A 72,089-nucleotide genomic window follows, 5' to 3' on the forward strand; every position below is an offset into this window, starting at 1 on the left:
AATAGTTCAAACTAGTTTTATACTACATTAAACTGTAAAAAACTATATAAATTTTTAGAAAACACTATCTGTCAAACTTGTTTAATTATGTTTTATTTGTATGTGATAAATAAATAAAAAATAGTTATAACACTCACTACATATTAAAAAATTTGGAATCTAATGAGTATTTTTGTTTTAAATTTGTCTAAGAAAAGTTATAAGCAAATTTAGTTTTAACAAAATTACACAAAAACAAATAAAGCACTAAGTTTATAGTACACTTATTTTATATTTTCAAAACTTAAAATAAAATTTAAAAAAAGACTTCAAGTTTTTAAAAATATTAAATTTATATATGTACCAAATTACCAACATGTATTTGTTTTTCTTATGAGTATGAACTGTGTTGTTAAATGTTTTCAATATAACTTAGTCTAAATTCAACATAGCTAACAAAAATTAACCAAAACGTCTATTTTTAATAATTTATTAAAAGAATACTTAAGTTAGAGATTGATATTGGTAATAAGTATGTATGCTTTGTTTTGTAAATTTATTTACTTTGCCTAAATATTTTAAAAGCTACTGTTTTAATTAAGTTGTTGAAATGTTAAAAACCTCTTAAAGTTGTTACATTTATACTAAAGTAGCTTCCAATTTAAATATTTTAATCCAAAAGAAATTTTGTTGGTTTTTTTACACTACATCTAATAAAGTTTATTTAAAGACAAGCAGTTTGTTGTGCTAAAAATGAACAAAAAATATATTAAACTATACTCAAAAAAATATGTTTAATAATTTAAAAAGTATAAGTTCCTAAGTTTTATATTGACTTAAAAAACGATAATCATTTAAAATTTCATCATTAAGTTAGTATTTATATACATCAACAACAAAAATAGTTAAACATTCTTTCACGTAATATATCTAATATATCTTATTTTTATTAAAGATTAACTGTTCAAATACTTATTAAATAGTTAAGTTATTAAGTAAAAGTGATAGATGCTACTGCATATATATTTAAAGAACTAACATTTTTTTTAGCTTAGCAGTGTCAAAATTAATGCCATTAACCTGATTAATCTTATATTTTTTTTTCGCTTATTTACAACTTATGAAGAAACAAACCTAGCTGTAGCATTATATTCTTAGCGGAATACACTTTATTAACGTAAGACCTTGAAAAAATTTCATGTCTTACCTATCTGAATGGTAATGAATTGTCTCACCCGTGTTGGTAAGATTCTTAAATTATAAAAGGTAAGTAAAATAAAAATTTATTTTAAAAAACATTCAGGCCATGATGTTTTGATGTAAATCATAAAACTTCTTTAAGTATTTACTTCTCTAGTAATTAAGGCATAAAAGTGATAAGAGAGAAGGTTTAAACTTGTAAACAAATCATTCACCTAGTAAATCATATTTAAAATATTAGTAAGTGTGAATAGAAAGTTATGATGAAAAAATTACTATAAAGACATTTACAAAATTGAGCTTGCATTGACCCTTTTAAAATTCAAGTTACACTATTATAAATCTATAAACTGCAAGTAAAGGCTTACAAGTTCCATATTTTATATTACAATAAGTCTTCTTTCTAACTTTTAATCTATTTAAATGCTTATATAAGAAATACTTCACTCAAGTTTAAATCATATAAACTTCTGAAAAATATATTACTGTGTAAAAGGTTACTAAATCGTTTATCAATATTACTAGATTGACTCATGTAAAAAAAAAAATTTAAGTAGCCTTTGATCAAAAAAAAATTGAAATAGAAAGGCCAACAACTTAGCAATTTTTTACCAAACAAATTAAACAAGGTCGAAGAATTCTCAAATGCGCGAATTTTGAGTTAGAAGAAAAGCTTATTCAACTATTTTGATAACGGTTTTCTCCTCTTATTTTTAGCTCCAAGGCATACAGTAATTTCAAGAATTTTTTCCCAAAAATGCTTTTATCTTGTTTTACAAAACACGTCATGATCAATCAAAGTCTTTGATATTTTTCTCGTTTAATTTTTTTTGTCAAGTTTTAAGGCAAAAGAAGTAGATAAAACAAAAGTTCACGCAAAGTGTATCTATTGACTTATGAGTTGTTTTCAGAAAATTTAAAAGCTATGTAAATGGTTAATACTAGACTTTAGAAAATAAAATTAAAACTGCTTTAAATTAGTTGTAAAGTATTGGAATCTGTTTAAATTAGTAGTCTAATTTTAAAAAGTTAATAATAGTTTTTTTATTCAAATAACTCTTTTTACTAGATAATTTAAGTAACACTTAAACAAATCTGTTTTTTTTGAACTTTTTGTTTTAAATCGATCAATATACTGTTAGTGTAATATTGGAAAATTTTTTTTTTTTAAGTCTTATGTCCGATCAGAATTAATTGGAATTATTTTTTTGTCATTTTTAGTTTTAATCAATCACGTATGACTGTATTTGCTATCATAAACAGTTCAAGTCAGTAATTATATTAAAAAAGAACCGCAAACAGTTGATAAAATAAATTTTGATTTAAGGAGTCCAACTAAAATATTTTATAAGTTCTCAAAACTGATTAAACAAGGGCTTAGGTATATTAATATGATAAATTTTGACTTTATTATGACAAATAGCTAAATACTTTTTGTTCAATTGAAGGAATTTGAGCCTTGAAAAGGTCTATCAAAAGATTTGACCTTTAACAAATTTCCTTATTTTGCCTAACTTTTATGATGCTTTAACTTAGTAAAAATTAAAATAAACTAAATGTACGATGTCAGTTTATCTAGGAAAAACTAATCAGAATTTCATTGATTTAGTAGAAAAATATGAAAAGGTTGTCTGTTAACATTTTTACTTAGGTTTTAACAGAATAAGTTTTTTTGACATTATTTTCTTTGATTTTCGTTGTTTGTTTTATAAATAGATAACATGCCCAACTAAAAATGTAGTTAAAAAAAACGTTTAATTTTAAAAATATTTATAAAACAGTTTGTAAATTGAAAGAAAAAACAAAAGAAGCTATTTGGTCTTTAAGCCATGTTAGAAACTTTTACAGTTTTTTAAGTACAATTAAAAAGTTAAAAAATTGTTGTAATTTTTTGTATTATGGTTGGCTTGAACTCAAAAGTTTTTTTTGACTATTTTATTGGTGTGGTTGACAAGTTGTTAAAAAGTGTGAGTGCTCAAATCAACAAAGTGTCAACATACAGATTTTTACCCAGCAGCTTTGAAAAGGTAAATTTTTAAAATTAAATTCTTTTTTTTTGAATTTTCGTTTAATTTTGATGTTTTCTTATATCTATTAAAACAAAGTAGGTGCCTTAAAAAAAAAGTTACTGTTTAAAGCAATTTAGTTTATAATTGCATTAAAAGCTTCTTTACTTTTTAAGTTAACTTTAATATCTCCAAAAAGCTTATTACTGAGTTTTATTTTTCTACTTATTTTTATTAAATCACATTTAATTAATTTTTTTGTTTTAAAATTGATTTGTAAATGCTGAGTTTTAATTTATTTTCATATTTATGTAGAACAAACAAAGTTACTCAAGCTTGCAATTTAAAATGCTTTTAAAAGCTTAGCTATTTAAAACTTATTTGAAAGTTGTATTGAAGTAAGTTATTTGAAACTTGTAGTGTGACTTATTTTAATCTGAGAAAAAACTTTTAAAACAGAATTCATATATACTATATCAACAAAAATGTTGAGTAGTAAATTTAAGTTGATTAAGTTAAAGCAACATATATTTGATTCTTTTTTTTTTTTTGCAAAGCATTACCTTATTGTTAATTATTGTAAATAAACAAAGCTCATATAAAGTTTATAAAATTTTTTTATTAGATTTTTTTTAGACCTCTGTTTTTTTTCACATCATTGGTAATATATAAATGCTTTAAACCAAATATACTTTTTACATAGGAAGTTTAGTGTGTAATTGAACATAATGTTGTAATTTTTGATATTCAATTTTATATAAGTTTAAAAATTGTTTAAAGCTGTATCTTCCCATCAATTTTATTTTTTTTTAAAGTCAAGGATAAAAGTTTTTCTTATTACTCAAGTTTTCATTTGATATTTTTAAACAACAGTTGTAAGCTTTACATTTTTATTTAAATTTAACTATTATGAATATCAGTGTAGATAATAATCTTTATCAACTTATTTTAAATTTCAAAATATATTTACTGATTTTGTTCGATCTTTTGATTTTTTTTTTTCAATTTTTTACTTAAATTAATGACATTAAACTATTAGACAAAGAATGTAAATAAAATCCTTTTTTTTATTAATCTTAGTATATACCAATGAAAGTGATTTTAAAATAGCTTTAATCCATGTGTTTTTTAGTTGTTATCAAGAACATAAAGAATTATATCAGCTTAAAATAAAAATTAAAGCCTCTATTTATTTTTCATTGTATAATAGGTTTTACTGTTTTTAGGTGTACGTTCCTTTTTAGTTTTGCTAATTTATAAAAATTCAACTGTTTTTGAATATTTCAGTTCATATATGGACATTGATTTTTCTTAATTTTTTGTATGTAAAAAAAGCTTTAGTTTTTATTAGCTTCTTTGTTACTATAACATAAAAACAAATTTTGAACCGTTTTTCGTATATTAACTTATACTATTTAATTTTTTTTTAAGTTTATAAAAATAATAACAGTAAGCTGAAATAGTATTAATATCTATTTTTTATAAAACAGTTTTAAGAAGTACCTATAAAAGTATTTATTTTTTATAGGTTTAATACTTATATTTTTCATTCTTATGATGAACGAAAAATACTATAAGACGAGATTAAATTTTAATAAAATTTATTCTATGTACATTCTTATTGTTAAATAGATTATTACTGTTTATAGGGGTAATTCACAGTTTTCAACTTTTATACATATTAAATTAACTATTTATAACTTTTTACATAGACTTTGACATGTTCTAAATTTGTTAACTATGATACAGCTTTAATTTTTTTACTGAGAGGTTATAAATGTTAAGGGAAATATAAAACAATTTAGGTATTGAATAAAATCAAAACATTGAATGCAATGTTTTTTACAGATCTTAAATAAGGTAAATTTTTAATAAAGAAATAAAAGTATTAAAGGAATTTTTAGTTTTCTAAAAGTATAAGTATTGATTACTATTATTTTATAATTGAATTTTAAAAATATCACTAAAATTGTAAATTAGCGAATTGTTTTCATTAATTAGACCATTTATTTTCAATAAAATTTTAACATAATATCGTAGTATTTTTTTTTATGTTTCGTTCAAATAACCAATATTAAACAAATAGTTATTGTATCAAAAATAACTACATAAAAAAAATCTAGTTTAATTTACTTAGCAAAAAAAAAAACAATTTAACACAATTTCTTAAAATACCAACTTAAGCAGCAGTGCGAACTCATAACTTGTACATTTAACCGACTGTGCGAACTCACAAAATGTTAACTAGCAATTACTGCATTAAAAATCATAATATTTTTTAAACAAAAAATAATAAGTTTTAAAAGTAGCTTTTTAATCACCTAAAAAACAATGAAAGAATTTGTTCTGCTCTGATGCAAAAACTATAGTTTTAGTAACTAGTCATGAAAAATTTTACTTTCATAAACTGAAAATTTGTGAGAAAAGCAATACACTATAACTTTTTAATTATAAGCTAAAGCATTTATTGATATTGAAAGAAAGTCAAACGTAGCTCTTGGGCGATACCAAACGACTAATATATTTTGTACGTCAAATTTTCTTTAAAATTATTTAAGGGCAAAAATAGCTATAAAAGTCTGTTAACTGTGGCTTTTACTGTCTGGGATATAAATTAAGAAACAATCACATGAAAAAATGATGAAAAATTTTCAAAACTTCAAAACAACAATTCTATTCAAATTTATTTTTTCACAAAGTAAAAGCGTCCTATGCAGAGATAATAAAAGTAAAAACAAGCTACATACTTTAATTACCATAAATAATTTCAAAAAGGACACATTAGGAAAACTTTGAAACTTATAAATGTCAAAACTTTCATAAGTAAATTTTTGACATGTAGAATTCAATCGCTGTTACCGGTGATCTCCTAGTAAAAATGTATAAATATAGCAGCAACATTTTGATAATTTGTAAGTCTAGCTGTTTTAATTTTTTTTTGCGTTTTATACACTTACTTTGTCAGATACCAAACCTTTATGAATTAAAACAATATACATGACTGATATATATTAGTAATTTTTATTTATAACGGCTCTGTGTTTGATATAAAAAAAATCTAGATAGTTTTTTTTTTGGTAAATTTTGTGTAAATGGGGCAGCTTTATTAATTGAAACTTTTAAAATAGTTCTTGTAAAAACAAATACCAGGGCCAACGTGGTTAAGGAAATTTTAAAAATAAGTTAGATAGTAGTTTAAATGATTACTTTAAACATACCAATTTTTACTTAAAATCAAAAAAAGAAGGTACTTTTAAAGTTATACTATAAAGTACATTTTGTTTTGCAATTTCAAGTTCATAGCACCAAAGTAGTTTTGGTGACTACTTGTATTTATATAAAAATTTTACGCATACTGCACCAGTTTTATGCTTTATCAAATAAATATCTTTTTATAAGAAACTTATCTGATGAAGATGTGTGAAATTATTTTTTAGAAATATTATTTTATGCTCCTAGCGCCTTTAATTTATTTTTTTAAATAAATAAAGGTACAAGTAAATTAAACTAGTATTTCATCGATTTTATTCTTAACAACTTTGTATGTAAGCTAAAAGTAGGCTTTTAAAGTAAAAGACAGATTATATAGTTATTAAATTGCTTATTCATATTATACTAAAATCTATTAAAACGTTAAGTTTAAAAGAAGAAAATTGTCATTAAGTAGGGTACTGTTTTTTTATTAATTTTTTTAATAGTTCTAGAAAACATAAGAAATAAACTTTTCGAAACTTGAAACTTAGACTTCAAACCTTTAAAGTTAAAACTTAATAATTACTACTTCAAGTGCCGAATAATCTGCTTAGTGTTTTAAGTTCAGCTTTATTTTACATATGCTGCTACAACCTATGCAAAACAAAACGGAGAAAGTTACATTGGAATATGATTATAAAAGTTTTCAAAATGAAATGAATGGCATTCTAGTCATAAATCCTAACAATCTGCTGCATAACTTGAAATTACAAAAGAGAGTTACAAAGTTTTAGAGACCAAATTATCTGATAAAACTGGCTATTATATCGGGTAGCTGTCAAGTTTGCACGAGAAGACAAAATTGCACGAAACACTTTTGGAAGAGGAGACAAAATTGCACAAAGGCACTTTATTGCATGAAGGCACAAAATTGCATGAAGATACTTTTGTACAAAGACACTTTAGCACGAGGGGATAAAATTGCACGAAGATAAATTTATACGAAAAAACTTTTGCACAGGCAGACAATTTTGCACGGAGACATTTTTGCACTGATTGAATTTTTATTAATTCATTTTATTTTGTTTTAGTTTTTTTTCACTATCACTGTTACCCCTAAACCTTGCCTTCAGTAACTTTTTTTTGTTTATCTTTTAGTTTTTTCTGTTTATATATGTATGTATATATTTGTTTTTTTTTTCATTCTCGTGCAAAGTTGTATTTCGTGAAAATTGACTGTTGGTGCTAGTTTTTTGTCGTGCAATTTTATCCCCTCGTGCCAAATTTGTCTTCGAGCAAAATTTTCTTTGTTCAATTTTGTATTCGGGCAATTTTGTAACCTCGTGCAATTTAGACCCGTTCCTATTATACCAAGGTTTAGTTCAAATAAAACTAGGCTCACTTTTATTTAAAAAAATGGATTAAAGGTTCCTGTTTTTTTTTGCTAGTAAGCAATTCTATTTTTTCTTTGTATTAAACTATTCTTGATAACTAAAATTTCAAATAAAGTTCAAGTGTTTAAAGCTTCTCTTACAACCAATTAATCTCAATCAGCATTTATCTCAAGCAGCTTATTTTGCTTTTTAATTGGTTCAATTTTTTTTTGCAAAACTGATAAAAGCAATAAAAAAAAAACTATTGCTACAATGTTTACAAAAAGAATAACTAAAGTTTGTTGTATCGCTTACTAATTTATTTTTCAAGCTTAGTGAAAAATACATCTAAAAATTTTAATAGTTTATATAAAAATAATGTTTTTTGCACCATGTAGTAAAAATAAATGCAAACACTTTATGTCTACTTGCTTCTTCTGAAACGAAGTTAAACGTATTTGATTAAATTTTCTACTTTTTATAAATTGTTTAAAGTGTGAAATTTTTTTTTTCTATTAAACAAAATGTTGATACAATTTAAGAACAAAAAGTTATAAACCACAAAAAAGCTGTTGGACTATACTTTACAAGCGAGAGTTTTTTTCTAATTTTTGCCTTTAAGCAAAATATCAATTAAAAGTTGTTATACTATTGAAATTGCTTTCTTTTGAATTTGTTTGATTTATTAAGGAAACTATATGTTTTGTCGAAGATCAAAAAAAGACTGTTATGTTGTATTAACATATTTCACAAAAATATTGCTATGATATCAGTCTATCTTTAAACCATAACTCAAAAAAGTTCATACAACTATTTTTTATCAAAATTTTAATTGTCTATAAACTAATTTAAAATAGAAGGTTTTAAAATTTAAATGGTGTTTAAGTCGACAGATAGCCTGCAGAATAAACAAAAGTATTATAAGCTTAAAGCTCTTACAAGTTATTTTGTTATTTGCAAACAAAATTTTATGTGAAAATTTTATCGAAATGTACAGTATTCAAGTTTAATATATGTTATTAATGAGTTTGTTTTAAAAAAATTTAAAATTTTCATAAAGTTTAAAATAACTTTTTTTTTTGTTTTTCTGACTAATGGTACTGCATTTGTTTTTATCATATTTAAGTTTGTAAAATTGTATCATTGTGCAATGTGCATCTAGGTTTTTAATCAAAAGCTATAAAATAAAGGTAGATCAATATATTTAGTAACATAAATAATCTTATGAGTTGTATCACTGAAACTGTTTATATATAAAAAAAATACAATGTTTAATAACTTTAAACTAAATTTATATAGCATTAAAGCACTTTAAAATCTAATAAAACAAATAATTTTGTTTACATACTCTAATAAAAAGTTTAAGTTGTCTTAAAGTTGTACTAAATAATAAATTTTTACACACTAAATCTAGCTAATCATAAATTAAAATGCATATATCTAGAGTGTCTAATTAAAAAACCTTAAAGAATATGATTTGTTCTCAGATTTTACAAAACATAAAGGTTTAAACAAAAAAGTTATAAGTTTGATATTAGGGAAAAATTTAACTACGAAATTAAAACAGAACTTAAATAAACAAAGATCATAACTGATTTTAAAACTTTATTTTTAAGTTAAACGAAGTTTGCAAACTAAATTGTACAAAATAATAAACATTTCAATAACAAATTTGTTTTTAGATACAAAATTTGCACGTCAGTTATTTTGTAAAAATATTCTAAAATCATCAAAACTAAGATTAAATATTAACTAACAAGACTTTAAATCACTAGTATCACTAGAGTGCGACTCGATAACCAAAAGATTATTGGTGCATCAGGTCCTAAATTTCTCGATTTTTAAGCGTCTTTTATGTCGTTCAATAAACCATAATAAATAACAGATTAATTGAACAAAGCATACACATTTTCTTTTATTTAAAAATCTAAGTTTAAAATGTAGCTAAAGTAGTTAAGAAATTATATTGCGAATAAATCTAGCTTTTTTTGATAATTTATATAGTATTGCAAAAGTTCGTTGGATATAAAAACAAATGTTCATAAAAGACTGTAACAAACAGAGATTTATTAGCTGTGTAGTGTGTAGTGAAATATTTCACCAAAACCATCACGCCATACAAAAACAAATCATAGTATATATATTTTTTTCAATATTAGTTTTAATTACTGAGAACTCAATACAGTTTCAAACCCGTGATTTGATATTAATTCTAAAACTAAGCTTGTTCGATATACTTAAACACATGTTTAGCTGATTTAGTAAATTATTTTGTATTTTAAGCAGAAATATGTTTATATGGTCATTAGTAGTTGTAGTCATAATTGGTTAAAAAAAATTGTCAGAAAAACAGTATTGTAAACATTTTAAAACAGTATTTTTTACAATTTTAAACAATTCTTGCAGTTGCTTTCGAAACTAAATCCCAGAAACTGCGCAGTAACGACAATAGATCTAACAGTTTAAGTAATATAGTTTATTTATCTTTAGCTTGTATTACCTAAAACGAGTAAATTTCAATATTCAAAGCTTTTTTTTACTTAAAAATAAAAACTTGAGTATAGTACTATTGAGTCAAACAAAATCGTTTTCTTTCCTTTTCATAAACTTGGTTTAATACTGTATATGTTTATCAAAAAGTAAGTCCTAGGTACACTTTTTAGTTGCTGCTATAATCAATATTGTACAATTTGTACTAAATTTACTATTATTATACCAGAGTAAAACAAAGATCAAAAAATCTGACATGAAAAAAAATTGTTTGTCTTAGATTTTAGATTTAAAAAAGTTTAGTTTACTAGCTATATCAAGTTTTACTTATGTTACGTTTTCCGGCTCTATTGTATATATAAAACAAAAGCTAATAAAAACACAATAAACAAGTACCAATTTACTACAGATAAAATGATATTGTTATAATGATAAAGCTAAATGTAGCTATTTGGTTTAAACTATAGAACTTAATCAAACATTAATTTTTTTTTATAAACGTATACTTAAACTTGATTTAAAGTCCACAACTTTTCTTTTCTGCTGCTTTATAATTTCTCAAAAATAGCTTTTCAAGCTTATCTGCTTTATTAGTTTAAAACGTATTAAGTGATTGTTATCTATTTTTGCTACACAACGATAAAGTTGCATTGTTGAAAAAATTCTAAAGTAGTTGCTTTACATTTACTGAATTATAAAACAAAAGTATAGCTTTGAAAAAAACAACTTCGAATGTTTAGATGGATAAACGAATATTTTTTTTGTATGTTTTCAAGTGTTTTTGTAATACTCGAACAATCAAACTTGTTAATTTCATAACGTTGCCCAATATTTTCTTTAGAATAACTACTTAAACTTATACTATCTAACTAAAAACTAATGATTATTTGAATATTTCCATTAGAATGTGGAAATAATATTATCTTGCTTTTAGTTTTTTTGCTTGGTAAACAGTTTTTTAGATAAGTACTTTCTGTATGAAATTGAAAATTTTAATTAAAAGTATTAAGATTTCCGTCGGATATGTGCAATGAATACTGTTGGTTTGATTTACAAAATTTTATTTCAAATATGTTTTACATAACTAAAGATTTACTAACTTTCAAACCTTTGTAACTATCTTTACATCAACATGTTTATTGTTTACATTTATAAAAGGAATATTAATATTAAAACAAGTGAAAGCTTGCCAATTGATCAGAATACGATAATGTTTAAAAATAAACCAGACAACAAGATATTAAAAGTATAATAAATATTATTTTGTATTTAAGTCCTAGATAGAAAGTTGCTGCAGGAGTTTTATAAGTTGTTAGTTTTAAGATTTATGGCTTAAATCAATAAGTTGTACTGTTGAAATTATAAAAATACAAAACTTTAAAGAAATTGTTTTGGTTTTTTCTATAACAAGTTGTTTTAAAATGTAAAAAAATAATCTTGAAAAATGCACGGGAGTTAACTGTCCTGTACTCATTTGGTCAAGTAGCTAAGACTAATAAATAATTAACTTTAGCTGTTTAATACTGACTATATTTTCTGTGGAATAAAAAAACTGTTTTCTTATAAAAAAGTAAAGTATAATAAACTTATAAATAAATAATGGAAGCTGTTTAATACCGACCATATTTGTGTAGAAAAACTGCTTTCTAAGAAAAAGTAACGCAGCTTTAAAACAATTTATCAAGTTTTAAAACTTCTTAGTGTTGTATATAAGCATTTGCAAGCTGATTCTTGCTAAAGTACAACACCTTACTTAACAAAAAACAATTAACAGTGTCTTTTTAAGAGAAACTATTTAACAACTTGCGTTTTAATGACATCTTATACTGTTTTTAAACAAGTTTTGATCGTTTTTTTTTCCCACGTGGCTTATAAAAAATAAACTATAGCAAATTCAAAAGTGAATACAGATACGTTTAACTTTTACTTAGTAAGGTTTTAGTTTGCAACAACATTTTTTTAATGGTCAACTGCTACTTTTCAGTTTTTCAGTAACTTTGTTTACGCATGTTTATTGTGTCAAAAAAGTGATAATTTGTTACTAATGAACACGTTGTCTACAAAAATGAATAGCATTTGTTTTTTAATAAAATTAAACATTCAACACTTAAAAACTGAGAGATAATAGTTTTTGTTGAGTTTGTGAAAAGTTATTAATTTCATTAACAAATAAAAACCTAAACAGTTTACAAAATAGCAATGTTGTAGTTTAAAACTCGCCTTGTTTCTTGATAAACTGTTAGTTTATCTCTAGTATTTTATGTCCTGGATAAAAATGTTATAGTTTATCCTAGTTTGTCCTGGACTTTAAACTATATCCTGGTGTATGACTCGATAACCTAAAGGTTTTTTTCTTACACCAGGTCCGTGGACCAAATATTTGATCGCTTTTTTTTCGTTCAATAAACAATATTTATGAAGCTTATTGTTGCTTTGCCAAGTTGAAAGTTTTTAGAACTTCATTTATATAGTTATATGTCTAAAGTAAAAATACTGTTAAACTTATTTTAAAGTGAATACCTTACTTAAATAAAACTAAAAATTAACTTTTTTATTTATTACCAGGTTTCAAAGGGGAAAAAAAACTTTTTTTTTTCTAGCATAAAACTCGTGATAGATAAATTTGTTAAATTCTACCTTTTTTATTGTTTAAACTACATTTGTTGAAAATTATCAAAACTCAGTATTATGATGAACAAATTACTTAATCAGGTTAGTAGCAATGTTCAGAAAATAGTTGACTGAATCAAAATTTATACTTGAAAAAATAAAATATTGGAAATAAACTCGTGCTCCTTTAATTTAAAGTTTAACTAATTTTGGTAACAAGTTGCCGAATTATTTTCAATGATATTTTAAATAGTTTGTTGAAAGTCTTACTTAAATAACGTTAAAACTTCGTTGTATGTTTAGAAATTCTATTGCAGAAAGAAATCTGGTAATTAAACAAAAAAGGAAGTTTTTATTTTTGTGTTGTTAACTTAATATACTTTAGGAAACGGACATTACCTTAAACCTTAACCAAGAGCTGGTTTTTAATCTGAGTCATACACATTAAATTAGTATACAAAACAGTTGACATAGTTTAAGTCTGCATTTGTTAATTAAAAAACACACAGTTAAACAAAGATCTTAGTCACACTTTTAAGCAAGACACAACAAGTACACTTGCATAAGGTTGATTTTTTCAAATTAGAAAAAATAAAACACTTGACAACCACAAGAAAACCTTAAAACAACCATAAGAGGTTTTAGAAAAACCTAGGTTTGAAAGAAAATTGAGATTTTTGATCTTTAACTACAGGGTGCGTCTTTAAAAATAAACTAACTTGAAGTAGTTAGCCTAAACTGTTAGATAAACTCCTTACCAGTCTTTAAGTTACAAATTACTAAAACTAGTTTTATATAAGTTTTAAGTTGTTGTTTTTTGTTATCTGTTATTGTTAAATAGTACTCAATTTATTACTTTTTTTTTTAAGATTCTTTAATAATGTCCTAAGAAATACAAAATTTAAGTACAAATAATAGTTACGTTTAAAACTAGTTATAAAATTTCAAGTAGATGTCAATGCTCTTAACTGCTTACAGCTATATCTAATTTATTATATTTAAGATATCTTTCTTAATTTCGTGCTGGATGTTAAATTTTATCAACTAAAATTGTACAAAAATTATATTCAAAAAAATTTCCTAAAATGAAAACTTAAAAAAAAATATTTTAAGATCAAAATATTGTTTTAAATAGGTTTTGTTAGGAACTCTCTTAAGTTTCACTTAATGATCTTTAAAGAAGCAAACTTACGCTAGGAATATAAAACATTTTAAACTGCAAAACAAAACCACAAATTGAAGTAAACAGCGTTTTAAGTAGAGCTTTTTAAGAGACTAATGAATAATAAATAGAGCTGAAAGAGCTTAACAAAATAACATGAATTTGACTAGTGAAATTATTTTTCGCCTATATAAGATAAAACTATTTTATACTAATCATTCAAATAAAGCTTGAAATTTTTTCTAAGTTATTTATATTTACAACATAAATATTTGGTAACTATTTTAATCATGATCTAATTAAGGCAACAAAATTAACTTAAAACGGTGCAAATTGAAGTTTTTAGTGTTTTAAATTACTATTCTCGAATATGAGAATTAGAAATTAATTATTTACTCAAGTATAGTAATTTTATAGTTTTGCAACATCTATTACAGTTGTAAACAACGTACAATTTCATTTTATACAAACTATTTATTTCTCCCTTACAAAAAGACACATTCTGAGCTATGAATTTAAGTTCGCTAAGAATATTATTAAACATTTTGAATAAAATTACTGTTACTTTAATATGGAAATCAAGTATTTACTACAAAAATAATAATTAAATTTAACTAAAACGTATGTTACAGCTGTAAACAACATATGATTGTCTACATATTATTTATTCAAGCATTTAAAAAAAGACATACCAAAGACTGTGGATATAATTTTACAAAGTGTATTATTAAATTTACTGAAATAACAATGAGTCTTATGATAGTTTATCAGTTTTCATTTATATAACGAGCGTTAAGTCTATAAAAAAATGGTAAAATAAATCAATTCACGATTTAAAAAATTGGTTCGTCACTCACCAATTTTTCTGTGCATAGTAAAAAAGAATTATGCACACTTTTATAAAAACATGAAAATCAAAAGTTGGAAAAAGTAAATATAAAAACAATAAAAACAAAACTAATTGCATACTTTTTTTCAAAAAGGCAGTATTTTTGAGCAAATTTCAATATAAATTGAAGGCACAAATGCAATATCACGATTTTATACATTATTACGTCATAAGCACATATTATGACATCATAGGCACATTTCCTGTAAGTGATTGTCTGCATTGCATATGACACGATTTTTACACTTGAACTTGGTAAAAAGTCAATAGACTAAAATATAAACTTTAATCATGATAAATGTAAAATATTAGTTATAAGTCATACCAGGTAACAATTTTGACAGTTTTTAAGTAAAATTTTCCATTCTAAAATTTTTGTGATAGATAAAAAAAGACTCATACCAACAACTGATTATTTTAAAAATCAACTAATACCATTTATAGAACAAATTATGAAGAGTTTTCCCGACTTTATGATTTTTACATTAAAAAGAAAAAGTAAATTTGAAAAATATCTATAATTTTTTACTAAAAAATCTAAAATAAACAACAAGAGCAATTCCTATCAGTTCAGTTATAATGAATATTATTAGAAATATTTTATTAAATATAATATATCTTTTTATTGAGGAAATTAAATTTGATGATTGCTTCAAATGTGATGTTGTGTTGTCCACCTGTTTTGTATGAATGTTTAAATACAAAAAAAAATTAACTCTATGACTTTTACTGCTTAAAAAATTATAGTTTTTTTGATATATTTATATGTACTTGTAGAATTTATTTGAGCCAAGAAAAATTGATAACTTACTTTTTACAAATAATAAATTATTAGGAGTACAATTTATTACGATACTACCTAGTTTAGAAGCTTAAAACAGAACATGTTTTAATAATTACTTATCCAGAATCAAATTGAATAATGCTTGTATATTATACTAGACAAAGTGAGAAAACTCAAGTACTTTAAAAAGTACTTAAACCTTCGCCTAGCTACTTTTAAAACTAATCAGTAAAGGACCAGCAAATACAAATATACACTTAGAAAATGTTGAAGACAACTTAACTTTTTAAGAGGAAAACAAAAAACAAAAGGTTATAACTTTTATTCAAATGAAATATTTTCTTAAACGATTATGTATTTCTTAACAAACTTGAATATTAGTTGTAACTAACTTAACTTAACGAAACTTAATCTAAAAAATAAAACTTCCAATACCTACTAAAAAGATTTTTAAACAGACAACTTTCAAAATTAATTGTAACTGAATAAAACTAAACGAACGATATTTCTAGTGTTGATTAGTTGTTCTTTCTGTTCGTCCATTGTAGTTATTATGTTATTTCCAATTCGTTCACTTTCGTGGGCGATAATGTTGCAATTTTCTATGGTGCTAGTTGATTCTTGCAACAACCTCTGCTGTTGGATCAGAAGCGGACTTCTTTCATTTGTGTTTTGCTGTTAATAGTAATGTAAGAACTATTTAAGTCAACATTATAATATATTTTATAAATTATATCTAAAAATTAAATCGCTTAAATAACTTGTCTAAAATGTAGTGTCAAAGATGAAATCATTACCACAAATTTTGTTAGCTGCACCTTTTGTTTCAACTTAATTTTTTTGTACACACAGTTAAAAAAATTTATATTGTTGTCACACTTACTTAAGAAGCTTTATTCAATTGGATACTCCTTTAAAAAAAATCATAATTAAGTGTCTTTTATATTTTAACAGGTCAAGTAATGAATTAAGTATTTCTTTTAACGATAAAAATAATATAATATTTTAAAAAATTGCAAATAATTAACATAGAACAAGACTCTAGTGCTTTTGCTAGTGGAAAAATCATATAAAATTTGTTTTCAAACCAATTTAAGCTATATTTAAGCGATGTCAAGTTGAATCTAATTATTAAAAGATTTATTCAAACTAAACTTCAACTGTTGTGTTTACTACTAAATTCTTTTTGCTTACAGGGATATTATTAATAAGCTTTTAAAACTTAAAAAATTGACAGTTTTGAAAACAGCTTGAAAAAATAAACAAATGTTTTTTAGCAAGAAAAGCAACTTGAAAATTCCAGTTTGTCTTTCTTAATACTATTTTTACAACAAATTTTCAACCACTTTTGATGCTTAGTTGAAATTATCAATAAATAATGAATTTTTGTATGGTCAGCGCTTTGATGTTGTAAAAGCATAAATTTCATGCTTCAGTTTGGTAAAACTTGACATAAGTTTGGAAGTGTTAAACTTTTAAATATTTAAAATAGAAAGCAAAAAAAAAATCATAAAGTAAATTTTAAATCAATTTGATAAATTTTCATTTTAAGAATTAAATACTTTATCTAAAATAAGAAAAATGTTGAATTCTATATATTTTGAAAATAGCTTTTAGCAATTGTCATTACATTATAGCTGCAAGTCATGCTTGCAACATTAAAACATAAAAAAAAGTTTAAAACATAAAGTTAAAGTGAAGTTCGACTTTCACATATATTAAATACAAAAAAACTGTATACCATTTGTTTAGATTACTATTTTAAAAACTTTAACATTTTTTATAAAAACTAGATTAAATTTTTGTTGGTCATTTTTTGATAGCTTAAAAGCAGTAAGTACTATTTTTATACTTACTTTTAATATTTTACTACAATAAGTTGTAAAAATTATAACAAAAAAAAAACAATTGACAAATGTATTTAAAAGTGTGAAAAGCCTTATCTTTAAAATGCTATTAATATTAAAAAACTAATAAAAATAAAAAATAAAAAAATTGAACAAAAAATAAGTATGTACAAGCTAGAGTATATAAAAAAAAAGGTTGCAAAAATATTCAAAATAGAGATCTTTACAGTTGATAGGAACTAGTTTTTAAACCTTTTAAAGAAAGCTTATCACACAAGCTAAACAAAAAGCATTCCATGAAAAGAAATTATGAATTATTTATTTTATGAATTATTCAGTGAAAGCTTTCGCATGGTCAACTGCATTATTTTAAAACAACAAGCATAACAGTGATGCTTTAGCAAAATACCGACATATGTTAAAAAGAAAGAAATAACATTGCTATAAATTTCAAAGATTATAATTTTAAATTTATTTAAAGTATCTTAAATTGTAGTTTATAAATTCTTGTCTCATTAATGATTATTTTTAGAAAAAAACACAACACTTAATTTTATTTCATTAAAAAAATAAGTGAGTTAAACAAAGAGTGGCTTATGGATTAAATGTAACTAATATTTTCTTTTTCTATCAAACGGATAAAAATCCAAGAACTATTTTTTTAAAGTACTTTAAACTAATAAAAAGGCATAATCTCAATAAAAAGCTTAATTAACAAATCGAATAGCTTATAACTGTTAGTAAACATTTTTTAAAGCAATGTCAATAAATTTAGTTCATGTATTTACTAGAAATAAATAGTAATTACTGAGTAATTTATCCTAATAATAAAATTTAATTTATAAGTTTAATTTAGTTTAAGGATCATAATAAAGCATTAACAAAATCACTTCTTATAATGTTTTTAATGAATTTTTTGGATAGAATTCATTATTAACATAACTTTGGTTGCTAAACACTTTGTACCGAGAGTACAGTTTTAAGAAGACATAAATAATTGGTATATTATAAAAGAAGTGTTGTTGTAAGTGATAACATTCACTGTAGCTTTTAAAACTTGTATTTGTTCGTAAGTGTTACTTTAAAAAAATATATATAATTTCAAAAATAAGTTTTAAAGTATATAATGTGTGTTGTATAAATAATACTAATAATTTACTATGTTTGTATTTCAAAATGAGGTTAGTATTTTTTAAATAAAAACTTAATCTTAAAAAAATATTTAACAGAGCTTGCAATGTAAACTTTACAATAAAATAATAAAAATAAAAACTAAGTTTAAAATGTAGTGTAACAATAACTTTTATTCTTATAAATTTATTGTGTCAACAAAAAAACATTTTTCTCTTGAAATTCTATAAAATATTATGCAAACAAATATTCTTACAATGAAGTGGGAATTTGGAACGTACTTTTAATAATAGCATTCATCTACTACTGAAACAAAATTTTATGTCAGATGTTTCCATTTGAAGGAAATTAAAAAACTTAACATGCACAAGACAACTAATGTATTGATGATAATTGTATTATAGTTTTAAATATACCAAAAGCTATAAAATGATATAAATTATCAGATTTAACCACAATTTATTGAACTTTTTGAACTTTATAGCCACTAATCTAAACTTAAACTTGCAAGAAAAGTAAGCTATTCAAAAGCTTTAGTTTTATAAACAGCTGTTTGATTACACGACAGAACATTAAAAAATCAATAAAAGTTTACAAGACAATAAAAGTTGAATCAATAAAAATTAGATTTGTTTGAGCATGCTCGAAAAATATACTTATTTGGGAACTCACTTCGAAACTTTTGATTTTTTTTAAATTATTTAGTTTTGCCTAAATAAAAATATTTCAAGTGTTGTAAAAACTATATAATTCTTTTTGTTAAAGAAGGATTCATATTTATAGTATACTTTTATTGGTATAACAAATAGTAACAAAATGCTCTTTTTTTCGAGCAAGCTTTACACAAAATTTTATCTGAACTGAACTAATACTCTTTTCTAGCCAACCTTGCATAAGATGAGATAAGCACAAAATTTAATTGATATGCAACATAAGTGTCATAAAGATCTACATGCTAAGTAATACTGAATAAATAGATTGGCTAAACAAAAAGCGTAAGTCATTATTCTAATTTAAATGTCTACTAGTAAAAAAATGCTGAGTTAAGGGCATAGGGGGGGGGGGGGGGGGGGGTAAACACCCTTTTTTGGTTTTTGATCTTATTTTATATAGTTTTTACTAAGCTACAAGATTATTTTTACAGATTTAAAAAAATCAAAATAACTTTTGAGATATAGCCGGTCAAAGTCGGAGGCAACAATAGGATCCTTATAGGAGGTGCAAACTAAAACGGCAAATAACTAGAAATCACTAAAAATCTATCTCCTCCTACGTTTTTTGAGATAACTACCTCAAATTTTCAGGAAATGTTCTTTGCAGTATTTAGAAAATTCTTTCGGAACAGAATTTAAGAAAATTAAAAAATTAAAAAAATTTTATAACAAAAAAACAAAAAAAAAACTGTTTTTTTTGTTTATTTTTTATATAAATTTTTATTTTTTATTTTTTTCAAAATTTCTTCCGACAGAATTTTCTAAATATATTAAGGAACATTTCCTGAAAATTTGAGGTAGTTATCTCAAAAAACATAGGAGAAGATAGATTTTTAGTAAAATAGTCTATTTTTGCCGTTTTAGTTTGCGCCTCCCATAAGGAACCTATTGTTGGCTCTGACTTTGACCGGCTATATCTCAAAAATTATTTTGAATTTTTTAAATCTGTAAAAAGCATCTTGTAGCTTAGTGAAAACTATATAAGATAAGATCAAAAACCAAAAAAGGGTGTTTACCCCCCCCTATGCCCTTAATTTATAAAAATATTGTAAAACGTGATTGAAATACACATGCAAATTTATAATGTGAATAGAAAGATTAATATAACTTGTACAAATAAAGTTTTATTTTTATAATAAACTTTGTAACTATATTTGGACCGTATAAACTTAACAAAATTGTAGTAACATAACTTTAAAGCTAAAAACTAGAAATTTAAGACAAAATGTGATAAACTTGACTATTGTTTCTTTAATAAAGTCTTCTTACCAATTTTTTTATTGCTAGAACTTTATAAACTGTATTTTATTGAAAAAGTTTTAAATAATGTAAAACATTAAGTATCAATAAAAATAAAAGTTTTAAAATTATAATTCTTTTTATTATTCATAAAAAAACTATTTGAAGCAATTAGTATAAAAAAGTTAAGAAACAAATGAATGACTTCAAACGAATAATTAAAATGTAGAAACTAACAACATTAGTTGGTGAATTTATATTTATTGAATATATTGATTTAGACACTAACATTATTAGTTAAAGAATTTATATTTGTTGATGATCCCTCGTAGTTGTAATTTGTTGCTCCGTATCTCGACATTTGTTGATTCTATAAATAAGTGTGTATAAGAAGACAATATTTAACTGAACAATTTACTATTTAAGCACTAGTGTTAAAAACCTAACTTTAACAAAAAGAAAAAAAAATTGATGAACTTTGAAAGATTTTATTTAAAAGTGTTATGTTGAAGCTTTTTTTCAGAAAAATAACATCTATGAAAATTTTAATGTAAACTGTACGGATTATTTAAAACTGATGAAACTATTTTTTTCTTTTTTTTCCAAGTATATAAAGGATATAATAAAAAAACGTTTGAAAATAACTAAATGCTTGTAAAAGATACTTCTTAGCTGAAAATTTTTGATTAAAATAATTGACAAAAGTTTTTTCATAGTTATGATTAATTGTCTGTAAAAGTTAAGTGTTGTTCATACTTTAATGTAAACACATAAAAATCTTTATTAAAACTATACCTCTTAACACTGAAGTTAAGCTGTTTACAGTTAAGTTTGTCATAATGAATTAACCAAACAGCTTTTATTAAAAGGTCAAGTTTTTGCACGTCAGAGTTGACTTAATAATACGTGACATTTATAAATTAAAGTAGCCGAACACACTGGGGAAAGTGTATTCTGTCTTAATATCTTTGTACAAAAATTATAAAAAAGTTTATTTTAAATAATAATATACAGTAAACCATTTATTGATTTAAAATGGTTTTACTAAAATTTTTAGTAAAAGAAATACTAAAGCAAATGGACTGATAGAAATATAGTTCTACCAAATTTTATATAAAATCTGTAGTATAGCTTTACTTTTTCAAATTAAAATATAAAAAAACTCACATAAACGCTTCTTTTCAGCGATTCATACTCCGTTTTGAACTTAGTGATTTCTCTCTTCATCTGTGCTTGTAAGTTTATGGATGACTTGAAGGATTCGTTTTCAAGGTCTTTTATCTGCATTATAGTTTTTTAAAGTTAAAAGCTAGCATATAAAACGTTTAAGTTTAAAACTCTGAAAGTTTAAAGAGATGTAACAACAGTTTTAGTTCTACTTATGTACCCAAATTGAAAACTGTTTATTAACTAATTCAATCTAGGTAATATAAAATGCATTAACATAATAATAATAATAAACAAAAACTTACTAGTGATTCAGCACTTGATAATTTTCTTTCTACGAGTTTTTGCATTCTTTGTCGTATTTCTGTTTGAATATTTCATTATATTATTCATATTTTTTAGTAATATTTTCTTTTAATTATAGCACCTAAATAAAAAATGAAATATTTGTTTTTAATACAAAATACTGAGAAAATTTTTTTAAATTGTAACTCTAACAAAGTATGTTTAAGTGATAGCATTTTTTAACAAATCAAAAATTTAGGCTATTTATTTGGTAAAAAGAAACTAAAATTATTCAATTTTATCATTTACTTAAACTAAATACAATATAAATGTGAGTAGAAAGTAATAGGATACTTAGGCTTACCTATAACTTATATTAAACCATACAAAAAATATTCCTAAATCAATTTTTTGCCTAAAAAGTTAAAAGAAAATATATATTGTACAAAAAATTTTCAACAAGTTAATGTTTTTAAAGTTAAGACAGATTTATCCATTGTAGTTTTTGAAAAAGTAACAATTCATGCTTATTAACAAACCCTAGGAAAAATGTTTGTAAATACAAAAAAATAGACACATTTTTTAAATAAGATGCATAAATAGAAGTGTGCAAATTTAATATTTTATTCGGTTGCAAAAAATTGCGACCTCTTCAAGCAAAATAAAATAGTAAACTACACATAACAATGTTAGTTATCTATAATGTTATTTTAAAAATTATTTTTGTTTATATTTTCACGCATGAATAAGTTTTTAAATAACATTATAGATAACTAACATTGTTATGTGTAGTTTACTATTTTATTTTATTTGAAGAGGTACCAATTTTTTGCCACCGAAACTGGTCGTGAATAAAATATTTAATTTGCACACTTCTATTTATGCATCTTATTTAAAAAATGTGTCTATTTTTTTGTATTTACAAACATTTTACTTAGGGTCTGTTAATAAGAATGAATTGTTACCTTTTCAAAAACTAGAACGTAAAAATCTGTCTTAACTCTAAAAACATTTACTTGTTTAAAAATTTTTTGTATTATATAAATTTTCTTTTAATTTGCACACCTTTATTTAAATAAGCTCTTTACAATCAAGTAAATTGAGCGATTTTTTTAGTTAAGGCAAATAACTATATAAATAAATGGCAAAAACTAAGCTAGTCCCATTGGAGGACATAAGTTAAATAATAATAAAAATGCGATTAAATAGTATTCTATACGGATGCAGAAATTATTGTAAATCATAATATGCAACAAAAGTCGAAAATTTTAAAAACTGAGGTTTTTACTTCCGTAATTGCAGAATGTGTTTTTTAGAAGTAAAACATTTTGGACTAAGTTTCAAACTGTAATTAGATGAAAAAGGAAATTTTTTGACTAAACTTACTATTCTTAAACAATTGCAAGATTGAATTTAAAACAAAATCTTAGAGAACTTGAATAATATTGTAAAATTTAAACTTTCGGAATTAAATTAAGTTCTTTATAATTATTTTCTGAGTAAAACTAAAGAAGTTAAAACTATAGCTTACTGAAAAATATATTATTAGTATTTGTTCCAAAATCAAATCAACTACTTTCAGTAACTTAAAACACTACATTTTAATTTATATCTATATGTAGAGTTAACATTTTATTTTATCTACCAATGTTGATATATTATAAGTTTTTTAAACAAATTTCTCAAAATCAAAACAATTCATTTAATCTCCGTTGCCTCTTTATTAATATATTTATACTATTTTGTTAACATCTATAATTAGTCTTAAAAGTTAAAATTGTACATACTTAACTTTTTTACATACTTAAAAGAGATACTTTTGTTTCTAAATGATAATACTTTATTATTAATTAAAAAAATGATGGAAAAACTTTAATCACCTCCTTTGCCTTGTGTTTTAAATGCAGTGTGGTTGACCAAAGGTTTCGACTCATTGAGAACATTCACCAATTTCCTCTTGGTTATGTCGTAAATTGACGTCATAATATAGTTATCTAAATAAAAATACACGATTTGTACAATAGAAAGCAGAAATAAGATGGTTTGTATGTTTTTCACAAATTTTTTTTTAGGTTTAATTACAATAGTAAATGAATCTAGCTGCAACAAAAAAAGTTTTATTGGAAAAAAAACTCTGTATAAATATATGAACATTCATGCAAAAGGAATATAGTTTTACTGGATTTAAAATACTGCTTACTTAATTTTAAAAAAATGCACTTTTAGATAGTTTTGGTTGTTAAAAACACTTGAGTGTTGATAGAAAGGCAAGAAAATTTGCCATTTAGAAAATTGTTTATTAACATTTTAGTAAAAATAACTTGGAAAACTAAATCAGTAAACTTTTAGTACTTGTCTTAGATAAGCTCTGGTTAATCAAAATAATAAATAATTTGAATGTTGCTAATCTAACTAAACTATGTCACCAAGCTAACATTTAAAAAAAAATATATATACATCAAAAATTTACAAGAAAATAATAGAAATCAGGTGTAAGTTCTGTTTGTACGAAACACGTTTATGCAAATAAAAAGCTAGAAGTTTATGTTACAAATGTACAGGCAAAATCTAAGCTCACGTATGTGAATAGTTCACAATTATGTACAACAAATAGACTGAATCAGCTTTTATATGTACAATAGTGCCGAAACCAGCTAGTATTTTGGGTGTTAACAAAAACTATGGAAATAGTAATCAGAATGGTGTGAAAAATATACTTAAAAATATGTAAAAAAGAAAATAAAAATGGTTTTGCTAGTACATCAACTACCGTTTGTAAATTTTATAAGTTAATTAAATAAGTTTTATTTTCAGTAAACAATACATGTTTTAACAAATTTTAAAGTTTCATAATTCATTAATCAAGTAAAACAAAAACCAATTCTGTACAAAAAAAATCTTTATTATTTGAAATATTTACAGTAAAAAACAAAAACTATGCAAAAAAACTTATTCAAGTAACCATAATTAAAAAACGTAACATTTGTTATTGAGAATTTTAAGTGCTTTTGTTTCCGTAATTTGTTTTAGTATATAGAAGTTTAATAAACTTGTTTTCAGAAGTAAGACTTTAGAGCTAAATTGTTTCAATTTTTATAGAATAAATTTTATATTTTAGGTGAAAAAATGTCATGAAATTTGAATTTTCGCATAAAAAGTTCAACACAGAATTTATCCCATCATCAAGTTATTATAAAATAATGCTATGAAAAACAGAGTTTAGTACTCTTAAGTAGTTTTGTTTTTAAAAGAATGTAAAATCCAGTTGTTTTAAATTTTATAAAATAAAGTCTTATATTAACTGAAGAAAAAACTTCATGAAGTTTTTCACAAAAAGTTCAACACAGAGTTTTATTTTCCGCATCAAATCAATAAAGAATATTATTTTTAGTAGTTTTGTTTTCATAAGTTAGACTTTAGAATTAAGTTGTTTCAAATTTTTACAGTATAACAGTTTAAATTAACTGAAACAAAAACAGAGTTTCTCATAAAAAGTTCAATATATAAACACAGAGTTTCTCATAAAAAGTTCAATTTATCAACACAGAGTTCTTAATTGTTCTTCTTTCCCTTGAACTTCTTCAGCTTGTCACCGACCATCTTCATGACTCCGTGCGCGCACAGCCCGGGCAACGCGGTCACGACGATAACAACAAAGTACAGCAGCATGAGGTTGTGCATGAGGTTGCCCAGCCATGACAGCGTGGATAGTATGACGGTGAGAAAGGAGACGTACACCCACGAGTTGGTGTACTTCAGTTCGAACAAAGAGGTTATCATGTCGTGCACTGTGTTGGCCGAGTCTGTAAAATAATTGTTTGTTATTCCTTTTATTATTTTTTTTAAATTTGGTACAAGATAAAAAAAAAATGTTTAAAGTTACATGGTCGTGCACTGTGTTGGCCGAGTCTGTAAAATAATTGTTTGTTATTCCTTTTATTATTTTTTTTAAATTTGGTACAAGATAAAAAAAAAATGTTTAAAGTTACATGGTCGTGCACTGTGTTGGCCGAGTCTGTAAAATAATTGTTTGTTATTCCTTTTATTATTTTTTTTAAATTTGGTACAAGATAAAAAAAAATGTTTAAAGTTACATGGTCGTGCACTGTGTTGGCCGAGTCTGTAAAAAAATTGTTTGTTATTCCTTTTATTATTTTTTTAAATTTGGTACAAGATAAAAAAAAAATGTTTAAAGTTACATGGTCGTGCACTGTGTTGGCTGAGTCTGTTGTGATAATGTTTAAATTAGTTGCTAAAATATATTAGATTGATAATACAATTTAATGTAAACAAATAGTTAAATTAATGATAGCTAATAAGGGGCATAGAAAGTAAGTGATTTAAAATGAATTTAAAACTCTTTCAAATTCAGAACAAAAAGTTACAAAGTTGTGCAGTGTGCACTGTGTGGTTTGCGTATGTGAAGAGGTGTTTGTTAACTTTTAAATTAAACGATAATTTTTTATAACAACTTTTTATTTTATTTTCAACCCATTTTCAAGTAAGAAAGCTGAATATTTACAGGTTTGTAAAATGTTATTTTAAAAATGTGCACTGTGTTGGCTGAGTCTGTAAAAAAGATGATTTCAATTTTTTAAATTAAACTTTTTAACTTTGTACAAAATAGAAAGAAAATGTTAATATAAAAAATGTTGTGGACGGTGTTTCTTGCATCTAAAAAAAGTTTTAAATTCAAATTTTTTACATCAAAAACAACTTGCAGTTTAAATATATATTTTTTTTTGTAATTTAAATCTATATAATACACATGTTTGTGTTGCTTGCCCATGTAAGAAATAAAATTGTTAACTATTTAGTTATTAATACTTTATTTACAAAATTTTATTTAACGTCATATTTTCATATTGCAAAACCAAATATTTAAAGGTTTATAAAATGTTATATGCCGTCGGTTGCATCTACTGAGATTGTTTGCTTATTGTTGTAAATGTTTTTCTTTATCAGTTGAAAAACTAAACTAATTAAAATTTAAGTATGCAATTTAATTTTTACAATTAATGTATATACATGTAAGTTTGTTAAATAAAAGGAATTAACTGTATCTGTGCTAATATGAATTATTATTTTTACTATTTTTTTTCAATTTATTGCTTGAAATCTTTAATTAGTTAGAAATTTAATATTTGCAGTTACCAATTTATGGCTAACAAAGTGCTTGCATTTGATTGAATTGTTAATAAAATCTTTTATAAGTGGCATATTTCAGTTTAATAAATTGTTACTGGATAACTTTTAATTTTAGAAGTTTACAGTCATTAATGAAAAGAAAGTAAATGAAATAAAGTTGGCATCTTGAATAGTTTAATAAAATTTGTTGAAATGTTTTCTTTTTGGTATTTGTAAGACGAAATGTTAAGATTGTTTGTTTACCTTTTTTAAACATGACACTTTCAACTGTTGGGTTTCCTTTTGAATTTTTACAGGTATATACCCATTTTCATACTTTCATAAAAATTATAATGTTAAAGGACAGTTTCATATACTTAAAACACTTACACTGATTAAAATTTATTTCTTAAATAATGTAAAGCTTATAGTTTACTTATTAATTTAGTCTTTCCTTTGCACATAAACTTTATTTTTTTTACTAAAATACTTATATATGCAAGGATTATTCCTTGGGCACTAATAGCGCTATACATTTTTAATTTTAATTTGAATTCAATTATAATTTTTTGCATTATTGTATTTTCTTAAATTGTCCATCGTCTTATGTTTATCTTATTTTACAGGCCTGAAGATCCCTTAGGGGAGAAACATTGTTGCCTTGTAAATAAATAAATTAAAAAATTAAAATACTTATATAAAACGTTCTGAAGTAAGTTCATTTTTGTTGTATTTGTTCTACGATTTAGGAGTTTATTGTAACTTTTAAATACATTTATATAAACAATTTCAGATTATTATCTAAACTTGATAGAAAGTTTTTATTTAAAAGCATACTTAAACATCAACCAATACAGCTAAAGTCGAAACTTGATAGTAAAATGCTTTCAAAGTAGAAGATAAGACTTCATAGAACAAAGAAAAAACTAATCAATAAAGTTGAGCTTTGTTTGTTATCTTGAGTTTTGTTTTGAAAGCAGTTTTCCCTATGAGTCAACTATGTAAATTTACTGGAAACAAAGTTTAAATAATTAGGCTAAAACAAACTTGACACACATTTGATATTTATTTTTTTTAATGTCAAACTTTTTTACTTAAATTTAGTAAGTTATAAATATTCAAACTTTATCACAAAACACTAATAAAACAAAAAATTAAAACCTAGTATTAAATTAAGTAATCATAAAAATGAAAAAGATATTTAAAGATAGAAGATAAGAGCCAAAAACTTTTAAAACTTTATATTTAAATCTATTTTGTTTATAGCCTATAAACTTATAAAAAAATATTTAGAATTTTACATAAACTCAATAAAATTTTCTAAAACCTACCTAAACTATACACAAAATGCAAACTAAAACCAAATACAAACCTGCAAGACTTTCGCAAGCTCTCGAGAACTCCTTCTGTTTCTTACCGTTCCAATCTGCTGGGGAGAATATCAGTTGAGTGAGGAAGGGAACAGAGTAGTCGAGTACCAACAACACAAGCAGGAACATGGACACGCCAGTGATGAAGGAGGGGTCGAGGTACCAAACCAACAAGAACTTGAAAGTTATGATGGAAAACACAATGAACGGGTAGTACGGTTGCTCCCATCTGGAAAAAAGATTTATTCTATTGAATTTATTAAGTTTCAATTATGTAATTTTTTTTTGAATATAGACAACAAGTAAATTTACAACTGTAGGTCATATATTTTTGGAATAATTTATTCATTTTTAGTTGATATTGTATTGAAAAAAAAACTTTGGGTTTAAAAACTAACATGTCAGTTTTGAATAAATTATTTAGTTGACTATATGTTTATTTAAACTACTATGAATGGTTAGTAGGATTGTTCTTATATGTAATTTTTTTTTGGAATACTAATTTGTGTAAATAATTAAAAAACATGAAGTATAATGATTAATTAACAGATTTTGATTAAAATGGTTTGGTTGACTAAATTTTATTAAAATTATTTTAAAGGTTTGTTCCAATCTGTAAAAATACTTTGGATATTTATTTAGTTATACCACTCCATCTTTCACATGATTCTATAAGAATAGTGAATTAAAACTGTTTGAAACATACAACTAATGTGAGTAAAAAAAAATTTCAACTTATGTAATACGATAATTAATAGACCTTTTGAAAGTGTAGAGTAAATGATATTATCTGAAGATAATAAAATTTACTTTTTGAAATTCTAAGCATTTTAAATGCTGGAGTTAACTCAACAAAAAATTTAGTCAGATTTTTTTTTTATTAAGGTGATTTTTCTGTTTTTTTTTTTCAAATCTTTTTCATAAGTATGTGAATAACTTAAACCATTTTAGATTATTTTTTCAAATATTACCTAACTTAGTTAAAAAATATGCTGTTTAAGGTATTACATTATTATTTTCTGTTTTAAGTATGCTATTTTGAAGCATAAAAATAACATAGCGTATTTTGAGATAAAGTGTTTAACAGGTTACTTATGAAAGAAGCAAACTAAGATAGTGATAAAAGACTATTTTGCTAAAAACTCAACTTCAGCATTGTTTTTCAAACTTTCTAAGCGTATTCTAACAAATAATAAACCAGCATACTGAAAAAACTACTTAATTATATATTGAAAATTGTTTTGCTTTTATTGAAAAATTAAAATTATAAAAAAAACCATATACATACAGTTATTTTTTAAATAGCTGAAGAAACATGTTTACAATCATACTATAATCATTTTTTGAATACTCAAGCATTTTGAACAACACACTTTTTAGCATAAGATCTAAGATACAGTGATATTATTCAATTTCCTAGAGGATTGGCCATGAAAATGTATTTTTCATAAACTTGAAATAAAAATTTTTTTTGTTGTTAATGTAATTCAAAAGTCAATATTTTTAACTATAGTATGCTTTTAAATAACATCTTATATAAATTTTTCAAAAAAAATCATTGACACCCTATGCCCATAACACTCATCAACTTCTAGATAATTCTATTTAATTTTTTTAATACTTTTAAATAAACAAAATCAAATTTATAAACTTGAACACATTAGATTTTGATAGTTTTTTAAAAGTAGCTTGTAGTCAAAAATTTATATTTATAAAATTTTAGTCTACATTTAAATAAACCGTCCATAAAACCATTGCTCCTTCTATCAAAATCAAAGGTTAAAAAGCATTTTGCTTAAAAGCTACCTTAACAATGTTTTATAAAAAACATTTATGTAGAACTATGGTTTGAAGAAAGTTGAAGTATTTTTTTGTTATTTAGGCTCTTTAAAAAGAAGAACTACAGCTGCTGTTCACATTAGTTATTATCACACTTTGTAAGTTTGCAGTCTTACTTTTATATTTAATATTGAATGATAATGTTCATGTTTCGTTGTTCACATTTGTAATGCATTTTATCAATATCCAGGAATATAAGTTAGTTTTATTCAAGTAACTTTTATTAAACTTTGTACCTAATGGTTACAATAAGTTAGGTACTCTTTTCCTTTCAATATTTTACATTGTAATGTATTTAAAATATATTATATAAAACATTTTCAACTATACCTAAATTCATTTGTATTTTACAATCTTTTGTTATTCAAATGAGATTTGCCATAGAAAAGAACTAAGTCAGAGAGGTTTTTTATGGAAGACCTAAATTATAGGGCAAAAAAAAACATTTTCCTTGAAAATCTCTCTTAGAACTAAAGTCATAGTTTTAAAAATTGTTCTGCTTAATTTTACTTAATAATAAACAAACTTATATTAGGATTTTTTTTTAATCAACTCTATTTTTCTTCAAAAAAGATAAACTCTTATTCTTTGTCATAAAATGTTAACTTTATAATTTATTAACGTCATAGTACAAAATATTCTGACAATGCAAGAAACACTTTTTTTTAAATTGAGCTTAAATGCTTAAAAATGAAGGAGAAAATATAGTTATAGTACTTCTCAAAGTTCTAAGAAAATCCATTTTGAAAAAATAGTTTTTCATTTGCCTGAACTTGAAACTTTTAATTTAAGAAATTAAAAAAACTTTTATACCAGCTATTTTATAGTACAATGCTTGAGCTTTTAAAAAAGGGTTAATGTTGAAATTTGTTAAATAATGTTGGCTTGCCTAGTATCTAATCGACATATTCTCCAAATAATATTTTAATTAAACTTACAATAGTTAAATGTAGATTTAAGGGCAAAGGGGTGGGGGGATCCACCTTGGTTTTTACAAATTGACCTTATTGTATACAGTTTTATCTGAGCTATCAGACATTCTAACTTCTTGAAAAAATTCAAAGTAATTTTTGAGATATGAATGATCAAATTCAGTGACCTCAATAGGTTCCTAATGGAAGGCGCAAACCAAAAACATTAAAAAAGACTATTTAATAAAAAATATATCTTCTCCTTCATTTTTTAACAATCTTCTTAAAATTTTCACAGAAAATCCATTATCAAATTTTAAAAAGATTTACTGCAGTATTTTTTAAATTTTGAACATTACAATTTTTATAAAAAAATAACCTTTTTTTTTTGTTTTATATATCATTTTTTCTTTATATATTTTTAAAATCGCAACACTCAAAGTCTATTAAACTATAAAAGGAACATTTCCTAAAAGTCTGAAGTGTCTAGCTCAAAAAATGAAGGAGAAGAAAGATTTTTAGTATTTTTCAAATTTTCAAGAACATTGACCCTGAAAATTTGCAATCCATACCTTTGTATTGGAAACTTTTTTCAAAAATTACTTTTACTTTAAAAGGTAAAGAATAGTTTTTTATTTTATGAAAACTCGCAAGTAGTTTGTACTTGAAGCTTTCATATAAGAACCAATGTTATTTTAAGTAAAATAAAATGTTGGACCCCCTGTGCCCTAAAGTATGTAGCAGAAATTTACTATTTTATTGTATATCATCAAACCTTGTCAACTTTGATGCAAGAACTACAAATTCTCTCCATCCTTCCAAGTTCTGCTTGAGTGATTTAGCCCTGCAGTCTCCTGAAGCGAGTCCGTGCTTTGTATCTTCCATTGCAAGTATTTACTTGATAGTTAAATGTATTCTTTTAAATAAGTTATAGATAAATTTAAAAATTAATATGTACAAAACATTAGAAAGTACAAAAAACAAAACAATATTTTGAATTTTAAATTATTGTAATATTTAACTAAATACTTCTCTAAACAATCAACAAGTCAGAGAATACAGTAATTAACTATGTACTTAATTATGTCAAAAAAAAGAAAATTATATCAAAAAGAAAACAACAATTTTATTAAGTAATAGACTTTTGACACTTCATTTATTAATTAAGTATAACACATAACTAGGTACAAAAAAACGAAAAACAAGTATTATTGTTTTAAATTTTTGTAAAAACTATTTAACTAAAAATCATAAATTTAGAAATTGAAATGTTTTAGTACCAAATTAGTTTGTCATGATGTTAAACACTAAAACAAAATTTTAGTTGGCCAAGAAAATACCTATTTAAAACTACTGCACATAAATAGAAATACAATTTAGCACACAAGAATGTTCTAATAAACATGCACAAGACTGTACAAAAAGGTCCAGCTCAAGATGTAAGTGAACAAAGCTCCGCTCTGATTGGCCCACAGCAGCTGCATCCTCTTGACAAAGTACTGGTTGCCCTCAGAAGAAACTGAGGAATCATCTTTGGGACTTGAAGACTTCAGCATGAGTCCCAGGAACAAGCAACAAGCACAGAATATGTAGAACAGGAAGCCTGACCACCCGGTGAGTCCCAGTATGCCGGCAACCACTCCTGACAGGGCCGATATGGAGGTCCTACAGTATTCAGCGATGCCGTAGTTGTGCATCAGGGACGCCTGGTTGACGTACTGGACCGCTTTTCCTTCTGGTTTCCTCTTTGACATTGTGATTTATATTTTCTATAAAATCTAAAATTGGTTCATACAAATAAGGTTCACATAATATATACTTTTGTGTTTTAAAAACATATTGTAATTTATAAAAGAAAGGTGATATGTATGAAGTTTTTTTACTTCTTTTGGTATTTATCTAAAGTGTTAAAGATTTGTTAATGTCATGATATAACTTTGATAAGTTTGTTTAAAAGTTAGTAGATTTAAATGATTGAAACTAACAAAGTTAAAGTGTAATTATTCAAAATATAAATTTTAGCGTTTGCCAATGAAGATATTAGCGTATAATTATAATAATTAGCTAATAAATATGTGTTAGTGAAATAAAGAGTATTGTTTAAATATGTTGTTATTAAAATTAAACTGTATTTAATTGTATTTTCAGTATTGTTACAATTTAGCGCTTTGTTAGCAGGGCTGAGATTATTTGAGACAAAAATATATATTTACAGATAGTAGATGAACTACAGGTAGTTACAACAAACCAGCCTGAGTTGACTTGAAAATTAATTCAATTACAAGTAGTTTGGCCATAAACTAAAAAAAAATATACTGTTAATCAAGCTCAAATACTAGGAAATAAACAAACAGAAGGACTAAATAAAAATACATGTTTAAGGAAAAAATATTTTTGTCATAATAAATCTCCTGAGAATTAACAAACTAGTAAACTAGAGTAAAATTTTCAAAAAATTCCAATCAGCCTGAGATATCCTGAGTTAGAGGTACTTTGGTGTGTACTAATCACTGTATTACCAAAATATACCATTTACTGTATTATAAATTTAATGAAATTTTAAAAACAAATTATAATCCTTTTAAATAAGAGCAGCAATATTATAATACTAAAGTTTATCAAATCGTCCGGAGGTATGCCAATTATTCTTTGTGATTTTTTGTTTTTATTTTAATACTATATATAAAAACTATTATACTTCAAAACAGTCTATTAAGTTTTAATTTTATACTCATTATGTTGTGTGAAGTACTTTTAAATTCTTCTTCATGAAGTTTTGTTTATTAATTTTTATTCAACTTGTTTGCTGACAATAGTTTTGCACCTGTTGAACTACATGATTACTTTAACCCTTTAAAACATATAGGGAAAAAAATTCTAGAAACCAATAAATTAAGGTTTTAAAACTTGTAAGTTAATGTAAAATTAGGAATAAAATTGTTTTTTATTTTGATACACAATCCTCAAACTAACTTTTTTTTTCAGCTTTTTATTATTTTCACAAACTAATATAAGAGTTTTCCATTTAAAATTTAAAAATAATGTACTACACCAATGCTTCTGAACCTTTTTCTAGTGGCGGAACCCTTTTCCAAAGTTAAACTTTTCCGCGGAACCCCTAATTTTAATTTTACATAAAATGTTTAATTAAATGTTCTTTTTTAAATTTCAAAAGGCTTTGCGGAACCCCTGAGAGGCGTTGGAACCCCATTTCAGAAGTACTGTACTACACAACATAAATTTGAATCTAATTTTCTTTATGAACATTTTTTAACCTATTAGTGTAAACTAAATAAAAAAATATATATTAATAGTAGCCATAGCTTCTAAGAAAAAATATTAACCTGAAAACTAAAACCAACATAATCAAAAATTAGAGTGGCTACTGGTTTTCTACAAACTTCTTTAATGTCTTCTGATTATCTTTCAGGTTAAAAAAAATCTGTAGAAAACTGAACTTAAAAGACAAACATGTTTTTGATAGTACACAGTCACTGAAAAGATATTTTAATGCTACATTAAATGCATAATATAATTAATGAAACTCTGAATGATACATAACTTTTATTTTGTATGTAATATTTATTTCTTATCTAATCAAAATGCTATTGTTTTGCATATTGAAACTACTACTGTCTTCTAGGTTGTTTGATTATTTTTATATAAGTTTTTGACTAAAAAAAGTATCAAACTCTGGGTTTTTTTTTAGAATTTGCCTCAACTTACAAATAGTTAGTGAAATGGTCAGTAGCCAACATGAAGAATTAAATGACAAATAAATTAAAGTATAAAAAAACCTTTAAATTTATTTACTTATTCTTACTTAAGGGCTTTGGGGGTTAGTAAACATTTTTTTCACAATTCGATCTTATTTTATATAGTTTTTACTAAGCTATAAGACTTTTTAAAGATTTTTAAAATTCAAAAAATTTTTGAGATATAGGCGGTCAAAGTCAGAGCCTACAATAGGTTTTCTATGGCAGGCACAAACTAAAACAGCAAATCTATCAGATAATCTACTAAAAAACTATCTTTTCTCCATGTTTTGAGATAAATACCTCAAACTTTCAGGAAATGTTCCTTGGAATATTTAGAAAACTCTGTTGTAAAGAATTTAAAAAAAGTTATAACAAAAAAACAAAAAAAAAACGTTTTTTTTAGTTTATTTTTTTATAAAATGTTTATTTTGTAATTTTCTTAAAATTCTTTCCTACGTTTGAAAGTTTAAGGTATTTATCTCAAAAAACGTAGGAGGAAATAGGTTTTTAGTTAAATAGTCTATTTTTGCCATTTTAGTTTACATCTCTCATAATGAACTTTTGTCAGCTCTGACTTTGACCAGTTATATCTCAAAAGTTATTTAGAACTTTTTAAATCTGTAAAAATAATCTTGTAGCTTAGTTAAAATTAAATAGGATCTATTAAATAGGATCAAATTGTGAAAAATGTGTTTTTTCCCCCCTTATGCCCTAAAGAAAATAGTCTTCTTATTTTTATTAAACAATGAAAATGAACAAATAACCATTGTAAAAGTCATTTCTTCAGACTATAAAAGAACTATTTAATACATATTATGACTTTCGATAAAGTAAAATACGTTATAAAAATTTGAAAATGTGCTATAATATGTACTAATTGCACAATTAGTTTTCAAGGGGTTATCATTAGTTTTTGAGAAATTTCTTCCAAGTTTTCTGAATTTCTTCCAGGTTTTAGGTAGAAGTTTAATATATTTTTTTGATTTATAGTCAAATTTAAGGTTAAAAACTGTGTTATTTAAAGTTATTTAAATAAAATTTTGATGATGACAAAAATTGTTTATCTGTATTTTAGATTTTTTGTGTCAGAATAAAATTCTACTATTCAATAAGAAAAAATTGTTTAAAATTCCAGCCTTTTTAGTGATTTTTGTTTGAAATTCCTGGTTTTTTAGCCTAAATTGTCGAATTTCAGGTTTTTCAAGGTATCCAGGTTTTGGGCAACCCTGGCTTCAGCTAGATTTTAGAAATTAAAAAAGTAGTGTAATGTTAAAATTAGATATTTAACCTTTATAAGGTTCATAAAAACACAGAAAACAAAAAAAAACATCAGTTTAATACAAGTTATTATAAAATAAGTAATAAAAAATACTACAATAAATAATAATTTTTATTTTAGTTTACAACACTTGTCAGTTGTCATTAGATTAAATTAAGTAATAAGCTTCTTTATTCAAATATAATTAAATAAGTATTATTATAAGCAACAAACAGATATTAAAACTACTTAACTAAAGTAAAGTACTTAAATTTAAGCAAAATGTTTTAAATGTAGCACTAAAATTAAATTACAAATGACTAAAAACAGTTGAAAAATGCTAAGGTCATAAAGAGTTGCTCCTTATCAACATGATATATTTTATAGATTTCAAATATCAAATAAATTACAAAAAAATGCAACCTGAAAAACTTAAAATAAGACATTAGACAAAGTTAAAAAATTACTGTTCATAAATCCTACAGCAATTTTTGTCAGACATTTTTTGGTATTTTATACTAAATTGTATAAGTCCAAATAAAGTCTATTTTATGTAGCAGCTTTTATGTAGCATTACTTTATTATACAAAATAAAAAACAAATAAACATGTTTCTAATTGTTTTCTTCTTAACTATCGAGTAATTAAACAACTTGCAGTAAACATGGTTGCTTATTTTGACCTTACAAAAAAATTAAAAGAAATCCTTAAAATTGTAAAAACTATACCGAAATAAATAAATTTAATACCTAAAACCAGAGTTGCCAGAATACAACAAAAAAAAAAGAGTTTTTCTGATTTAACTTAAAATATAATACTTGAGTTGCTACTTGCTGATAGAAACCTGACAACTATGCTTGCATTTCTTAATTTTGAGTAGAATATTTTTGTCATATCCCAGGTTGCCACTCTATTAGTCAAAAAATGTTGTGAATAATCTTAAACTGTTCTGAGTCATCCTGAATTTTTCAAATCTAAAAAAAATTTTTTTAATAATTAACTAGAATGATGTTACACCAATATCAAACTGAAACTGAATTCATATTCATTACAATTAGGCTCTAAAATTCTAAACCATAACTTTGGAATGTGCTTTTAACAAAACAAATACATTTATAAGGTACGCACTATAAAAAGTGGGCATCAGTTTTTGGTATGCATCAGCATAAGGTACACTAAATTTTTTGAAACCCATTTGCATGTTATATTTATGATTAATAAAAATAATAATAATGCTTTCAAAATGATGCACAAACATTTATTCATTTATTCATTGGTGTTTTATGAAGTTTATAAAATACTGGATAATTATAACTTTTTAAAGTGCCTTGTATCAACCCAATGGGGGCCATAGTAGAAATTTATTGGGCCATGCGGTCATAAATTGAAATTTTCACTATATATTACATTTACAGTGGAGTTGATGACAAAGAACAAAAAAAAAAAGTCTTAACTACTTTTAATGGTAGTTTTTGAAACTTATACTAGATATAATGGTTCGACATCATCCTAGTTTAGTATGCATATATTTGTATATGTGTTGGCCATGGGTTTCAGGCTTGCAACCTTCAACTCATAAAAATTCCAAAGCTAGATCCCTACACCATTGTACCACACATAAAGTTCAACATATCAAACAAATAGCTTTTCAATAAATATTATTGTTTATTGAACAAAAAATTAGTGCTCAAATTTTTGGTCCTTGGACCTGGTGTACAAAAAAACCTTTTGGTTATCAAAAATTTTTAAAGAAAGTTTAAATTAAAATAAAGAAACATGTGAACTACTACAACTATGGTCAATGGATTAGTGCACAGAAAGATGTTTTGGAAATTTAGCCTATCACCATATACTATGAAAACAATTTTTGAGCTGTTTTAATTGCTATAGTAATAGATATAAAACAATAAGACCAATAAAAACTTTTTTTAATTTTATTTAAGCTAAATTTTATATTTAAGCTATAATTTAGTTACAAAAATTAATTAGAAAAAAGTCTGGACAGCTTTTTACACCTATGTCTGCAAATATTAACCATAAAACATTGTCTAACATGGGTCCCACACCATATACTCCCTAGATTTCAATTTTCCAGCCATGCACAGTTTTCTTGCTGCCCATACAAATACACAATTTTGTAATGTTTGATAATTATGTAATATGAGCTATGTTACAAAACTAACATTTTCTTTATAAAAGTAATGTACAAATTATTTAACATGGGACATAAAATAAGTTTTTGTTACATTAGGATTTTGGTTTACAATTTAAATCATATGTGGATTTTTTGTGTCATGATTTATAAAATCACCATTTTCGAGATTCAAATACAGAAAAGCTAAATTTATGTTAGCCGATCAAGTCATGATGAGTAAGTTTTTAGTTTTAGCCAATTAGCTCAAGTAAGCGATAGCTTGATATGAAATGTAACAAACTTTGACTTTGGTTTTAGTAACATCATTAGGTTGAGATATAATAAAAAAAAAATAATATTTTTCACATCAAGAACTTAGCTAGCTCAAAAAAGCTGAAAAAAAATCAAGATTCAGGGGTGCCCGTAGTGACGTAATCTGGGGTATAGAGCAACTTAAACTTTAAATAACATTGTAGTTTTAATTAATTAGCCAGTTATCTTAAAAACACAAAATCAACAGAGCGTTAAAGAAGTGGTCGTCAAGGTGTAGACAAAACTTTTTTTTGGGTGCACGAAATTTTGAGACTACACAAAAACACTTCCATTTTTGTTATCATATTTATTTTGTTTTAGTACCATATTTTAAAATATAAAGTATAAACGAACCCTGGTGTTTAATTTGGACTTTAATCTATTGGCCATTTTACTCTCATGATCTTTTTTGGCTATAAATCTATCATACCATTCTTTATATAAACATTTTTGTTAAAAAACAAACTGAAGCTTAAAGAATAGTGATGCTCAAAACTAACTATTGTCAAATCCATTGATTAGTGTAGATAAAGCTGTTATCATGATTAAAGGACCGAGTTTAAAAAATGAAGTGTTTCTTATTTTTATTAATATTAGTAAACTACAATATTTTGCTTAATAAAGAAAGTTCCCTTTTATATATTAAATTTACTAATACTACTCACTTTTGAAACTAAACAACTATTACAATAAGGATAATCACATGTTAAATATTTCGTTAGTTAAGTAATGATTAAAAACTAAAACTAATTTTCATATTTACAGAAAAATTAAAGAAGTTATGTTGAATAAATTAAAACTTTAAATAAGGTTTAAAAAAATTAAGTTTCTTAACAGTTCTCATTAAATAGATTCGTGATGATAACGATTAATAAATTTTAAGTTAAAGTTTTAAGTTCCAAATAATTCAAGTTAAGTAATTATTATATTTTTATTCATAGTGAGTAGTACATATATAGTTATAGGCTCAAATTAACACAGAGTTACCACACACTAAGGCAAGATTGAGTTTTATAAAGATTTTTTAAATATCTCAAGCTGACTCAAATTTTTCTGGGGTTCTTTTGTAAATCTCAGGCAAATTAGGTATGTTTTTTAGTTAAATTTCAAACAAGTTACGTTTAGTATTTTTTATTTAAATTTGAAAACTTTATTTCTTAGAATTGTTTTCATTTCCTACTTATTTTTTAACAATAAAAGGTATTTGTTTATTTATGAGCTTTATATTTGTCTTTTAATAATTTCGTAATTTTTTTCAAAAACTCAAGATGATAAGACTAGCTTGATGTAAATCAAAACAGATTGTTTTTCCTCTCAACAACGATTTTTGCTCTAAAAAGTTGCGACCTTTTTAGTAACCAGTTCTAGTTTTAAGTAGGATTCATGGTTGCCACAAACTCAGCCTAGTTTAAATTTTTTTAGAGATACAATTCTTTTAAGTATGTTTTTTTTTTCTTGCAAAGGATGTCTAGTTTTGGTATTTGTGTTAAATCTCTGAATACATTTGTTTCTTAATTTTTTTTGAAAATTATTAATTTTTATTTAGATCTTTTTTTGTCATATAGTTACTGTAAACATACTATTACATACTTTTCCAGCTTTTGCTTTCTTTTTAAACTCAAGATGACCCAGGCTAGTTTGTTGTAACTCGTGCATAGTCCCACACACTTACTATAACTTAGGGCAGTTTAAGTCTTGTGAAAATAATAGGATAGTTTCAAGATATTTTTGATATTATTAGAATACCACTTTTTTTTGTTATAGTTTCAGTATTATGTTTTGTTTATAACCATTTTTTTTGAATAATTTGATTTTTTTTCTAAACTTTATTCTTTTAAATTATTTAGAGGTTGATCATGCCAATTCGATCATCAGACGACATGGTGGTCTGATGATCGAATTGGCATGATCAACCCTTTTGTTAAATTTGAGCTTGTCTCACGGCAAACGAAAGTCCGGACTTCTTCTGCAGACTTTCGCCGATTTTGTTGATTTAATTTTTTAAATTTTAATTTTTTAAAGTATTTCAAAAGTTTAAAGTTCTGAACAGTTTTTGGTCCCTCAGCATAATCATTTGACTAAAAGAGTAACAACTTGCTTATGTTTGTTCTCGGTTAGTCTGACTGATTTTGTTTTAGTTTCAAGAAAAGCAAAATTAACAATTGTTATTTTTTTGAATTTGTTTTGCAGTTGAGGAAAGCGTAGGCACGAAACTTGAGTTATACAAGTTTTTACGTCTTGTAATATTTTTCTTTGGTAAAACCCCTTAAGGTGGACTTTGTATCAAAAAAAAATAACTTTTGAAGCTAATAAACTTATACTGTACATATGTATATATATATATATATATAATTACATAATTATTATATATATTACATATTAGACACAAAAAAAATTATTGTAAAAAAAAGTTTAAATTTTTTAAATATCAGCACAATTTTTATACTGCTAGGCTACAGAGTTAGGTATTATTTCCTTTTTTTAAACTGATTAAACTAGATTAAAAATCAATAGTAGCATTCAGTTGTTTAAAAACAGAATTGCCACACACTCAATCTACTCAGGATTACTTAAAAGCTGTTATAAAAGTTTGGAAAGTTTAGGAAAAATGAAAGTTTTTTGAAAAACTCCTGCTGAGACACGTTTGCTTTAACTTTATTTGAAACATTCAGACTAGTTTGATACTTTTCTGAATCTTAGGCTATTTTTTTTTAATTAACAATTTTTTAAGTTAATTAATGTTTTAATTATTCAAGCTTTATTAACTTGTTATTTAGTTTTTGGCCAACATAAATATACACGTTTTTAATTTAGATTAGCTTAAAGAGTTATAAACTGGTCTTTGTCAATCAGACTTGCTTTTATACCTAAAAGAGTTACAAACCCTAAATTAGATTATTATGTTTAGTTAAAAACTTAAATAAAGTAGTTACTTGTAAGAAATTTCATAATAAATCTCAGAACATAACTAACTTGTCATAGTTTAATTTTCAATTTTAATTTTGTTTTACAGAAAGAAGTGACAACCAGTTACAGCCCTAAAAATTGTGAAAGGCTAACGTTAGTGTATGAAAGGAACAATGTCAGCATCAATTATACGGAGAGCGACAAAATATACATAATTTTGAACTTGAGTGTTTTTAACTCGTTTTGTTGTTGTCGTTTTTATTTTTGTTCCATATCATTTGTAAACACAGATAATACACAAAAAGTAAAAGTCATAGAGTAAGTTTAACTATGTAGTAATATTCAACAAAGTATTTAAACATTACTGAACTGGGGATTTCGTAGTGATTGCGGAGATGTGTTAAATTAATAAGTATGTAAGTTAAAGCTAAATAATTAAAATATCATTGTGAAAATAAGGTTAACCAAATAGAAAGATCAATTAAAAGAGGATCAAAATATAAAAATAAGATTAAGTTGTTAAAAGGTTTCCTATATAAATATAAACTGAGTAACGACTTTTAGGAGAAATACACTAATAAAAATTTTTACGTAGTCTCACCACTAGCGGCGCTTATAAATTAGATCTTAGGGTAAACTAATTTTATTTTTTGAAGTTTGATGTACAGAGAATTAAATTAGCTTGACGACCACTGCGTTATAGTTAAAGAAACAACTTTATACAAGGCAGTTTAAATTACTAAGCAGCCCCTTTGACTCCTTACGCGATGTAACTTATGTTTATCTAAAAATATTATTGAAGTTAAGTTCTAAAAATTTATAATTTTATAGTAAAAATAATTTATTCATTTCAATGAAAATCTGAATCATGACATTTTTAAAGTCATTTGCTAAAAATTTGTATCTAAAAGTTATTAGAATTTTATTGTTAGATAAAGTGAAAGAAGTATGCAATTCTAAGTTCAACAACGCTAAATAATTTTTGAACTTATAATGTTACAAAATAAAATAGATTATTTTAGCAATACTGAGTTTTAAATGTCTACAATGTTTTAAGTTAATTTAAAACTTTTTTTATAATGAAAAGCAGTAATTAGTATTGAATATTGTGTTAAGTTTTAAATACATAAGAATTAAATTTAAAACTGAAGAAATCTATTTATTTGAAATTAAGTTATTTAAAGTTTTAAGAAATAATATTGACGAAAAAGTTCGCTGTACTTAAAAAGTAAAAATAAAATTTAGTATTTAAAAAACATGTTAACATAAAAGTTAGATGATGCTGTAATAAACCCTAGGTAAAAAAAACTCTTTTACTCCTTTTTTTAAAGTTAATCATAAGTGTAAATTCAACGAAACCAGAAGAAGACTTTAGGCGGGTGCTAAGAAGAATTTTTGTCTGTTACATATAAACAAATAACTAAAACTTTATAAAAGTAATAATAGTTTAGTATATTGTAAAATTTTCATTAGTAGATGTAGCAGAGTCATTTTTTTCAAACTTTGTTTTTGAGCCTGGAACTTTACCACATGTTACTAGCGTTTTTGTATAAATAACATATGTATTATTTTTTGAACATTAAGTATACCGACATAAACATTGGATAAAAAATACCATGCATTTATTATGAAAACTTGTTAAACCTAAGACTAACTTTAATCTTAGTATCAATATGAACATGATACAGAAAAAATTTAAATAAATGAGAGCATCGTTGTAAAATAAAGCCTTGATTTACAAAATCCAATGAAAAATTATAACATGTGTGTTAATTAGTTTTTGAGAAGCACTACTTTTATACTATGTAGTCTTATATAAATTTTTTTTTACCCTTTTAAGTATTAATTTAATAGTATAAAAATTGACGTGCTGTTACATTTCATCTTTAAAAAAACTTAAAAAAAAGGCTTTATTAGTAAATTTTCCCACTAACGTTTTAGCATATGTTTTTTTACACTATTTTTTTTAAGGTTTTCATCCTTCATCATTTAATAATTTTATTCAAACACTTGATCACAACATTACAGAAGTGATATTTTCTTAAACTTTTTAACTTAAGATCAATCTAAAAATAAATGTTTCTTATTCTTGTAAATGAATTTTTTTTTTATTTTATAGTCAAATTTTTTATGCATACAACTAACTGGTGTAAACGTAAAGTAAAACATTTAACTTAAATTTTTCCCAGAAAGAAACTTAACAAGTTTGTGATAGTGAATGGTTTAAGATCTGTACTTTAGTAACTTTTTTTATCATTGTTTTATTAGTATATCAACATATATATAGGTTGATAAAGTTTTAATTTAGTAAAACTGATCTGATTTTATAGTTAATTAGAACCTGAAATAGATTTTCTTAAGTTCTATCATTGTAATATAATTGAAAAATAACAAGATTAAAATATTATTAGGCCATTTGTAAGTTAATGTAGGTCAAAAATATTAATGTTATGGTTACTGTATAAAGGTGTATTTAAGAAAAAACACAGTATGGAAGTATTTTAAAAACAGCTACTTAATCAGTAAATAAATAATAAAAACATAATTTTTAATTTTTAAACAGTTCATAAAATACTAAGATATGCTTTATTACAACTAAAGAACTGTAACAAACTGAATATCTGTGGACATATAACATGCTATTTCTTTTTAATAAACTCAAATTTGTTAGAAACACACGCATATAGCTAGTAAACAACTAAAAATGTTTGTTATAAAATTATTAAGACCTAAACTTGTTTTAAGCACATAACTGATTGATGTACAAACATTTAACAAAACGTATCAGTAATTAACTTATTTAGTTATCTTAAAACGTAAAACAACTAATTAAAAAATATCTTAATTGTATATTAACTATTTTTTTTTTAATTTGGTTGTTATTAAACTTAATAGATTAAATACTTGCAAGCATTTAATTTTTTAATTTTTCACCTATGATTTTACTGATTTCTTTATTTTGCCTTATTCTATAATGATTTTTTAACTGACAAATTTAAATATGTTGTTATATATAATTTTTGTTATAGTGGTTACGATGAGATTAACAGTTGAACATATTTGTATTAAAAACTAAGAGTAGACCATATTGCATTTTTCGATCCAAAATTATTTTAAACAGTTAACGAATTTGTGTATAAGTAAAGACTTAGTTTCTATATGTATTTTTACTTAATGGCAACGAATTAGCAAAAATACTACTATGATGTTGGTGCTAGAATTTATTCGGATAAATAACATTTATAAAGGTTTGTAATACCAATTAGTTGTACAAAAACTTATAGTAAACTAAATAATGAACAAAATAACAAAAACATTAACCAAAAAATTAAAACAAAGGAGATTTTGTGAAAACTATAAAATAATATTTTAAGAAGCTATTGTGTAACCAGTCTATTTTAAGTAAATAGTTTTATGAAGATACGCCTTTTTTTAGTAAAAAATATTAGTTTGCCTTCGTAGATAACTTTTGACTTTTTTAATTTCGAGTTTCGTTTGGTGGATAACTTGTACCAGTATTTAACGGCAAAAGAAGTCTCGCCATCATCCACAAGTCATCTAATTATCAGGGGAACCATGGTTATTTAGTTCTTGGTCACTTGCGTTTTGAACACCAGTATTTCTGGTATTTAAAGCATTGCTTATAACTCTTCTTCTGTGTAATAAAAGTTTTTTTCTAAACTCATTATCAAGCACCGGTTTTAGTTGACTTTTCGTTTCTGCGCCTTTTTGCTGGCACGCGTTGTCAGTTTTACCATTTGCTTTTATTTTCTTTGCTTGTACAGGAGTTTTATTTCCATTCACTTTAGCAACTCTCTTACGATTTTTTTCAATTCTCGAAGACTTGCTTACAGGTTTTTCGGTGTTCAAAGCAAAATTTGAAGGTGTATTCGTTTTAGTTGGTGTTGGTAATATAGAATTTTCGACGAATACTACTTCAGGTTTAGTAGGAGACTGTCTTGAAGAAATTTGATTTGATGAACGCGCAGACTGATCTCTAAAACCATCAATTGTTCTACCATTCGTCGTAAAACTTGGTTTCTTAAAAACTTCACTTGCATAAGCCTGTTTCGAGTTCTCAGTTTCCAGCAAAGATTTTTCGTATCCACTGTCTACAAATAGTCCCGTAACATTTGCGTTGGTTTTCGGAGAACTGCGTTTTGAGAGAACAGAATTTTTGCTGTAGACATCATCAAATGGAACGACAGAAGATTTCTTTGATGTAGTACTAGTCTTACACGCTTCTGCAAAACTTGCTTCTTCACAAAGTTCATCGGCATCAGCCTGTTGATCAGTTTCTTCGTAGTTCATGCAAATATCAGGGTAGCTTTCATTAGAAGTGTCTACAGTTTGGTTTTGATCATTGCGCTCTTTGTCTGTTAATAAATCTAACTTAAGTTTTTTGCTTTTGTTTTTTTTTGAGGCTTCCCTCTTTCTTCTAACACTCTCTCTGTGTTCTGCTGCTCTTATGTTCTCAGCTGCAAGGGGTTCAATGTTTTCTTTCATAATATTGATTCTCTTAACGAGGTCAAGTTTTTCGTTTAACTCCTTTCTTATGACTTCATGATTACTTACACACTTCCTTGTTTCGCTGCTGATTTTTACGACTTCTTCTTCTAAATCACTTTTGTTGTTTTGTAATAAAGTAATCTTACGCTGGTTATCTAAGCGCAGTTGCAGTTTATTATTTAGGTCTTCCAAAACGGTCTGACGAGAATCTGTAATTTCTGCTGATTCATCAACAAGTTTCAGATTTGTTTCCTGGAGCTCTTTAATTTCTTCCTCTATCTTCCCATTATCTTGTTTACTGCAAAAAATAAAATAAAAACTATTTTATTGTTTAAGTTTCTATAACTGTAAATGTGGTGTAAAAATATACTTCTCACCTTCTACGGCTAAATTTTAGCCTCTAAAATTAAATTAAAAACCAAGTTTTACATTTCAGTATTTTATTTTGATTTAATTTTTTTATTATACTGTCAGTGCACAAAACTACGTTAGAAATTGAAAAGTATTTTTAAACTTAAAATTTTAGATCATAAAAAAATTACCACAGCATTAGGATCTAATGATAAAATAATTATATTAAAGAAATTTTCTAATATTCTAATTTAATAAGTAAGCAAAGTTCCTGATTTTATGCTTAATATTACATTGTTTTAAAACTACAAAGTAAACTCTGTACGACGTAGTTTTGTAGAATGTATAGCGCTTTCTATTTTTAGTAATAATATTATAGTTTATACATTTAATTAATATTTTTAAACGCTTCAAAGAACAATAGTCAAACATATTATCTTAAAGGTATTTTTGAGTTGTTAAATAACTTGACAATAAAATATGAACCGTTTAAAGCTTTTCATATTTAAGTTTAAACAAATATCTTAACCAGTAAAATTTCGAATGTATGAAATTTTTTTGTATTGTCTTATACTAACCTAGTTTCTTCAATTTGTTTAATTTCGTTTTTAAGCTGTAAATTTCTTGTCTGCATGTTTTCCTTCTTTTGTTTTAATGAACAGTTAGTGGTTTTCAACAAATCAAATTCTACTTCTATACATATTTTCTTCATTCTTCTAACACTCTCTACGAGATCAATTTTCTTTTGCAAGTCTTTTTTTATTGCTTCATTGTTCTGCTTACATTCATCAATTTTTTGGTTGATTTTATCACTTCTTTCTTGTAATTTTTTGTTTTCATTTTTAAACGCAGTAATTTTTAACTGTATATCGGAGCTCAGTTGCGTTTTGTTTTTAAGATTTTCATCTAGAATCTTACGAGTGTTCTCAATACCTTTCAGTTCATTAACAAGTTTCTTGTTTGTATCCACAAGCACTACAACTTCTCTACCCTTCTTCACACTATCTTTTTCACTGCAAAAAGAAAAATTTAAGTATTAGAAAATTATTTGCTCATTTAAGTACTTAAAATTGTTAAATTTTAGTAAAAACTATATTGTTGTACTTCTGGCTTAAAGTGAAACTAATGTAGACTATAAACTACGAACTTTATACTTATGATTTTATTTTAGTATACTGCTGTATACTAGTATATTTATATTATAGAATATACAAATTAACATATATGAAACATTTTCAAGCTTTTAAACTCAGGTCTAAAATAAGCACTGGATAAAAATACGAAACTAAAATGATTCTGAAAATAAAGTTTTTTCTAATGTATTAATTCAATAAATAGACGAAATTTATCATTTTACACGTTCATATAACAATATTTTATAACTACAAACAAAATAAACTTTGAATGACATAGTTTTATAGAACATTAAATTCTTTACTTCTATTTCATTTTTAAAAATCACTGAGAAAATCACGAAATTAAAATAAGCTTTTTAAAAAGTAAATACAAATAAGATTTAGAAAAAATAGCAAAGGATTTCTAGATCTTACAAAAAATTTTACAATTAAAATAAATAATATATAACTGTTAATAATCTAGCTTAAGTAGTGATTTAAGCCAGTGATAGTATAAAAAAATTTTAAATTCTTAAGTTTTATCATAATAACCTAGTTTCTTTCATTTGATTAATTTCGTTTTTAAGCTGTAAATTTGTTGTCTGTAAATTTTCCTTCTTTTGTTTCAATAAACAGTTAGTAGTATTCAACAAATTCCATTTTGTTTTTATATTTGCAACATCATCTATTATACTTGAACCTTGTATCTTAGACTGATTTATTTTATTTTCAACCATTATTTTTTTATATGATTTCTGAAACATTAGTTGTTGTATGAATTAGTGTTTTTTAACTTAATATTATTCAGTCTCGTAGAATATTTTTTTTTTAATTTACACAAGTATAAAAAAAACTTATTGATTTACTTAAACATCATAATTCAAAGTAGTTAGCATAGTGTGATATAAAAAATTTAAAACTTGCTTGTGTCATTTCATCTGAGGTTTATTGTATAATTATATTATAACTATATTATAACTATTTATACTTTTACTGTAAACCACAGCCTGTAATTCTAAATATGATTAACAGTTTTATTTCAACACAAATAAGACAACTAAAAAGTATAGAATTGAAGAAAAACAGTACTTCAGTTAGTATTTAAAAATGAACTTTAATAAACTCTGACCAATATCTTAAAGGAATAACTTTAAATAATTAGTTAATTAATAATTTATTGACAAAATTGCAACCTTACTAACCCGGTTTCACCTTATTCAATATCTTTTTATACATTCAAATATATTGAATAAGGTACAACCGAGTTGGTAAGGTTGCAATTTTGTCAATAAATTATTAATTAATTTGGCTCTCTATTTAAAGATTGAGCACTATTACTCATTCGGTTTCCAAATTATATAAATAGTTACTTATGTTTTGTTACTGTAACACAGAGTGCTGTACGTTTACACTTAAAGATTATTTTAACCCTATAGTTTGGCCTTAATCGTGTTTTATCTGGTTAGTTGACATCCTCAAAATACTTTTCATTCTAAAGTCTAACCTGTAAAAGCTTTAAAATAAAGTTTTAAAATTACCATACTCATAACAAGCATTAAATTAAAACAATTTGTATATATATATATATATATATATATACTCGTAAGTTTGTGACAACTTGTAAAATTAGTTCAGTTGTGACAAGCTTTCAAATTTTAAGCTACTACAGTCTGATCTAATATTTGAATATTTTTAATTAGCTAAAACAATTTTGCTTTGACTTTTGACAGTAGTAAAAAGTTAAAACTTATTGCCAAAGTAATGACAAGCAAATGTAAATGTAAAAAATATTTATAAAATATTTTCAGATACTTCAGACTTTAGTTTATTATTTTAAATTAAAAAAGTTGAATGGCATATTTAGCTGTTAAGATTAAACACAACAGTACAATTACACAAAATAAAATAAATTGTTAGAAGACTTAATTTTACTTTTTTTAGAATGTTTTATGTACATTTACAACTTAAGGTTTTTTAGAATATTAAGGTATAATTAAATTATTAACTTAAAAAAAACAAACAATACAGTTAGATACTAGTTTAAACTCTCAAAACGAGCCTAAGTTTAAGGATTAAAACATTTTCATAAAAACTCGTTATTATACAAGGGTTTTACAGTTGGGAAGTTCATCTTTTTCAACATTTTACTATTTATTAGATAGTATAAAAGTTTTTTATTTATACCTAAAAAAACTAGTCTGAGTTAAGTTTGTGCATCTTAGTTTTTGGTTTTCAAGTTAAATAAAACAAACTTATCTAAATAAAAGAGTTTGAGGTGTTGAAAAATCAACTTAATTAATATTAGTTATAACTTGATTTAAACTTTATACAAACAAAATAATTGAGTTTTTGATAATAGTTTTTATATGTTATTTTAATCAATAACACTTTGAAACATTAAAGTATTTAACCTTAGCAAAATTAAGAACAAATTAAGTATTCATTCAGTACTTTAATTACATATTTTGAAATAAAACTTAAAAATACATATGGAACATTCAGTATTACATATATACAAATATTTACTTTGCTTTCTAATCAAAGTGCAAAGTTTATCTATTGTATTAATTATTATATTAAAAATTATTACTTTAAAATGTCTAAAATTTATTGAATTTATGAAAGAAAAGAATGGCTTCTATATGTTTTACTAAGTTTAAATTTTATTTAGTTTTTCTTCTTTATAATTCAAAATTAAAATAGCATGTTTAAGCAATCGGATATGTAACTAATTAAATTACAATTTTAGTTAAATTAGTTAGATATTGACTAATTATTTTCATTCTTAGTTTTTTACAGTCTTATATAATTCGTTATTTTACAAGTTACTTTTGTGTTTTTATACCTTAAAAACTAAGTAGTTCAAAAAACTTTTGGTTGGTTTTATAAAATCTACTTACTCCATATTAAATTAATTGTATTAGGATTAAAATATATCACTTATATATGTCAAAAAAATATATAAAAAATTCTGAAAAGTTTTTTTAGGTTTCTTATTTAACAAAAGGAAGGATAAAGAAGGTAAGTTAAACGTATTCAAAAAAATGTCAAGGAAAAAAATATTTATAAAAATGATAATTTAGGTAAATATTGATATTATAAAAACTTTAAACTAGCTTTTTTGACTTAAAATTTTTATAAGGTATAACAAATTCACTTTTTGACCCTAAATTCATATGAAATAGTTAAACCTTACTTTTAGTTTAGTAAATAAACTGTCCTTGACTATCTAAAATACACAAATTTTTAAGGTAGACATGCAGTCTATTAATCTAGATGATAGAATTAAAAAACTTTTAAAATAAACTTGCTTGGTAGTTAAAAATAAACACTGAACAACTTAATAGACACTGATGGGGAAAAATCTACTTAATGTCTACAATATATATATTTATTATTACCTTGACCTAATATTACATTGAACAATTGTTAGTATGAAAAAAAAATACGTTTTAAGCCTTAGGGATTATAAAGTTTTTGGTCATTAAATAAAAATCCATTTTGTTCACATCTAAGCAGGGATTGTTTTTATTATCTATATTTTTTACCAAACATATTAACTTGAACACAAAACAAAAGAATTTAAACACAATTTATCAAAACTAACAAGTATTTAAAAAAGACAAGCTTGGTAACTACAAAAAAAATCCAATTTTGTATAAGGTTTACAAAAAAAAATACTTCATAACTCAATTTTAAGAGAACAGTAAAATATAATGTATTAAAAAGTATGTTATTTATAAAGAACTTTAATTTATTTGCTCTTTCACTTGTTTTTTTTTAAATTGAAAAAATATTTAAAGAGAATTTAAATTTTTATTTAAAGGTTAGTATAGATGGAGTTTTTACACATTTTTCTTTTAAATTCTAAACTCTTTTCGTTTATATATCTATTTATAATAAAAATATCCATTTTCAAGTAATTTAATCTATAAAAATTGAAATTTTACTATAAAAATTGTTTAGACTTATACAATTTAATTAAAAAATCTTTAAATTTTATAAAAAATGTTTGCCTGATGGTGCAGGGATTTAAATAAATGTTTTGAAATCTCTTTGAGTTAAAGATTTAAAATAATCAAGAATCAACTTTGTGGCCACTAGATATACAAGAACAAAACAACTTAAAAAAAAATGAAAATTGACTTCAGAATATGTTTAGACTTGTACAATTTTACAAGTCTTATACAACTTTGTGGTCTACAGATTTACAGAAATAAAATAACTTAAATAAAAATATTTAAATACCTTTAATGATAAAAGAATAAATTGCCAGGTGGTGTAGTTGTCTAAAGATTATTTTGAAACTTTCTGAGTTTAACATTTCTAGGTTTAAACCCAGTTGGTTGACACTTAAACAAATAATATAAATGTTTAACTACAAACACAACATTATTATATACAATAAACTAGTAAAATAAAACTTTAGTGATTATATTTAACATTTTTTAAGTAAAGTTGTACTTACTACTTCAAAACAAAACCTAATCAGCAATTATTTACACTAATTAACAATATATAATTGGAAGTAAGAGCATCTTAGTAAAAAGTTTCCTAGAGAAAAATGATATTTTTAAACTTTTACCTATTATGACGTCACTATTAAGATATTATTTAAATTCTATTTGAGCTGGGCAAAAACGAGCATTTTTAGTTACTGCAACTTTTTAATATTTCAGTGTTATAAATTCAATATTCATTATTTAAAGTTTACCAAATAACCAAAACAAAGCAATAAACAACGGTTTAGTGATATTCTAAGAATATTTTTTTCTTTCTTTTTTTTTTCAGGGGGTTTTAAGAAACAGGAAACCAGTCAAAGCACGCCCCTGAAATATACAACTAGTATGTTTGTAAAATAAAACACAAATTATCAGATCTATTAAGTATTAGAAATAGACAAGCTTGGCAATTACATAACAAGAAGACCAATTTAGTACAAGGTTTACAAAAACAACACTTCATAACTAACAAGACAAAGAGGAGAGGATAGAAAGGTTTAATGTATTCAGAAGTTAATTAATTATAATGAATTTTGAACTATTTGCTCTTTCACTTTTTTTATTTTTTAAAACTAGATTTATTTCACATGTCAAGCTTGCAACTTTTTGATGCAAAAATTTCATCCTGATCTTTCTAAAACTAATTTAAGTTAAATCAAACTAGTTACAGTCATGATCAAAAAAATATTAACAGGGTAGCCACTCGTTTTTAAAAAAAATTCAATGTTTTTAAAAGTACACATTGTTGGGTCTACTTTTAGTTTTAAGTTAATTTCTATATAAGAAACTGAGTTAAATAGTATAAAAACATTTAAAAGATATTGTAAAGTTATTTTAATTGTGTTTTTTAATAAAAAAATTTTTGATGATGACAAAAAATAATATCAATATGATAGATTTTTTGTTTCAAATCTAAAATTTACTACTGTAAATATTAAAACTATTAAAAATTCCAGGTTTTTTTCTTAATTTCTCAAATTCCAGGTTATTTTTGCTTAAATTGTCGAATTCCAGAATTTTCCAGGTAAAGTGGCAACCCTGTATTAAAATCTAAAAAAAAAACAAAAAAAAAAGGTCAAACATGCTTGAATAATTGTTACAATAAAAAGCAACATAACAAAAAAAAAATCAAAAGTTTTCTAGAGTTTTTATTTATAAAACCTAATATAATTCTTTTTAAAACACATAAACTACCCGGAATAATGTAATAAAAATTGCAACTAAGCTTGAATTTTAGTTGTAAATTAAACTATTCTTAGTTTATCTAGCAAACCTGTCTCGTTTATAAAAAATAAAAAACTTAATTTTAACATTTTCACAATTTTTTAGTCTTATTATGATATACAAGCAGAATAAAAATCCACAAATGTGTGGCAAAAATTAGTCTTTAAGAAAGTTATTGAGCTTTATACGCCATAAAAGTACAAGTCCATTCTGTTTTGCAAAACCTGGGACAAACATTTTTTACTTCTGTTGTTTTAAAACACAAAGAAACTTATTTAATATATTAAGAAGTATAGGAAAGCATTTAAAATCAAGGAACTTGTTATTAATTTTCACTTCTTTAAAAATTACTGAAAAACATTACTTTAATGATGATTTATCGAATTGCATTTTAAAAGTTTTAGAGTAATTCTAGAGTTACTTGAATTCGCGTAATTTGTATTTTTTTGCTCTTTGCTTATCGAATTATAAATTAATTAAACTAAGGAGCATCATAATACTGAGATTTAATAAATTTTTAAAGATATAAATAACAATTATTAAACATAGTTATTAGTGCGTATTACAAGTACATGTCAAAATGAAAGCTGCAAAAACTTATGGAACATTATTTTTTTCTAAGCCAAAGAAGAGCAAAAGTAACCAATTAAAATTTCGAACCATAAATAAAAATAGAGGTTGCTTTTGTAAAAAAGCTAACTAAGTTTAAACATTTATAACAGTAAAAATACAATATCTGCTTCAACCGAGTAGAATTGCTAAAAAAGAGAATACATTTAAACAACTAATATAAACAAACAATAAGTTTATTGAATCTTAATAGTTCTAATAAAACTTAATCACAGCTTTGAATTAATAAAATACAAAGATACAAAATACAAAAATACTATCGATGAAAAAAAAAGGTTTTGAAATAGAAATAAAGCAAATTTAATGTGATTGTGAAAAAAACTTCGAAACTTAAAAATGAGTAGCTACTACAAATAATAACACAAGACTTTTTATTTTTCTTTTACAGTTATTTAAAGAAAAAATACTGTATAATTTGTTATTATTATATGTTAGAGTGAACTTGTTTACCTTTTTCTTTTTGTTAAATAGTTTGTTTTAAAAATATATTATTTATAATATTTGAAATATTTAAAATGCATGTTTTCAAATGAAAAAACTTAGTAGTACTTAGTAACCTAAAGTGTATTATAACCTAAATATATTATTTGTTTTTTTTTAATTATTCACATATTTGGATAACATGTTTAAACATTGGGATATGTAACTAACTAAAGTAGAGTTTGAATTAGTTAGATATTCATAAACTATTTTTTCATTGTTATTTTTTAATAAAATTATATAAATTTTTAATTAATCTTTAATATTTATATCAACATACCTTAAAAACTAAGCAGTTTAAAATTTTTTGGTTGGTTTTATAATATATACTTCTTCAACCTTTATTTAATGAAATTTTGATTAAAATATACCACTAATTTGTGTGTCAAACAAAGTTATTAAAAAGTTAGATGTTTTGCAAAGTTTTTTATTTAGATTTTCGGTTTAACAAAATTGAAACTATCTGTAGTTAAATGAAAAAAGTATATTTAATCGATTATAAAAATTAAAAAAAAAAAACTAGTTAATTTAAAACTTCAAAAATATCTCTTTTCATTAAAGATTCCTAGAGGGATAAGGCAAAATAAATAAATTAAATGATCATAAATGAAATTTTAACAATTAAAGCTGACGTTTAATTATATCAGTATACACCCTTGTTGAGTATTTAAAATACACATACATAAAAGTAGAGACATATTCTATCAATTTAGATGATAAAATTTAGCAAATGTTCAAACTGAACATGCTAATTGTACAAAACTAAATATTGAATGATTAAGAAATAACAAATACTGAAGTTGAAAATTCAATTTAATGGATACTCATGTTGATTATTTCCTTGACTTAAATAACAGTACTTTAATCATACTAAATTAGGTCCTTTAAATTCGAAGCGCAGTATGTTTTTATTTTAGTCATTTGATCACTAACAATTCATTGAAAAAAATAGGAAGGTGACCTGAGTTGAAAGCCGAATAACTAAAAATATTCAAAAATTGTGCTGTACACGAGTTTTAACACTTATGTTTAGTTTATACAAATTTTTGTAATTGTTACGCTGATGTTTATTGTGAATGTGACTTTTATATTACTTTAAATTAGTTGTAAGTGTTATACTGTGGAAGTATTAAAAATAAATCAATAACACAAGTATGTTTATCATGTTGTTTTAATTGAAATATATAAGTTTTTATAATTTTTTAATAATTCTAAAAAGTTATATAATATATTAGTTGACATCATAAAAAAGTTATATTAATTATTTATTAATATTAGTTGACAATCGGATAGACATTACATTTAATTATGATAAGTTTTCAAGTGGGACTTAGTTTATAATAGATGTATTTTTGAAACTGTTTTTTAAATATACCACTTATACGTTTCAAATAAAACTATTTCAAAAATAAGTTGTAAATGTCAAGGAAAAAAAAAAGATTAGTTAAAAAATTAACTAAGGTAAACATTAATATTGGAAAGTTTTGAAACTATCTTTTTTGAATTTACATTTGTAAATGGTAGAATAAATTAATTTTGTGATTCTTAATGCATATTAAGTAGTCATATCTGAATATTATTTTAAAAAATAGACTGTACTTGAGTACTTGAAATACACAAACAAATGAGATAAAAACCTGATCTTTTAATCTAGATGACATAATTAAACAAAGATTCAAAGTAAACATGCTTAGTATCCAAAACTAAACACTGAGTGAACACAAAATAATAAAAACTGAATTGAAAAAACTATGTAATGTATATTCATGTTTATTATTGCTTTGACTTAAACAACTGTACTAGTTGTATATAAATATTAATCTTAAACGAATTATGGAGTTTTTGGTCATTTTTAAAAAGTCCATTTTGCTAACACTTAATGAGGGATGAAAAAAGTTTTATTTTACCAAAAAGAAAAACTTAGCAATTTATTCTTATACTACAAGTCTGTACTTATACTTTTTAATAATGGTACTATATTAATTTTAATACTTGTAACTTTGATAATTTCGTACTACTTGCAAAAATTACTTTTTTTTTACCTTTGATTTGATTAACAAAAAAAAGGATGAAGAGTAAATTAAATTTAATCATAAAAGAATATTTTTTTTTTCAAATCAAAGAGATGCAAATATAACAAATTTACAAATTCCAAACTATAATTAAAAAACAGACGTTAACTTTGTAAAAAAGTTAAGTAAGTTATAATATTTATACTAAAAAAAATTGAAAATATTCATTTTCGTGTACAATTGCTAAAAGACAGAACAAACTATAGTTGTAATTATAAACAACAATTAGTTTATTATATATTATTATTAGCTGGAAGTTCTTTATAGCATAAAAAATTAAGTTTAATATAAAAAAAACTAAATCATAGCTTAAATAATAATAATACACAACTAATAAAAATTACTAATAAGTTGTAATAATAAATAAAATTACAGAAATAATTATTAATGAAAATAAGTATTATTTTTGAATAGAAATAAGGCCAATTTAAATGTACTAAACAGTATTCAGAACTCGCAAATTAAGCGGCTACTGAATGAAATAAATTAAGATTTTTATTTTTTGTTTTACAGTTATTTAAGCTCAGGGTTTCCAGAACTATAAATATTGAGAACTTTAAGAAAAAACGTTTATATGTTGTGAATTAAAATTTCATGCTCGAGTAATTATGTGATGAATATTCCATTAAATTCGGAATTTATACTTAGACTCAAATTTGAAAAAATATATTCACATTCTAAACACATCTAAGCTAATAATACGACTAAAACTTTGTTCTGACAAAATTACTCCATTGATTATAAATTTATCAAAATTTATTTTCAAAAACCTTAACTTATACAAGTATTAAAACAATTTCAATTTACTGAATAAATAAAATGACTAAAATTCTTATTCTCCCATATACTTCATAAATTTTTGTCAGGGAAAGTACAATTGAAACAATAAAATAAAATAAAACACAAACAATATATAAAACATAAATTTACATTTTACCTTATTAAGTTATTTAACTACATAGTTTAGTAAGTTGTATAAATAAAAAAATCTTATTTTTAGTTTTAGGTTTCATTCAAACAATCCATATTTGCCTATGGTTATTGTTTGCAAAAAAAAATATATATTGCTCGGTTAGCTTTACTAATTCACACAAACAGTCTTAGTTTTTCCATTATAAGTTCTAAGTTTTTTTTTTGAAACTAGACGATGAACGACCTTGTATAAATGTACGTTCTTTATTAACCTGTAATTCAAAATTTTCTTTGATGTTTTTTAGAAAATTTTAGCTTACAAGTTTTAAAATAAATAAGATAGTTATACAACAAATGAAAATTATTAAGTCGTTTGTTTTGTTGAATTGTAGCACAACTTTTTAAACAACAAGTTTGATTTAAAATAACAGCAAAAAATATTGTTATTAACTAATGACAGTGTACAGACGTTCCATCTAAAAGTTTAAAAATATAATTTTTATTTTCATAAAGAGTAAAATTTAAAAACGAGCTGCTTTGTACTTTCGAAGTCTAAAATTAAAATAAAAAAGACTTGGGCTTTAGAACATTTTTGTTCATTTATGATTTGTCAAAATGAGAGTTATTGTGAATCGAGTATAATGTAAACTTTACTTAAACAGTTTTTACTAAAGAATTTGAAATATATAAAACAATTTTGTTATTTAAAAAAATCTATAACTTCTTTAGTTAAGTACTAAAAGTTTATCTTACAATGATGACGATTACAACTAATCAAATTACATATTATGTTTTTTTAAATGCAGTAATTGTTTTGATAAAAAAAAAGGAATTAAATTAAAAAATAAAACAATGTCCTCCTCCTTATCTTAAAACGAACAAATCTCAAGTAAACTTAAGGTAAATGAAGAACTGCAAAATTACTATAAACCAAATTTAAAGTTGTGTGGCATATAAATTTTATAGATTAACATTTATTTTTGGTACAATCAGTAAGTTAATTTTATAATCATGTTTTCAGGTTAATTTGTTTAAGCTGTTTTAGTTGTTATGGTAAAATACTTGTAAAATTAGTTTGTAATTAAAAAAGATTAGTATAAACTTATAGGTGTTTCAAAATAAGAATATAAGCACAGCAATAGAAATTAAGTCAAGAAACCATATAATTTAGTTTTGGGTTATTTTTGTTTTAAATCTATATTATGATTTTTATTTTATGTTTTAAGATAATAAAATATATACTAGAAACAAGTATCTAGCAAGACCAAAATCACTATATGTATTTAAATAAATTAAATTTAATGTATTCATATACAAATGTTTCGTACAACCAAATTAAACACTTAGAAATAAACAAAACCTTTTTATAAAATCTTACGGAGTATTACAAAGAGCAAAACCGGTATGTAAGAATAAAAAAGGAAAAATAAGTTGTTATTGATAAAAAAACAAGTTTTCAATTTGTTCAAATAAAAATGTTTTGAACCCCTAACTGTGTTGTTCTAAATTTAGAAAAATTTAATTAGTTTAACTTTCATCCAACAGAGTATTACAGTGAGTAAAATTATGTTTAAAAAGACGATCCCTTCCTACCCGTCTCTTACAGCAGATGAGGAGGCTCTCAAGGATCCGAGAAGATACCCTGAAGTTTGCACTTACAAAGTTAAAAATAATGAACGATATCTGCAAGGTTTTTGTCTATAACATGATATAGTTTCGTGTATCTTTAAAAAAAATCATTTGTCGGTTTGTTTCGTAATAGAAAATGAATTATTATTTTTTTTAATTAGAATATCAAAGTTTTGTTTTGCTTAGTTTACAAGAAAAATAACCGTTAAGTTTATCGTTTTATTTTTAAGCCTAGTGGTTGCATAAAAATTAATTTGAGAACTTCCAAGCTATTTTATACTTTCTAATATAAAATAAGTATAATTTAGACACGGTGCATGAACGCAGAAGAGGACAAGAGATGAACAGTTACCAAGGAGACCATTATGGTTACCAAGTAGATAGTTTCGAAGGAAGTCGAAACGGTTATATAAAACGACATGACCACAAGTTGGCTTTGAACCATAAACCTAATTATGAACATCTACATGTAATTTTTGTTTTTGGTTATGTTTAACACAATATTTTTTTGTGCTTATCTTACTTTGGTAAACAAAGTTACAATTTGAAAAACAGATAAAAAAAGATTTGGAAAACAGACACTGTTCATCAGATAGTGAGAACTCGAGTGATTCATCTGATAGCTATAACTTAAGTGATTCATATTCAGATAGCTCAAGTGTTAGTTCTGGTTGGAGTGATGAAGAAGTAAAAGCATTTTCCAAAACTAAAAAACTGAAAAAAAGAAGGAAGGTTTTAGTTTTAGATAAATACATTAATTTAAGTTGTGCTGTTTTAAACTTTCTTTTATTAAGACTTTATTAACACGACAAAATAGTGAACTAAGCAAGATTAACAACTTAAGTTATCTTTTAATGTTTTAATACTTAAACCAACATAAAGTTTAATTTATTAAGCTATACTTCTTTGATTCTATACTTTTAAAGTTAGTAGTGAGTAAAATACATCATTTCAACATATAAATTTGTTTTCAGCAAAGTGAATCTCTGAGGTTTTACAAATCAATAAATAAGCTTATTGCATTCAAGCGTTCGTTGGACAGATCATTTGTAAAGTTAATAGTTAAATAAATTATATAAAAATAATAATAAATATGTATATTATGTGATAACTTCCGTAAAGAAAGCGGTTTGTTGAAAAAAACATATAAGGCTTTAGCATAATTTAAATAAAAAGCTATTAAAAGTTATAAAACAAGAAATTCTTTGGTTTTATTTAATCAAAGTTATTTAAAGTTTGTTCTGTATAAGCTTAAATGAATTAAACGTACACCTTTATATGAAAAGCCAAACTTGCAAAACAATTTACGCAAGATTTAAGTGCAAGTATTATAAATAGTAGGTAAATATATGTATCTTTAAAATTTTTAGAACTTTAGACAAAAATAAACAAATCAACAATCAAGTAGATATAACAAATTTTCTATTAAAACTTGTGATGAATATAAAATATTATTTTTAAATATTATTATAAAATATTTTAAGACGTGATAAGGCTCACAAGAAGACAATGAAAAAGCTGGAAATTGATTTTATCAACGGCATGCCTAGAGAACATTTCTACCAGTTAGTTTTTATTTGAAAAAGTAAATGCAAGTATTTCTCATTTAGTCATTAAAGCCTTTTTGAAAATATATTGTATTAAAGCTCTTTAATGTACAGTTATACAAAACGAACAAATACGCAAATTTTTAAACCAACTAGTTGTTTTAAAATAACTTTACATTAAGTTTGTAAGAGATAAGAGAGTTAAAAACGATTCATCTTCAAAACAAAATTTTTATCTGTAAACAATCATTTTATAGTTAAAATACTTAATTATTTAAAATAAATTAAAGCTGGTCGGTTGCACAAACAATTAGAATAAGCTCTTTTAAATAATAATGTAATACGAATACACTAAACAATATTTAAAATTTCAATAACATTTCAATAACTTACATAATTTTTTTTTGAAATTGTCTCATAACTATTACAACTATTAGTTTTAATCAATTGCAGTCTTATGGATTATGAGACGAAGAGTTTTGAGAGTTTCAAACGCAATCACTCGTGGAGTGTGAAATTTTTAAGAAGACAGGTCGCAAAATTGGAAGAACAAATGGAACAAGTTTGATAGAAGTAACCGCGAGCAATTTTCTACTTCTTTTCTTTTCGAAAAATATATATTTATTCTATTTTGTTTTACCTTGTTGTTTTTATACAAACATAAAAACTTTTTTTTTTAATGTAAAATGAACAACACTAGCTTTCTAATTCTAATTAGCATGAGTTTCCATTTTGTTTATTTTCTTTACAGAAGTAGTGCTTTAATGTTTAAATGTAAAGCAAACTTATTTTATTTAAAATACTTTTTTGAATCCAAAACAAAATATTTTGTAATAAAAAAAACTTATTTTATTTTTCCATTAACATTTGTACAAGAAAATATAAATAAAAGTTTTTCATGATATTAAATCTACCTTGATAAGATTTTTATCTACGGTAACCCTTGTTTTTTAGCAATACTTAAAAGTTAGTTTTTTAGATGTTGCTTTTTCATTGCCTTGGAAAAATATGGACTGTTTTACGAATACTCTATTCTACAAATTTTTATAGTTCAATTTAAACAAGTACAAAATAATCTTATATAAACGCTAAACTAAAAAGTTGAACCTAGGATTTCTTATTTTTTAAACCGGTTTCGATTTGGAAAATTAATTTACTAAAACTGAGGAAACACTGACTGATAAAATTTTACATTGATTAAATTGAATTCAATAAATTTTTAAATTTCCTGGTTAAAAAAAATTTTTCTGATTTTTATTCTGATAGTTTTTTGTCGAGTAAAACTAATTTGGTCCTCAGCAAAAAAAGAAAATTTTTAAATGTCAGAAAAAGATGCACAATCTTTTAAAGATTTAAATTTGCAACATTGTTGTTTGTTTTCAGTCGTTTCATCACAATAAAATTAAATAAAATAAGATCAAATTTAGCTTATTTAAACTCAAATGTGAGAAAATTATGCAAGTGATAGTTGCTACAAACTGTAGCCACTAACGTCAACTCTGGCTCATTTAATATTTAAGAGAAGCCTAAGTGACTCCCTTAATACTGCTAATATTTCTTACATAACTTAAGCAACTTTACTTTTTTAGAATTTTCATATTTATTTACTAGTATGTATCCCCCTTAATCTAGCTAATTTTAAAGATTTTTTCTAAAAATCATTACTAATTTTTTTTTTGTAAATATACTTAATTGATTTTTTGTTTTTTTTTATCCTATTATTACTCGTGAAAAAGAAATGCTTTATTTTCCCAAGCTTAAAATTCTATTTAAATAGAAGTAAAACTATTTTACGCATGAGTGCTTAATTACCATTAAAACGATCAGCAGGCAGTTGGTGGTCGCGGGCCGAACTTCAAGTTTTAAATATCTTTGTTGGCCGCAGTTAAAGTATTAGTGACATTTAATTAATCTATTAGTTTTAGTTTTAGTCAAACTAACAAAAAACTTTTATTCAATTTAACATTTTAAATGACTTTCAGCTACACATAAAATACTTATTTAAATTATACATATTTAAAGGAATGACATTTACATTGACGAATACACTTAAGTCTAAATAAACTATGTACTATTTAAACAGTTAATAATTTTAACTTATTATTTTTTACTTTACTTAAAACCTAACTGTTTACTAAAACCGAGCTTGAAAAAAATCTATGAGCCAATTCAAAATTGTTTTTATATTACCAAATACTTTTTCATATTTTTAAAAATATCAACTAATGAAAATATTTTTTTTTGCGTTTTAAATAATTTTGTTTTTTAAAAAATTCAGTTACTAGTTAACTAAATAAAATCAATACCTATATGCATTGTAAAAAAAATAAATTAATTGACTAGTGCTTGAATACTTTAACAAAATACCTTAATAAGTTTAACCTAGTGCGAGTTTTTCAAGTTTCCAAACTAGCCTGTTCTTTGGCAACCCTGTTTTAAATAACGTTCACAAAATAAAGAAGTTTATTTACAGTGAAATGAATATATAAGCATCAAAAATATGATTATAAGTGAGCTTGAATGGACAACTAAGTTTCTTAAAAGTTTAACTGGAGTATAAATTTTTATTAAGCTATCAATAAAATGTAAACGTATTTTCTATTTAATATTGTAGCAATTATCTTTTGCTTTATCTGCTTTAAGAATATTGCATTCAAAAAAAAAGTGAAATAAAAGACGGACAATAAGTATCACAAAACGTTGGTTAGAAGTTAGTGCTAGAAATTAAAAAAAAAGATATCGCTTAATTCAGTTTCGAAAAAGCACATGAATATCTTCAGTAACTACAGACTGATCAGATAAAATTGTAAATTAGACTTATATAGTAGCAAAAGTAATTAATGAAAAGGAGACGCCGTTTAGATTTGAAAACTTTAAAAAAAATTGTGTTGGGGGTAGTTTTTTTTTTGTTTTATTCTTCAATGACAACAAAAATGCGTGTTTAGGAAATCTCTGAAGATAATAAATCCGCATAAATCAAACTAAAACTTTAATCGATATGATAAAGTAAGAGCACTGATACTACAAATATTGCTTACCTAAAAATATTTATTAAAGTTGTTTGTACTAACTTAAGTACTTTTAAAAAAAATTGTTTAAAAATGAGTATCTCTGTACACTGGTTTGCCTAGGGTTTTTTGTAATGAACAGAAAACTTCTATATAAATTAAGTGTGTCAAAACCAAAAGTAAAATAAACATCATATCTTGTAATTATGTTATTTTAAGTGTTTTTGTGTACATCTGAATAAAACATATAATGATAAAATATATATAAGAGAAACTTAGGTATAAACTACATGTTAGATAAAGTACATAAACTGTAAAAAATTGACATTTTAGTAAATTACTGTTCATTAAAATAATGAATGCTATAATTTCTAAGGTTTTATATACAATAAAGAACATTATACTAAAAAACTATATAAACTTGATTAATTACAAGGGATGTTAAAGATAATCAAATTAAAATAGTTGGTCATTATGCTTAAAACCACCATTATTACTTGTTTAATTTTTTTTTTCTTGTGCTGTATAAACATATCTATGAACATTTTTGTTATTTTTAAACCTTAGAAAGAATTTAAACCGTTCTAAGGTTTAAAAATGTTTTTAAGAAGTTTATTTAAGTTTTCTGAGTTTTTTCAGGTTTCAGACTAGTTTTTTGTTCTAACTTAAGTACATAATTTAGTTTATGGAAAAAAAGTCTCTAAAAATAAAAAGCATCATTTTAAAGATACTGTTAAGCTACTCTATTTTTTTAAATAAAACAAACCGGTAAAAACATTATAAAATAATTATATGATAGATCGTTTAGGTAAAGTCAAAACTTCATTACTTCACATGAAAAAAATGTTTAAAATTTCAGGTTTTGTCAAAAGTTCTGAAGTAATAGTTTTTACCAAGTATTTTTAGCCTAAATTTTTTCCAAGTTTTGCAAGAAGTTAAGTTTTTTTTGACAACACTATTTGTTCACAATAATATGTATAAAATAAAATAAATAATGTGTCTAATTATAGCAGCTGAAAAATTTTAAATTTAACGTATATGTAAGCATCTAATGTAGTGTACAACTACACTAAAAACCATAGTTAGATCTAAACTTACCTATAGTAATATCTAATACTAAATAACACTTTGGGCTACTCTATATAAAACTAGGCATGACATGAATGAAAGTATTGTATTAAAGAACAACTGCATACACTAATAAGTGCATAGAAAAACCATACTTTAGAAAACACTTTAAATGTAGTAAAAACTTTTACACAAAAGTAAAATCTATCAGTAAATATTCGTTTAGAGTGTTTAAATGAAAATGAAAATGAACAGCTTGAAATTAAAATTATAAATGTATTAATGAGAAGAATATATTGTTAACTAAAACCTTTACACATAAAAATCAAACCATGTAAATGTCTATTGTTGAATATCATGTTTATTGCAGCAGACCAGCAGACTGTCGCTAGAACCCCACCACTCTCTTTAGCAATGTTCTTAACTTTATTCAATATTCATTAAAAAATTCTTATCTGTTTTTTTTTTCTCCTCACCTTAAGTTGCATCAGTATAACACTTGACCTTGGAAGCTTTCTTTTAAACGCTGAAATGAACAATGATTTTAGGATAAAACTTTCGATAAAATTTAACTGTGATTAAGTGTAATTTGATACGCTGTCACACTTCTAATTACATTTTTGAATAAGAATCGTCACTTTACTTCTCTTCTGCTATTTTCTTAGAAGACAAAAACTATTTTTCTTTTACAAACAAGAAAATATATTATCATATCAAAACTAAAATCGACCCAAAACTACTGTTAACGTTTCAATAAAAACATTTAAAATAAACTAGAAACATAGTAACTAAACCAATTTCTAAAAAATGGTCCTCTAGTTCTAAAACGGTTTCTATTTTCATAAATATTAAGAAAAAAATTATAACTAAAGTTATAAAAGATTTTTTTTCAAACTAAAAAAAAGCTTTAAAACTGAAATTGCTGTTTTAAAAATATTTTTAAAAACCTATACATTTTGCTGAAATGCAATCAATTATTAAACGTAAGGAACGAGTTTTTGCCATAGTTTTATTTCAAGTTAAATTTAGATTCTGTTCAAATAGCCTTTTTTTATAATTATTTTACTGTTCATGAATACTGAATGAGTTGACTTGAAATGCGAATTAATTTTAAAAAAATTAAGCTTTGTTTACTTTGTTTAAGCATAGTAAACTGTTTTTTTATTGTTATTAGCTGCTAATATTTTTTTAAATTATTACACTAACTAGTTTGATGTAACTCCCACTCAGGGATATCTTTTTACTCCAAAGAGTGATACTTTTAATAAATTTAGTTTTTGTAAAATAAAACAGGTTAAAGTACGTCTTTATAATTTATATTAAGGTATTTTATACCTTACTATTCCCTTGGCGGAATATGTTTAATGGCTTGTTTTTGTAAAATTTATACTAAAATGGTCTTAATATTAATTCCAAAGCTACATCTATTTTTTACTGGTTAGTTTTATTACTTTTATAAAGTTTTACTTGTTTTTTTTTTATATTAAAACTTACTTTTTATTTATTTATTTTGTTTACTGTTTATTTTCTAACTTAAGATAAACTGAAATATTTTGTGTATAAAAAGTACAAATTATTTTTATTTTCTGAACATAAATCTATGTTTTTAAAAATTATTAATGAATTAATTCAGTCTGTTTTTCACCAACTATACAAAAAAATTGTTTAAGAAACTATAGATTATATTGTTTCTATTGTAAACTAATTGTTATTACCCTGAAGTTTTTCACAAAAATTGTTAGTTTTTATTTTTTTTATTTATCAATATTGAATCAGAAAAAAAAGAACTTGTCATTAATAAATTACATCAATCCACAAGTGTTGGTTTTTTTTTGCTTCGTATAAAAACATACATTATGAGAAATAGTAAATAAATATTATTTTTGTAAGTAGTATAAACTTTTTAAAAGTACAAATACTTAAATTATAATATTCATATTTGTATAAAGCATAGGTACAGACTTTTAGTACAAGTATGTTCTGTTAACTTTTTTGTTTGGTAAAATAAAACTTATTTCTTCCCATATCTAAATTAATAAATAAGTTAGTCAAAACTTTAAAACTTGCAGTTTTCAATCTACAAACGGTTTATACATGCAAGCATCAAGGAACCATTTGCTGGCATTGATCAGTGATCAGCTGGCAATGATCAACCCCCATGTGAAGCTTGAGCTTGTCTCACGGCATACGAAAGTCAAGGCTTCTACATTGTTGAGTTTTGCTTATGTTTTTGTTGCTAGTTGAAATAAAAATTCAGTTAAAAAAAAAATTTAATCTTAGATTTTTGCCTAGAGAATAACTATTATTAGTTATAACTTTACTATTTATTTAGACCATAAACAGCGCTAACATAAAATACACTATTAACTATTCAAAAAAAATTTTTTAGTCAGTATTACTTTAGCTTTACAGTGTATGAAAAAATTTCATATTGCTGATAAAAACCGGACTTAGGTTTGAGTTAACTTATTTTCATAAAAAAAACCGGATTACTTCACAATACTTTCCATCCTGTTTTACTGGTATTTTTAAATATATAACAGTTAAAACAATCTTATGAAGGTGAATTATGTCGTAAGTTTTAATATCTTTCATAAGACGCATGATAACAGTTTGAAATTGCTTACAAAGTTAAAGTGAATTGTCAATCAATATACTACTGTAGTAAAAGCAAATTGTTAATTTTTGTCTGAGTTGACGTTTCATTAATTAAACGTTCTTTAACGTAATAAATAAGTTTTCGCTCATTTTTTTTTAAACTTGTCAATGCGTTATACGACCTAATGTAAAAATTTTAATTTAAGAAAAAGATTATGCAACAACTGAAATTGAGCATCAGTACTTTAAAAGTAATACAAGGTTTAAGGTAATTCAGTGTTATATGAAACTAAATGTCAAATCAAATAACTATTTTGAAAATTGTTTAACAGAATAAAATGGACTTAATTGTATAAAGGTAAAGCAAAAAACTTATAAAACATAATTTTATACCATAAATTTTAGTAAAAAAAGGTGTACCAGTTGTGTAGCAGAACTTTATATCTTCGTTCATTAGAGCTACGTCGATAGAAATAAGTCTGTACAAACTAGTTAGAGGTGAAACATTTGTTGTACAGCCAGTTTCGACGTGGTTTTTTAGTAAATGTTGTTGTTGGAGAGTCTTCATCGGAGTCTTCTACCTGTCAGAATCAAATGTACGTGAAGCTCTAAATCAGAAGAACGCCCGCACATGAATGTGCTCATAGCGGGATTCGAACCCACAACCTTAAGGTACACCCCGCTCAGCAGGCGACGTAGTAACGTCTCGACCATCCTGCTTCACGATGGAAGGCTGATTTGTTAGTATATAAATGTTACCACTTGACTCTTTAATTTCTCTTCAAATAACTTATTTAGTTTTTGTGTAGTTTTTCTGGACAAAGTGCTAAACAATTTTAAGTTTCAATAACACTTAAATTAATTTTTTTTTAAAGAAACATTCTAAATACTACTTTGAGTTTGCTGTTTTGATAAAAAATTTGTTTTGATAAATTTGTATTTTTTAGTATTTTTATTTTTAACAGACTTGTCTAGTTATGTTTTATGATGTAGTAATATTTTTTTCCTAGTTTTTTATTGCTTTTAAAATATATGTTCCAAACAAGTTTTACCTAAATTCTCAGCAACGCTCTTTGAGAAGTTTCTTTAGAAAAAATTAAAAAAAAGTTCACAACATCATTAAACTCATTTTGATAAATTTGTTTAAAAAGTGATTTCTTTTTGAAGAAAAGTTAGTATAAATAAAAATATAAAAAAAAGTGAAAACTCTAAATTTTTAAAGGGGTCCCACTCAAAAAGTTGAACCCAAATTCAATGGATTTTTAAAAAAATTAAAACAAAGGACCGTTTTCTAGAATAAAAAAATATTTTAATTAACTATTAGGATAAGTAAATAATTTGGTCTTAAGTTTAGACATTTTTATAAATTTCTTAAAAAACGCTCTCAAGCTAAGTTCACTCTCGTAAAATCTGAATATGACTTCAAATTATTTACGATTTACTGATTTATAAGTCGAAAATAAATAGGCAAGTATAAATCTTCAAGAAAATTTACTTAAATTTAAAAAGTTCATTTCGTTCTGACAAATGAGTGGCAAAACAAGTTAATTCTTTTTGTTTTTTCTTAAAAAAACTATAAGATAAAAGTAAATAAAGCATGTGTCAAGCTTATTTATTGAATATAAGTTAAGTTGTAGGCTTTTCAAATTATTTAGTAATTTAATCATTCTGTTTCTATGAGTTTGTTAACCAATATTTTAGATCACTGTTTATCTCAATCAACACCGCGTTATATTTATATTTAACTATAAAAACATATAAAACATAATAGCTGTAAAGTATTTGTTTTATTTAAAAGCAATGAAAAAATTATATAAACAGCTTACAAAGTTTATAAAATTAATAAAAAATAGGTGCTACTGTTGATAAAAAACTAGTTAAGGTAAAAAAAAAATATTGACTTAATTCAAAAACAGATTTATTCATGAACAATTGCTGAAATAAATTATGATATATTGGTTTATACAAAAACTCGTTTTTTATTATAAGTTATAGTTTATGAGTCTATGTTTCTTTTAAGAAATTAAGCAACACTGTAACACAAGTAGAATAAATTTATACTTATTTGAACAGAAGTAGAACCCTAATCGACTATACAAATTTTTCCATTTGTTCTATTTGTTCTTCCAACTTAGCGATATGTCTTCTTAAAAGATTCACACTCCACGAGTGATTGCGTTTGATTTTATCAAAACCCTTTATCTCGTAACCCATAAGACTGCAAATTATTTATAACTTATATAGAAATATAATTAATAAAAAACTAGTTTAGTTTCAAAGATACTTATTAGAATGGTTTTTTAAACAAACTTTGCTACTTTATTATTGTTAAGGAAAGCTTATTATAGTTTTGCTTATGTACGACCTAATTGATTTATCATTATGCTTTAATTTTCACGTACTTGTACAAATATACTCGTAGTTAAGATGTATAACTAAATTTAATCAGTATCACTAGCAGGTAGAATTTTTATTTAGAAAATTAAGTATAGTTGATCAGTTTTTTAATGATCAACTATACTTAATAGGCAACAGATTAAAATTATTTTTACTACTTATAAAAAGTACTCAATAAAAAGTTCTTTAAAAAATAAAATTTCGTCTTTCATGACTTTTTCAATTCCTTACAAACTTTTATGAAAAGGTATATTTTACAAAATCGGCGAAAGTCTGCAGAACAAGTCCGGACTTTCGTTTGCCGTGAGACAAGCTCAAAATTAACAAAAGGGTTGATCATGCCAGTTCGATCATCAGACCACAAGTTTCGGTAGACTGAGACCGGTTTCGTCCTTATTAGGACTCATCAGTCAGTCACAACCGAAAAACTTGTAGTCGTCAATCTACAAACGGTTTATCATGCTTTCGCATGAAGCAACCATTTGCTGGCAATGATTAGTGACGTCAGCATTGTCTTTGCCGTGCAACGTTTAAAACATTGTCCACTAGGCAAGGTCTCAGTCTACCGAAACTTGTGGTCTGATGATCGAATTGGCATGATCAACCCTTTTGGTATATTTAACAAAGTTAAAAAAAAAAACTATTTCAACGTTTTATATTAAGTTATATCAAAAGGCTTTACTGCACTATATTACATGTAATAACTTCGTTAGCCAACTTGAAAATATTTGTACCCGTTTGTTAATAACAACTTACTTGTAAAATTTCTTCTATGCATGTCGTGGATGAAATCTCTTTCCAACTTTTTCATCGTCTTCTTCAGAGCTTAAAACATTTTGTGTAAATATTAATGAAAGAAAATATATAGTTTGTTTTACAGTGTGTTTAAAAAGCACACTTATATCTGTCTAATTACTTTTAATAGTATATACTAAAATTTAAAACTATAAAGAGATATTTGTTTTCACTTTCTTCTGTACTTATACTTACTTCTTTCAAAAGGAATTTATTTAAACAGGGCCTCACAAATGTACCTTTTGTATTGTTCAATCTAAAATAAAACAAACTTTACAATACTTTAATTCAAAACCAAACCACTATTTACTTATTAGTTCTTAATAGATTACTTATACGAACTTTAACTGGAACGCCTTAAACCATTTTAAACAGAACGGCTTACTTTACAGAAGCTCCAAAATATTAGCAATTTCCTTTTTAATTTCGTACTATTTTAACAGTTATTAAGTTTTTAAAGGAGTTATCCAACGATCGCTTGAATGCAATAAGTTTTTTTATTGATTTGAAAAACCTCAAAGATTCCCTTTGCTGAAAAATTTATACGTTTAAATAACGAATTTTACTCACTATTAATTTTAAAAGAAAGAAATTAAAATAGTATAGCTAAATATGTTTAACTTTGTGTTGATTTAGAATAAAAATGTTGAAAGATAACACACTGCTGTAAATATTGCTTACTTGACTATTTTGTCGTGCTAATAAAGTTATAATATAAAGATAATGCCAAAAAAAAATCAGCAGAGTTTAAGTTGATTAATTTATTTAAAACTAAAACCTTTTTTTCTTTTTACAATTTTTTCTTTTTCGAAAATGTTTTTGTCTCTTCGTCGCTCAAACCAGAGCTAACACTTGAGCTATCTGAATATAAGCAACTTGAGCTATCACTATTAGAAGAATCACTAGAGCTATCACTATCTGATAAACAGTTTCTATTTTCTAAATACTTTCTTATCTGTTTTTGTTATTTAAATTGAAGTCGCAGTTATCAAAACCTTATATATCGAAGTATGATAAGCACAAAAAAATTTTGTTTCTAACATAACAAAAAACAAAAACTACATGTAGACGTTCATATACAGGTTTTTTGTACAAAGCTAACTTGTTGTCATGTCGTTTTATGTAACCATTTCGGTTTCCTCGGTAACCACCTACTTGGTAACCATAATGGTTTTCTTGGTAATCACCTACTTGGTAACTGTTCATCTCTTGTCCTCTTTTGCGTTTATTGAGTGTGCCTAAATTGTACTTTATTTTATATTAGAAAGTATCAAATAGCTAAGAGTATCTCAAATTAATTTTCATGTAACCAATGTTCTTTAAAATAAAACGATGGAATCAATGATTGATTTTTCTTGTAAACTACGCAAAACAACACTTAAATTTATTTTTATTCAAAAATAAAATAAATCATTTTCTATTACGAATCAAACCAACAATTGAAGTTTTTTCAAAGGTACACAAAACTATATTTATTATAAACACAAACTTTGTACGTATCCTCTATTATTTTTAACTTTGTAAGTGCAAACTTTAGGGTAACTTTTCGGATCCTTAGGACCCTTGTCAT

At 24.3% G+C, this 72,089-nt stretch overlaps 3 protein-coding genes across 3 annotated transcripts; all 3 read right to left on the reverse strand.

The window, feature by feature from the left end:
• Positions 1–14,803: 14,803 nt before the first annotated feature.
• On the reverse strand, positions 14,804–24,221 carry LOC145833853 (uncharacterized). The gene is made up of 6 exons (XM_082941072.1): positions 23,948–24,221; positions 22,088–22,146; positions 21,783–21,896; positions 20,905–20,985; positions 16,187–16,360; positions 14,804–15,578 (listed from the first exon to the last, which is right to left on the reverse strand). The coding sequence occupies exons 1-6, from the start codon at positions 24,219–24,221 to the stop codon at positions 15,417–15,419; spliced, it is 864 nt and encodes a 287-aa protein (XP_082797198.1). The 3' UTR covers positions 14,804–15,416.
• LOC145833854 (ADP-ribosylation factor-like protein 6-interacting protein 1) lies at positions 24,068–32,230 on the reverse strand. The gene is made up of 3 exons (XM_082941073.1): positions 32,090–32,230; positions 28,567–28,793; positions 24,068–25,870 (listed from the first exon to the last, which is right to left on the reverse strand). Exons 1-3 carry the CDS (start codon positions 32,197–32,199, stop codon positions 25,620–25,622), a joined length of 588 nt encoding a protein of 195 aa, XP_082797199.1. The 5' UTR covers positions 32,200–32,230; the 3' UTR covers positions 24,068–25,619.
• A 237-nt stretch (positions 32,231–32,467) lies between these two features.
• On the reverse strand, positions 32,468–33,087 carry LOC145834822 (ER membrane protein complex subunit 6-like). The gene has a single exon (XM_082942333.1). It carries the CDS (start codon positions 33,066–33,068, stop codon positions 32,709–32,711), a length of 360 nt encoding a protein of 119 aa, XP_082798459.1. The 5' UTR covers positions 33,069–33,087; the 3' UTR covers positions 32,468–32,708.
• Positions 33,088–72,089: the final 39,002 nt, after the last annotated feature.

The sequence above is a fragment of the Thalia democratica genome, chromosome 4 (genome assembly GCF_965202585.1).
Source record: "Thalia democratica chromosome 4, ktThaDemo2.hap1.1, whole genome shotgun sequence".
NCBI classification, from domain to species: Eukaryota; Metazoa; Chordata; class Thaliacea; order Salpida; family Salpidae; genus Thalia; species Thalia democratica.

Coding starts and splice junctions, on each gene's coding strand:
- LOC145833853 (XM_082941072.1), bottom strand. CDS start 24,221: ATGTTCATATATTTATACAGAGTTTTTTTTCCAATAAAACTTTTTTTG. Junction 22,147..23,947: donor TAAAACACAAGGCAAAGGAG/GTGATTAAAGTT, acceptor ATATTCAAACAG/AAATACGACAAAGAATGCAA. Junction 15,579..16,186: donor TAATCAACACTAGAAATATC/GTTCGTTTAGTT, acceptor CATACAAAACAG/GTGGACAACACAACATCACA.
- LOC145833854 (XM_082941073.1), bottom strand. CDS start 32,199: ATGGAAGATACAAAGCACGGACTCGCTTCAGGAGACTGCAGGGCTAAA. Junction 28,794..32,089: donor CTTGCATCAAAGTTGACAAG/GTTTGATGATAT, acceptor TCTTTTTTCCAG/ATGGGAGCAACCGTACTACC. Junction 25,871..28,566: donor AGCTTGCGAAAGTCTTGCAG/GTTTGTATTTGG, acceptor ATTATTTTACAG/ACTCGGCCAACACAGTGCAC.
- LOC145834822 (XM_082942333.1), bottom strand. CDS start 33,068: ATGTCAAAGAGGAAACCAGAAGGAAAAGCGGTCCAGTACGTCAACCAG.